The following is a 72,089-nucleotide window of genomic DNA, read 5'->3' on the forward strand; positions in this document are numbered from 1 at the left end:
GACCACATATTACCACCACATAGTGACTGTCTGAATAATACCACATACAAGAGACAAATTCCGCCACGCCATGACCATGGCACATAATGGCACCAGATAGTGACTGATAATGAAAATGTAAAAAAGCTCTGTATATAGAGTCAGTGTACAGATAATGTAGAGATTATCAGTGACATTATGCACAGGAGTCCTGTGTATAGGGTCAGTGTAGAGGTAATACAGTGATCACCAGTGACATTACACACAGGAGCTCTGTATAAAGTGTCAGTGTGTGTGTATAGGTAATACAGTGATCACCAGTGACATTACACACAGGAGCTCTGTATATAGTGTCAGTGTGTGTGTATAGGTAATACAGTGATCACCAGTGACATTACACACAGGAGCTCTGTATATAGTGTCAGTGTGTGTGTATAGGTAATACAGAGATCACCAGTGACATTACACACAGGGCCTCTGTATATAGTGTCAGTGTGTGTGTATAGGTAATACAGAGATCACCAGTGACATTACACACAGGGCCTCTGTATATAGTGTCAGTGTGTGTGTATAGGTAATACAGAGATCACCAGTGACATTACACACAGGGCCTCTGTATATAGTGTCAGTGTGTGTGTATAGGTAACACACATACTCACCAGTGATGTCTCTAGGTGAAGTTCTTTATCTGCCGCAGAGCGATATATCACATCTTCTATGCAGGACTTATCTCTGCAGAAAATAACATAGTTCGCTATAACTGATCACTTCCAGAGCACAATCTACACTTTTCTCAAGATTTCTACACTGCATGAAATGACAAAAAAAGAAATCTAATGAAGCACTACACAGTAACATTGCTCCAGTGTCATTCTGTGCCGGCTCATCTCTGTCAGCAGACATATTGTCAGATGGCAAAGATGTAGCAGAGCTGAAGACAGAAGACCTATGGATTACGTTGGAGTGAGGATTTTTCTTTATTAAAGATGGAGTCCCTAAATGTGTTTTATTTTTAATAAAAAAAAAAATTTCTGTCTTTTTTTTCTGTTTACTAGAAATTCATGGTGGCTATGTCTAATTTGGCGTGACACCATGAATTTCGGGCTTAGTATCAGCTGATAATACAAAGCTGGCCTGGTACTAACCCTATTATTACCCAGGGTGCCACTCACCACCAGGGCCGGTGGAAGAGCCGGGTAAAGCACCTGGAAATGGTGCTATGAGGAATGCGCCACTTTCAGGGGTGGCTGCGGGCTGCGATTTTCAGCGTGGGGGGCCAAGAACGCTTGGACCTTACCATGCTGCGAATCCCAACCCCCAGCTGCCTTGTTTTATCAGGCTGGCGATCAACATAAGGCGGGAGCTGGGCAATGGGCATAATTATCAAATAATATATACCTGACAGGGGCCCATAGATTCTGCTGCCTCCAATAATATATACCTGACAGGAGCCCATACATTCTCCTACCTCCAATAATATATACCTGACAGGAGCCCATACATTCTCCTGCCTCCAATAATATATACCTGACAGGAGCCCATACATTCTGCTGCCTCCAATAATATATACCTGACAGGAGCCCATACATTCTGCTGCCTCCAATAATATATACCTGACAGGAGCCCATACATTCTGCTGCCTCCAATAATATATACCTGACAGGAGCCCATACATTCTGCTGCCTCCAATAATATATACCTGACAGGGGCCCATACATTCTCCTGCCTCCAATAATATATACCTGACAGGAGCCCATACATTCTCCTGCCTCCAATAATATATACCTGACAGGAGCCCATACATTCTGCTGCCTCCAATAATATATACCTGACAGGAGCCCATACATTCTGCTGCCTCCAATAATATATACCTGACAGGAGCCCATACATTCTGCTGCCTCCAATAATATATACCTGACAGGAGCCCATACATTCTGTTGCCTCCAATAATATATACCTGACAGGAGCCCATACATTCTCCTGCCTCCAATAATATATACCTGACAGGAGCCCATACATTCTCCTGCCTCCAATAATATATACCTGACAGGAGCCCATACATTCTCCTGCCTCCAATAATATATACCTGACAGGAGCCCATACATTCTGCTGCCTCCAATAATATATACCTGACAGGAGCCCATACATTCTCCTGCCTCCAATAATATATACCTGACAGGAGCCCATACATTCTGCTGCCTCCAATAATATATACCTGACAGGAGCCCATACATTCTCCTGCCTCCAATAATATATACCTGACAGGAGCCCATAGATTCTCCTGCCTCCAATAATATATACCTGACAGGAGCCCATACATTCTCCTGCCTCCAATAATATATACCTGACAGGAGCCCATACATTCTCCTGCCTCCAATAATATATACCTGACAGGAGCCCATACATTCTCCTGCCTCCAATAATATATACCTGACAGGAGCGCATACATTCTCCTGCCTCCAATAATATATACCTGACAGCAGTCCATACATTCTCCTGCCTCCAATAATATATACCTGACAGCAGTCCATACATTCTGCTGCCTCCAATAATATATACCTGACAGGAGCCCATACATTCTCCGGCCTCCAATAATATATACCTGACAGGGGCCCATACATTCTCCTGCCTCTAATAATATATACCTGACAGGAGCGCATACATTCTCCTGCCTCCAATAATATATACCTGACAGGGGCCCATACATTCTCCTGCCTCTAATAATATATACCTGACAGGAGCCCATACATTCTCCTGCCTCCAATAATATATACCTGACAGGAGCGCATACATTCTCCTGCCTCCAATAATATATACCTGACAGCAGTCCATACATTCTCCTGCCTCCAATAATATATACCTGACAGCAGTCCATACATTCTCTGGCCTCCAATAATATATACCTGACAGGAGCCCATACATTCTCCGGCCTCTAATAATATATACCTGACAGGAGCCCATACATTCTCCTGCCTCCAATAATATATACCTGACAGGAGCCCATACATTCTGCTGCCTCCAATAATATATACCTGTCAGGAGCCCATAGATTCTCCGGCCTCCAATAATATAAACCTGACAGGAGCCCATACATTCTCCGGCCTCCAATAATATATACCTGACAGGAGCCCATACATTCTGTTGCCTCCAATAATATATACCTGACAGGAGCCCATACATTCTGCTGCCTCCAATAATATATACCTGACAGGAGCCCATACATTCTCCGGCCTCCAATAATATATACCTGACAGGAGCCCATACATTCTGCTGCCTCCAATAATATATACCTGACAGGAGCCCATACATTCTCCGGCCTCCAATAATATATACCTGACAGGAGTCCATACATTCTCCTGCCTCCAATAATATAAACCTGACAGGAGCCCATACATTCTCCGGCCTCCAATAATATATACCTGACAGGAGCCCATACATTCTGTTGCCTCCAATAATATATACCTGACAGGAGCCCATACATTCTGTTGCCTCCAATAATATATACCTGACAGGAGCCCATACATTCTCCTACCTCCAATAATATATACCTGACAGGAGCCCATACATTCTCCTGCCTCCAATAATATATACCTGACAGGAGCCCATACATTCTCCTGCCTCCAATAATATATACCTGACAGGAGCCCATACATTCTCCTGCCTCCAATAATATATACCTGACAGGAGACCATAGATTCTGCTGCCTCCAATAATATATACCTGACAGGAGCGCATACGTTCTCCTGCCTCCAATAATATATACCTGACAGGAGCGCATACATTCTCCTGCCTCCAATAATATATACCTGACAGGAGCCCATAGATTCTGCTGCCTTCAATAATATATACCTGACAGGAGCCCATACATTCTCCTGCCTCCAATAATATATACCTGACAGGAGCCCATACATTCTGCTGCCTCCAATAATATATACCTGACAGGAGCCCATACATTCTCCTGCCTCCAATAATATATACCTGACAGGAGACCATAGATTCTGCTGCCTCCAATAATATATACCTGACAGGAGACCATAGATTCTGCTGCCTCCAATAATATATACCTGACAGGAGCGCATACGTTCTCCTGCCTCCAATAATATATACCTGACAGGAGCGCATACATTCTGCTGCCTCCAATAATATATACCTGACAGGAGCCCATACATTCTGCTGCCTCCAATAATATGTACCTGACAGGAGCCCATACATTCTGCTGCCTCCAATAATATGTACCTGACAGGAGCCCATACATTCTGCTGCCTCCAATAATATATACCTGACAGGAGCCCATAGATTCTGCTGCCTTCAATAATATATACCTGAAAGGGCCCATACAGTGCTGTCAATATGATTAGCGAACCAGGGGGGCCCTCTGTTCTCTGTACAGGGCCCAGGGGGGATAGGGGGCGGGGCTTGGGGGCGTGGCCAATGGGACCCAGGGCCCACCGGGGGATTTCCTGATCCTCCGGTGGGCCAGAACGCCCCTGGTGGGGTCCCTGTGCCCCCCTAATAGGTGACATACTAACTAGCTTAAAATTTACACCCCAGCACCATCTTTCTATCTCTTAAGCTGACAGTGGATGTGTTGGTAGTGTGGCGCCCCTGAGGGTTCAGTCGCCACAGGGGTACTGCACCTCAGAAAGAGGTGTGGTATCTCCTCTCTCAGGTAAGGATGGAGCATCACACAAGACCCTACTTCACACTCAACGCTACACCACTCCTGTCCTGTAGGGGGCCTAAATGCACCAGGGTGCTTCCCCGGCCCGGGATAGAGGAAATGGGGGGGAACCAAAGATAGTGGGAACCATGCAGTCGGTGAGGGTGGAGGAAGCACTTTACTTTAGCATCATATATATACAGTGGCCATCTTTATAACCTAGTCTTTTGTCGTGGTTCCTTGGGAAGGTCAGTCAGCACAAAGCTGCGGCCGGCTCAGGGGTCACGGTTCCCGGTCTCAGGCCTCGAGACGGGGGGTTGGGGCAGAGTTGAGTTATAGCTAGCTCTGTCCCCAGTCAGAGTCCAATCAAGAAGGCCCAGGAGGGGAGCAGAGGAGATAGGCTCCACAGGCGAAAGGATCCCAGGAGGGTACGGACGGAGCGGAGTCGCCACCTGTATTCTTCACTCTGGCCTAGCCTGAGGGACTCCTGCCGCAAGAGGGGACCGGCCTCCGATATCTGACAGTGTACTTCACGTCACCGTTAGAAAAGCCCGGAGGCTTAGTGGATCCCAGGGGGACACGGACGCAGCGGAGTCGCCACCTGTATCTCTCAACCTGTGTATATCCAGTGGGACCCAGCCTTACTCCACGTTCACATCACATACCGTCAGGAGAGGACTCAGTGGGAGAATCTAGGAAAGAGAGGAACACCCCAGCGGGGTCTTGACAGGTGCTCCTGATCTACCTAGGAAGAGCTGAACCCCCTTCCTGGTGGCCGCAGCGCGCCGCGAGAAGCAGAGAGAAGCTTTGCAGCTGCTGTTACAACTCTCATGTTAGTTTTTTTTTTGTTTGCTGGTCACATGACCATTTTGGCCTATTTAATCCGGCTCCGCCCTCCTGGCTTTGCTGGACTTCATTTGTATTTACTACTGTTGAGCTAGCTTGTTGCTCTGTTGCCGTTCTCTGTTAGTTTTGCTAGGTCTTCTGACCTCTATGCTTTTTGTTGTGTGTTTATCTTTGACTGCTACTATTTCTGCTAGGAGGTGTCCAACGTATCCCAGTCCCTAGATCTTGTAGGGATCCCTCCCCCACATCTATAGGTCTGCGTTCAGACTAGCCGAGGACTTTAGCGGGTCTGATCGCAGGATCAGGTTCCCCGTTACATCGTAGGGATCTAGTTTAGTTCTATTGTAGGGACAAATCTCCTTCCTTTCCTTAGTTTCTGTAGCAGATCATAACAGCTGCTACTTCATCAAAGTGAGTAAATCTTGGATGACTTCACATACTGCCTCCGTTTGCTCATTCCTGCGCGGCACTGCACCCACCACAACTCCCCAGATCCTCCATACTGCCCTGAGGCTTACTCCGCCTGTGGGGAGTAGTACCAAACAAGCTGCCAGAACATCAGCCTCAGAGGACTGCTGCAGCGCTGGTGGCCATCACCAGAAACCACAGGTGGCGTAGTCGAACATCCACTCATCCAATAGCCCATTCTTTTTATGTGACAGCCCTGGGCACGGACTGGGTCGCGGCCACGACGACACCCACATACCCCCACCATATACTGACCCAGCACCGAGTAACCCCACCGCTCAAGGAGGGTGTCGCAAAGTGGCGTAGTCGGCAGGATCGCGTGCCCGCAGCAACGGAAGAAGATAATCCCATTGCCGCCGGGTACTGTGCGCCTTTCACAAAAGACTGTCGTTACACACTCAATGTGGCGCCCGCCCAAGAAGAACGGACACCATTAGGTGCCAAAACAACAGCAACTTAAGACCTCCTATCGTGGGCCAGGTTTCCCAATGGTGCGAAGAGCTAAGACCGCTCCTTGCATTAGAGACTGTCCGCATAGTTGTGTCCGTCAAAACGGATGGGACTTCCCAAGGAGTGCCCGTCAGCCAGCCGCCCAGGAGCCTCCCAAAAAGGAGGAGGCGAAAAAGGCCGCACCTTGCAGCAGAGATGGACGCAGCCAAGGAGATGTCCTCCGAGTCCTCCGACGCTGGCCCACCAGCTGCCACCTCCCTCGGTATGGAGGGAATGTACCTGACCCAGGAGGAGGCCGAGTTCCTCCGCGGTGAAATCCAGGACCTGACCCGGAGGGTCGAAGAGGCCAAGCGACTGGCCGCTGCGGAGTGGAGAGAGGAGGTGCTGCAAAAGATCCAGGCCTGCCGCCAGAGCTTATCATGCCTGTCTACAAAGGCCTCGGCCCAGGGGGAGGAAGCCCCGGAGGCCTTGTGCAGCCCAAGAACGGGAAAGGCGGAAACCCCTAACCCGGGCGCGGGGCGCACCAAAGCCCTCCTCGATCTCCTGCCGGCACCCCTTTCCCCGGGTGCCATCGTTTGGGAGCAACTCTTGGCTCTGAAGGCTGAGACCCAAGCCACCGCCATCACTGGAGGCCTGATATGCCACACGACTCCCGGTCCAGAGATCCCTGCACTTTCTGGGGTGTCCACCTGCCCCAACCCGGACTGGTCCGCACCAGCAGAGGGCCCGCAGCAACCCCTCCTGTCGCCGCTGCCCGCGCCTCCGGTCGCCTGCCCGGCGGCAGAAGAGTTTGCCTGGGACAACCAGGAGGGTGACCTGATGGGCTTCCCTCGGGAGACCCAGTCTGAAACGCGGAGGCGGGAGGAGTTCTGCCGCAGGGAGCTTCTCCAGCTCGAGAAGGAGCATCGACAGAGGGAGATCCGCTGCGAGCACCTGGAGGTGCGCGCCAAGGCCGCAAAGTCGCAGGCCCGCCAGGCAGAGGCCGCCCGTTCAAGTCCCCGGGAAGAAGGCCTTATTGTGCGCTTCCACCAGAAGGCCGGATGGGGCTTCATTCGCAGCCCACAGTTCCACCGGGACGTCTTTGTCAACCGGCGGGACGTCGAGCCGCGGCTGAAGCAGGGCCACTAATAATTTTTTTATGTACAATCAGGAATTTTATCTCCAATGTAGAGGAGTATCCATGGGATCTAGCTATTCTCCATCGCTAGCAAATATGGTAATGTCCCATTCGGAATAAGTTCAACTGCACACTTTCGCTAATCCATGGGCCCGTGATGTTTTCTGGTATGGCAGATACATAGATGATTTGATCTTTATCTGGCGTGGGGATGTGTCTGCCATACCGGAATTCATCAAGTATTTAAATAACAATGAATTTAATCTTTCTTTCACTTACACCTCTGATTCTAAGTGTATATCATTTCTTGATCTAAAATTGGAGATTCTTGACGGTTCCATCACTACTTCCACATTTTCCAAACCCATATCTGGGAATACCATTCTACATGCCAAAAGCGGACATCCGCGCCATACTATAAAAGCTATACCTGTGGGGGAACTGACAAGAATCAAACGTAATTGTAACAATGCCAACAAATTGGATGAAGAATTCATCAGGTGTAAAAATAAATTGAAATCTAGGGGTTATCCGGGTTGGTCTCTAAAGAGAGCAGAAAAAATTGTGGACAGTAAAAATAGACTGGATCTGATTGATCTGTCTAGGACAAGGATTAATCGCAATGATATTACAGCACATAAAAATCGAAATGTTATTTCCTTTAGATATAGTTCACAATTTCAACTGATCAAAAATATAATACTGAAACCTCTTCCTATTTTATATGAGGATACTGTATTATCTAAAATTCTTGATTCTGGAGTTTTGGTGGTGGCAAAAAAAGCGCAAACAATAGGGGGGCTATTGGCATCTAGTCGCCCAAATAATCTACAAAAACGGCATACCTGGCTTAATTGTAAAGGGTTTTACAAGTGTGGTTACACCAGATGCGGCATTTGTCGCTATGTAAAAATCACTAAAAACTTCCTAATGCTGATTCTAGTGAAACACAATATAAAAAGCTATATGAATTGCAACAGTAATTCTGTGGTTTACATCATAAGATGTGCCAGTTGTGAGCTGTTATATGTGGGATGCACCATAAGAAAACTAAAACAGCGAGTGGCAGAACATCTCTCTGATATTTTTAATGTCACTAATCAGAACATTTCTTGCGCCTCCAGACATTTTATTGAGCAGCATAATAGAGAGACATCCTCATTTCAGGTCTTTGGCATTGAAAAACTTACCTTTGATCCTCGAGGCAGGGATAATAGGAGACGCCTACTTGATCGAGAAGCATTTTGGATGTATCATCTGAACACTTGCCAACCAAATGGACTAAATTTACGGAGGGAACTGCTGTTCCATTACAGCGAGTAACTTTTCTATGCATATGTGATTTCTTCTTTGTCATGTGATTGTTTTTACTATGCATATACTTTGGAAATTGGTTTTATATTTCTGTATGCTAATTTATGCATCATGTGACTTCCATTTTGTATGTGATTGGTGAACAATGGTTTATATACCATGGGTATGCCATTTGCAAGCCAGTCTTGACAAAGAACGCATCTTTAGCGTTCGAAACGCGTTGCCCTGGCTACACTATGTGACTATGGAATCTGTTTTTAAAGAGCTTTTCTCACAATAAAGTAACCTAATTTTTGAACTATTCATGAAGCTGGTAATCCTTTCTCTTTATGCTTTGTTTGCACCCGGTTTATTTAGGATGACATTGTGCCTGCGGATGATGAGCAGTCTACAGACTGGATTGTGGATGGTTTGCACCTGTTTAGGTGATCACTATTGATTTTATACAAAGCCATTTCTACCTCTGACCTCAGAAGTAAAACCTGTCTGGAGTGGCTCTCCTGGAGGTCCAACTCAGGATCTCCATGCCCTGCAGCCACCCCAGGGCCTACGTTGAGGGTTTTGGGCAGGTCCCTCATGCTGCTGAACTGACACTTTTGTACAAGTATTCTATATCTATAATGTCTTCCTAATGTTTTATATGTTTATACTATATCTATATAACCTGCAACGTTAAAAGTATTTGAGCCTCCCATAAAGGGAAGATAGTTATTTGTTTAAAAAGCATTTAAAAAGTTTGAATGTCTGTACCAATCTTTTGCTCTATTGCAGCCCGCGGACGTGCTGTGTTTCACCAGGGGAGAATGTGGCGCCCCTGAGGGTTCAGTCGCCACAGGGGTACTGCACCTCAGAAAGAGATGTGGTATCTCCTCTCTCAGGTAAGCATGGAGCATCACACAAGACCCTACTTTACACTCAACACTACACCACTTCTGTCCTGTAGGGGGCCTAAATGCACCAGGGTGCTTCCCCAGCCCGGGATAGAGGAGATGGGGGGAACCAAAGATAGGGTGAACCATGTAGTGGGTGAGGGTGGAAGAAGCACTTTACTTTAGCACCTTAAGCATCATATATATATACAGTGACCATCTTTATAACCTGGTCTTTAGTCGTGGTTCCTTGGGAAGGTCAGTCAGCACAAAGCTGCGGTCGGCTCAGAGGTCACGGTTCCGGGTCTCAGGCCTCGAGACGGGGGGTTGGGGCAGAGTTGAGTTATAGCTAGCTCTGTCCCCGGTCAGAGTCAAATCAAGAAGGCCCAGGAGGGGAGCAGAGGAGATAGGCTCCACAGACGAAAGGATCCCAGGAGGGTACGGACGGAGCGGAGTCGCCACCTGTATTCTTCACTCTGGCCTAGCAAGAGGGACTCCTGCCGCAAGAGGGGACCGGCCCCCGATATCTGACAGTGTACTTCACGTCATCGTTAGAAAAGCCCGGAGGCTTAGTGGATCCCAGGGGGATACGGACGGAGCGGAGTCGCCACCTGTATCTCTCAACCTGTGTATATCTAGTGGGACCCGGCCTTACTCCACGTTCACATCACATACCGTCAGGAGAGGACTGAGTGGGAGAATCTAGGAAAGAGAGGAACACCCCAGCGGGGTCTTGACAGGTGCTCCTGGTCTACCTAGGAAGTGCTGAACCCCTTCCTGGTGGCCGCAGCGCGCCACGAGAAGCAGAGAGAAGCTTTGCAGCTGCTACTTCATCAAAGTGAGTAAATCTTGGATGACTTCACATACTGCCTCCGTTTGCTCATTCCTGCGCGGCACTGCACCCACCACAACTCCCCAGATCCTCCAAACTGCCCTGAGGCTTACTCCGCCTGTGGGGAGTAGTACCAACCAAGCTGCCAGAACATCAGCCTCAGAGGACTGCTGCAGCGCTGGTGGCCATCACCAGAAACCACAGGTGGCGTAGTCGAACATCCACTCATCCAATAGCCCATTCTTTTTATGTGACAGCCCTGGGCACAGACTGGGTCGCGGCCACGACGACACTCCCATACCCCCACCATATATTGTCCGGCACCGAGTAACCCCACCGCTCAGGGAGGGCGTCGCAGTAGCAGATAGTTCAAAGCTGTCCACCTTTCTCGAATTTAGTAAGTGACCCCCTGGTCCCCACAGAAGAACTGAACTCTGGTGGTGCCTTCTGATGGCTGCTAAGTCCCCGGCCAGACATGGTGCACTGGTGATTCCCCGTGGAATGATTACAATGATGCTGTTCCCTCCCGGTTAATCTACGATAGAGGCATCTTATAAGGACTCCATTGTGGGTGACCAGGACTGTGACCTTGACTTACCTTAAATAGCTCACAGCTCCCCTGCAGTCCTGAGCTCAGCGTGCAGACCTTCAGCGAGCTCCGGTAAGTGATGGGATTAAGCGCAATGTTCTTGACCATCAATTCTTTCCGCAGCTTCAGTGCGTGCTGCAGACCCGAGTCTTTCCATGGTGACTCCGCGCAGGCGTTGAACAGGGCAGTATATGTGGCATCTGTGGGAACCAGACCTCGCTTTTTCATCTAAATGATGTAACAAGAAATGAGTCTGTACTGTAAAAACTGTATGCAATAATAGCAATAATAATGTAAGTACATAATATACAGGGCATTATCAGATAATGTACAGGTACTTTACTGCATTACGTTATTGGTCCTCCCAATTAACAGAACAAATGGTCCATGGTGCTCACTGGGGCGCTGACGCCCCTTCACAGCAAGATCCATATAAGTGTGTGTGCCTGGTACTGCCGGCCTCGGTCAGATCCCCACAGCTTGTACACTGATGGACAGCGTACACAATGAATGTTATATTGAGGGCATAACAGTCATGTCAGATGGCTACTGCTATGTGTATATTCTATTCTGGCCCTGTGTGTCCTGCAATTGTCACCAGTTCTCTCCTCTGCAGGCTCTAGTGCTAAGCTTCAGTTATCTCTCAGCTAGTGGGTAGAGAATGCTGCACTGACTGCTCACGTACACATCGCACACAGGCGGGATGGATTCCCGCTTTCCATTCAGCACATGTTCAGAAGCAGTGGCAGTGATATGGTTGTGTAGAAGTGCTCAGCACTGAAGTGAGATAAACTCCTTACTAGAATAAGCTGCAGCACGATCTGCCCGTGTCTCCCTCTGATTGTCCTATCACTGTGCTCCTGCTCCAGCCTAACCTGATTTCATTAATCAATAGTGCAAGTAAAGATAAGACACTTTGTAATATACATTATCAGATAAACCTTCTTCTTTTGTCGCTTTAAAGACATTTTTTGGTCTCCTGCACTAATCATTCACTCTCAATATCTGCTAAATCTGTGGGAGAAGGGAAGGGAACCTGTCACGTGAAAAAACGCTATCAACCTGTAGATATGGGGTTACTCTGCAGGTTAATAGCATTCTGAACCTGCCCGGTGCCGGCATTTAGACTCCCTCTGCCAGGAGGAAATGAACTTTATTGCACCTGGTAGCGTTTGGGTATCAGTCATGGGGGCGGCACTGGTTCAGTCACCGCTCTGTGTATAGAGAGTGACGGCTGTCACCGTGCCCCCAGCCCTGATTGACAGCCGGCCCTAATGCTGAGCTGCCATCAGTCACTACAGGGGTCGCAGTTACAGGCGCCACTTTCTATACACAGAGCAGTGCCACCCCGGTGACTGGAAGTGGAACGCTACCGGGAGGAACGTGACAGGTTCATTTCAACAAAAATGTCTGCGATGCCCCTATAAACCTATGGAAGGGGGAGATGGAGGGAGAAAAAGCAGAGCACAGAAAAGGTAAATGCTGAGGCTTATAATGCAGAGAAAAAATGCAGGATACCCATCATATAATGTACACTCCCCATACATTCATGTACACTCAGGAGTGTATAATGAGTGGCAATTATTCCTTATATAGTTCTCCTTATTCTAAAAAGTCATCTGAAAGTGTTGTTAAATCGTAAGGGAATCTGCCACCCGGTTTTAGATGCCCCATCTGAGAGCAGCATGATATAAGGGGTGAGACCCTGATTACAGTGATATCTCACGCTTTTTGCTGCTTACTGCTATTTTGATAAAATCAGTGTTTTATCTGCTGCAGCTCTAGTAGTTCTCTGAATGCTGAGCTTTGTATAACCCCACCCACACCACTGATCGGCAGCTTTCCTCCAGTCAGTGGTGGGGATGGGGTTATACAGAGCACATGAATACCGAGGACTACCTAGCAGAATTTCATACAATTTGCCCAACAGAAGAAAATTCATATGTAAAAGAATACAACGACTATAATACTGCCCCCTATGTACAAGAATATAACTGCGATAATAATGCTCCCTATGTACAAGAATATAACCACTATAATACTGCTCCTATGTACAAGAATATAACTACTATAATACTGCCTCCTATGTACAAGAATACAACGACTATAATACTGCCCCTATGTACAAGAATATAACCACTATAATACTGCCCTCTATGTACAAGAATACAACGACTATAATACTGCCCCCTATGTACAAGAATATAACTGCGATAATAATGCTCCCTATGTACAAGAATACAACTACTATAATACTGCCCTCTATGTACAAGAATACAACTACTATAATACAGCTCCTATGTACAAGAATATAACTACTATAATACTGCCCCTGTATAAGAATATAACTGCTATAATACTGCCCCTGTATAAGAATATAACTGCTATAATACTGCCCCTGTATAAGAATATAACTGCTATAATACTGCCCCTGTATAAGAATATAACTGCTATAATACTGCCCCTGTATAAGAATATAACTGCTATAATACTGCCCCTGTATAAGAATATAACTTCTATAATACTGCCCCTGTATAAGAATATAACTGCTATAATACTGCCCCTGTATAAGAATATAACTGCTATAATACTGCCCCTGAATAAGAATATAACTGCTATGATACTGCCCCTGTGTAAGAATATAACTGCTATGATACTGGTATGAGTGGCGGTATTGCCATCATTATTTGCGCTGTTTTTGTCCTCCATTAATCCCTCCTCGTCTTAAACCTGTTTTGGGCTTAGATGAGGGCTCAGCTCTGGGCGCTTGTATGCGGTGACTTCTCTGGATGCCACATTTCCGGGCACTTGCTCTACAATGGCCTCCCTTCTGTTCCTGTATGGCCTCCGCTGGGTGCGGCCTCACTCGCTGGGAGGAGGTCAGTTACCGGACTCTGGGCTTGGACCTGGTGCCCTGTAGGTAGGAGCTGTGACTTGGAGGACCCCTGCTATGACTGACTCCTGACAGTGTTCAGGGCCCATCCTGCCGCTATAGTGACTCGCAGACCCGGCCGTACAGGGTTACTGGGCGTTCACCTCTGAGTGATGGAATCAGCGCGCAGACGATTATTGTCTCAGCCCGGAGCGGTGAGAGCCGGGGCCCTATAATCCGGCACATTCCAGCCGTTCATCCTAATCCGCCTACAGCGGCCGCTAATGTGCGCCCTCCAGGCAAGAGAGGAGGCGAGTCCCCACACCGGCCTCACATGGAGGCTCGCACCATGGGGATCGAAGCTTCAGCATCCCGCCCGCCGGAATAAACTGCACTCGCTTTCTTATATACCTTGTGTTTTATTCTTCACCATTTACTTCGTCAGGGAATAAAAACATTTAAATAATTGTTACGGAAAACAGCGCCACCCTGACCCATGGGTTGTATTTGGTATTACAGCTCAGGGTCCTGCAATACCGCCTGTGAGCAGATGTGGCGCTGTTTCTGTACCAGAGCAGCCATGTTTTTCCACTCTGAGCAGGGCTGTGTCCAGGAAATCTCTAACCATAGGGATCTGGTTTGAGCGGGTATTTCCCCTTTAAATGTTATGGTCACCTTTGGGGACTTTCTTTTGTATTTAAATGCATTTATTTTTGAGCCAAATATTTTTTGCAAATTGGTTCCATTAAAATTTTTCACCGTTTGGCTTTTACAGGCCTTTTAAGTGGCTGTGGAATGAGTCAACTGAGGACCTGTCAGTGAGCTCCTCTCACTGACACAAAGTTCTGCTCAGCTTTCATGTAGGCTCAGTAAAATGACAGCTTAAAAAAAAAAGCTGCAAGCTCACTGATGAATTCTCAGTTAACTCATTCTGCAGATGTCAGACGCAAAAAATTTAATAAATCCCATTTTTAATAAAATCAAAATATATGCATTTAAGAAAATGTAAAAAATGCCAGGTAAGTGTGAACGATGTCTTGTACGTGGCCAGGTGGATTGTCTGTACTTACCGTACAGGCAGGGGCGTACATAGGAATCATGGGGCCCCATAGCAGAAGCTCTAATTGCCCCCCCCCCCAAAAAAAAAAAAATTTAAATAATTGTCGGGGTCACCAAAGATCAGATCTCACAACTTTCTATCCTTTACATAGTAATTTTCCTCCTGCTGATGTCCTAGATCTCTCTTTCATTGCCCCATAAAGTGTGATGCCAAAAAAGGGCCCCCCAAACACAGTATGATACCCCCATGGTGAATTCCTCCATATGCACAGTATAATGACCCTACTGTACCCCACCTCAACTCCCAGGGTAAAGTATGCTGACCCCAACACAGTATGATCCCCCAACTGTGAGCCGCTAGAGAGGATGGTACATAATAAGGGACGGCTCTATACATAATAAAAGAGGAAACTATATAACTAAGGAAGGCGCTATACATAATAAGGCTACATTCCTGCATCTGTGTGCAGTGTCGGTGTGCTGCCCTGTTTTACTGACGCATTGAGCATGTCCTATTCTAATCCTCAAAATCGGATCAGAACAGGACATTCTCTGCCCTCTTAGATCTCATTCTCAGATCCGTGATTTTCATGGATGTGTGAATGGATCTATAAACTGTACGAGTCCGTGGACCATCCGATAAAAAGATCTGGCAGCACACGGACATTTCACACAAATGTGAGAATGTGGCCTAAGGGATTTTACAGATAACATCATCACTCCAAGTCACACAGTGCAGATACAGAATAATACTTACATCCAGGCACTTACCGCTGACGTCTCATCTGATCAGAGGTGGTTTCTGCTGCTTCTTCTCCATCTGGTCAGACCTTCATGTCGACATCTCCCAGCCACGATGATCAGTACAGCCCTAAAAATAACAAGGTCAGATATTGTCTGCATACATGTGTCTCCCCCGCTCTGCGTCCTCGAATACAGATATGTAACCCCCCCCCATTAATATACTATTAGCCACTTAGTAATCAAAATATAAAGTGATAAGCAGCACTGTGCCCCCCATTAACTATAATCTGCACCGGCCAATAAAATAAATCATTCAGTCTCTGTGACTCTCCCCAATTAACTGTAAGGCTATGTGCACACGGAAAATATACAAGGCTTTACAGTACAAGCAAAGTGAAACCCCCATCATTGCTCTCTCCCAGCACCCTCGCAATTGCTCTCTCCCAGCACCCCCGTCATTGCTCTCTCCCACCACCTCCATCATTGCTCTCTCTCAGCACCCCCATCATTACTGTCTCCCAGCACCCCCGTCATTGCTCTGTCCCAGCACCCTCATCGTTGCGCTCTTCCAGCACCCCCATGAATTCGCTCTCCCAGCACTCCCATCATTGCTCTCTCAGCACCTGCATCATTGCTCTGTCCCACCACCCCCATCATTGCTCTGTCCCAGCACTCCGATCATTGCTCTGTCCCAGCACCCCATCATTGCTCTGTCCCAGCACCTCCATCAATGCTCTCTCCCAGCCCTCCCATCATTGCTCTCTCCCAGCACCCCCATCATTGCGCTCTCCCAGCACCCTCGCAATTGCTCTCTCCCAGAACCCCCGTCATTGCTCTCTCCCACCACCTCCATCATTGCTCTCTCTCAGCACCCCCATCATTACTGTCTCCCAGCACCCCCGTCATTGCTCTGTCCCAGCACCCTCATCGTTGCGCTCTTCCAGCACCCCCATGAATTCGCTCTCCCAGCACTCCCATCATTGCTCTCTCAGCACCTGCATCATTGCTCTGTCCCACCACCCCCATCATTGCTCTCTCCCAGCCCCCATCATTGCTCTGTCCCAGCACTCCGATCATTGCTCTGTCCCAGCACCCCATCATTGCTCTGTCCCAGCACCTCCATCAATGCTCTCTCCCAGCCCTCCCATCATTGCTCTCTCCCAGCACCCCCATCATTGCGCTCTCCCAGCACCCCCATCATTGCTCTCTCCCAGCCCCACATAATTGCTCTCTCCCAGCCCCCCACCATTGCTTGCTCCCAGCACCCCCATCATTGCTCTCTCCCAGCAACACGTCATTGCTCTCCCCTTCCCTACCATCCCCATCATTGCTCTCCCCAGCCCTATCAGCCCCATTATTGCTCTCCCCAGCCCCATCAACTCCATTATTCCTCTCCCCAGCCCCATCAACTCCATTATTGCTCACCCCAGCCCCACCATCGCCATCATTGCTCTGTCCCAGCACCTCCATCAATGCTCTCTCCCAGCCCTCCCATCATTGCTCTCTCCCAGCACCCCCATCATTGCGCTCTCCCAGCCCCACATAATTGCTCTCTCCCAGCCCCCCCACCATTGCTTGCTCCCAACACCCCCATCATTGCGCTCTCCCAGCCCCACATAATTGCTCTCTCCCAGCCCCCCCACCATTGCTCGCTCCCAGCACCCCCATCAATCCTCTCTCCCAGCCCCCATCATTGCTCTGTCCCAGCACTCCCATCATTGCTCTGTCCCAGCACCTCCATCAATGCTCTCTCCCAGCCCTCCCATCATTGCTCTCTCCCAGCACCCCCATCATTGCTCTCTCCCAGCCCCACATAATTGCTCTCTCCCAGCCCCCCACCATTGCTTGCTCCCAGCACCCCCATCATTGCTCTGTCCCAGCACCTCCATCAATGCTCTCTCCCAGCCCTCCCATCAGTGCTCTCTCCCAGCACCCCCATCACTGCGCTCTCCCAGCACCCCCATCATTGCTCTCTCCCAGCCCCCCACCATTGCTTTGTCCCAGCACCCTCATCATTGCTCTCTCCCAGCAAAACGTCATTGCTCTCCCCTTCCCTACCATCCCCATCATTGCTCTCCCCAGCCCTATCAGCCTCATTATTGCTCTTCCCAGCCGCATCATTCCTCTCCCCAGCCCCATTATTGCTCTTCCCAGCCCCATCAGCCCCATTATTGCTCACCCCAGCCCCACCATCCCATCATTGCTCTCCCCAGCCCCACCATCCCATCATTGCTCTCCCCAGCCCCACCATCCCCATCATTGCTCTCCGTAGCCGCATCATTCCTCTCCCCAGCCCCATTATTGCTCTTCCCAGCCCCATCAGCCCCATTATTGCTCACCCCAGCCCCACCATCCCATCATTGCTCTCCCCAGCCCCACCATCCCATCATTGCTCTCCCCAGCCCCACCATCCCCATCATTGCTCTCCGTAGCCCCATCATTCCTCTCCCCAGCCCCATTATTGCTCTCCCCAGCCCCATCAACCCCATTATTCCTCTCCCCAACCCCATCAACCCCACTATTCCTCTCCCCAGCCCCATCAACCCCACTATTCCTCTCCCCAACCCCATCAACCCCACTATTCCTCTCCCCAGCCCCAATATTTCTCTCCCCAGTCCCATCAGCCCCTTTATTGCTCTTCCCAGCCCCATCATTCCTCCCCCCACCTCCCCTCCCCAGCATTTCAGTAAAAAAACAAAACAAAACAAAAAAACAACAACTTACCTCAGCTCGCTCGCCTGCAGCATCCTCCTGGTTGCCGGCAGCTTTCTTCCTGACCCAGGCGCGTGCTGCATGATGACGTCATCAAGCTGCGCGCGCCTGGGTCAGGGAGGAAGCAGAGGACGAACCCTCCAGCTCCGCGGCTATTCTCCTCCTGACAGCAGCGGAGCTACAGGGATCGCTCCCTGACCGCGGCGTGCAGGGAGCAGCTGCATGGTGGAGACCCGGCGCTGCTGCACCGGCGGCGGTATGTCCACCCCTGGACTGCTATGGGGTCCCCCGGCTCACGGGCCCCATAGCAGTCGCGTGGTCTGCCGCCATTGGCGGTACGCCACTGCGTACAGGAGCTGGGAGCACTGGCTGTAGCCTCCTCCATCTCCTCGCACTTGTCTGCCGCCCTCTGGCGGTCGCTGTAGGTCATGGCGCACACGGCGGCTCCGGACTCCACCAGGAACTTACACACCTGGACGTTGTTGCAGGAGGCGGCGCAGTGCAGCGGGGTCCTGACAGCGACACCAAGCGGAGAAAACGACAGAAACCGCCACAGAAAACCCCCTGAAAAACTAGACCGTCTGTCCTCAATCACCCAGACCCTCGGGGGCTCAACTTTTCTATTTCTTGGGCCAAGAATTTTTTTTCTTTTTCTCCCATTGATGCAATCTGGCCGGGGGCTGAGTCACGTGCTGGCCGGGGGGGCGGGGTAGTGCTTAATAAGTGCTCTCAGGCCTCTAACAAGGGATGGGGGGTTTTCTGCCGACCCCTTTAATGCGAGCCGATATTCGGGGCAGCAGCCGGCGCTGTCTGCTGCGTTTACCTTCACTCCGAACTGGACGATCTCGGTGTGGCCGGCGCACACGGCGGTGTGGGGGGCTGTGAGACCCTCGTCGTTGGGCTGGCTGGGGTCTTCCACCTGCAGATGAGGGGGATGGAGGAGATACATTAGTGCTGGCAGAAATCCAGAGCGCGGGAGTCATCAGCACAATAAGCGAAGGAGCGGGACGGGCCGGGGAGACGAGCGCGGTAATGAGGGGGGACGAGCGCGGTAATGAGGGGGACAAGGGCCGCATTCAGCAGAGGAAAGGAATGAGGGGGGCTTCTAATTCTACCAATCAGAGGCGGATAATATCTGGCTGCAGGACAGGAAGGACATCACCGCCCAGCAGCTCTCATCACATTGCCCTCTGTTCACACCTGAGCTGTGTCCACAGTTTATAACTGAAGCAATAACTGTCATAAAGCCGCTGTAAATGGGACAGAAAATCTGCACCAAAATCTGTGCAAAACTTAACTGCAGATTTGGCCACAGATTTCACTCTTTGCAAACCATTAAGTGAAATTAGCAGTGACAATCCACACTGAGAACTTGTGTGGGCGCTATATGATGTGTGTTGTAGGTACTGTATAGCGGTAATGTGTGGGCGCTATATGATGTGTGTTGTAGGTACTGTATAGCGGTAATGTGTGGGCGCTATATGATGTGTGTTGTAGGCGCTGTATAGCGGTAATGTGTGGGCGCTATATGATGTGTGTTGTAGGTACTGTATAGCGGTAATGTGTGGGCACTATATGATGTGTGTTGTAGGTGCTGTATAGCGGTAATGTGTGGTCGCTATATGATGTGTGTTGTAGGTACTGTATAGCGGTAATGTGTGGGCACTATATGATGTGTGTTGTAGGTGCTGTATAGCGGTAATGTGTGGGCACTATATGATGTGTGTTGTAGGTGCTGTATAGCAGTAATGTGTGGGCGCTATATGATGCGTGTTGTAGGCGCTGTATAGCGGTAATGTGTAAACGCTATATGATGAGTGTTGTAGGTGCTGTATAGCGGTAATGTGTGGGCGCTATATGATGTGTGTTGTAGGTGCTGTATAGCGGTAATGTGTGGGCGCTATATGATGTGTGTTGTAGGTACTGTATAGCGGTAATGTGTGGGCGCTATATGATGTGTGTTGTAGGTACTGTATAGCGGTAATGTGTGGGCGCTATATGATGTGTGTTGTAGGTACTGTATAGCGGTAATGTGTGGGCACTATATGGTGTGTGTTGTAGGTACTGTATAGCGGTAATGTGTGGGCGCTATATGATGTGTGTTGTAGGTGCTGTATAGCGGTAATGTGTGGGCGCTATATGATGTGTGTTGTAGGTACTGTATAGCGGTAATGTGTGGGCGCTATATGATGGGTGTTGTAGGTACTGTATAGCGGTAATGTGTGGGCGCTATATGATGAGTGTTGTAGGTGCTGTATAGCGGTAATGTGTGGGCGCTATATGATGTGTGTTGTAGGTACTGTATAGCGGTAATGTGTGGGCGCTATATGATGTGTGTTGTAGGTACTGTATAGCGGTAATGTGTGGGCGCTATATGATGTATGTTGTAGGTGCTGTATAGCGGTAATGTGTGGGCGCTATATGATGTGTGTTGAAGGCACTGTATAGCGGTAATGTGTGCGCACTATATGATGTGTGTTGTAGGTACTGTATAGCGGTAATGTGTGGGCGCTATATGATGCGTGTTGTAGGTACTGTATAGCGGTAATGTGTGGGCGCTATATGATGTGTGTTGTAGGTGCTGTATAGCGGTAATGTGTGGGCGCTATATGATGTATGTTGTAGGTACTGTATAGCGGTAATGTGAGGGCACTATATGATGCGTGTTGTAGGCACTGTATAGCGGTAATGTGTGGACGCTATATGATGTGTGTTGTAGGCACTGTATAGCGGTAATGCGTGGGCACTGTGTGATGCGTGCTGTATAGCGGTAATGCGTGGGCTCTGTGTGATGCGTGCTGTAGGCACTGTATAGCAGTAATGTGTGGGCGCTATATGATGTGTGTTGTAGGTGCTGTATAGCGATAATGTGTGGGCGCTATATGATGTGTGTTGTAGGTGCTGTATAGCGGTAATGTGTGGGCGCTATATGATGCGTGTTGTAGGTACTGTATAGCGGTAATGTGTGGGCGCTATATGATGTGTGTTGTAGGTACTGTATAGCGGTAATGTGTGGGCGCTATATGATGTGTGTTGTAGGTACTGTATAGCGGTAATGTGTGCGCGCTATATGATGTGTGTTGTAGGTACTGTATAGCGGTAATGTGTGGGCGCTATATGATGTGTGTTGTAGGTGCTGTATAGCGGTAATGTGTGGGCGCTATATGATGTATGTTGTAGGTACTGTATAGCGGTAATGTGAGGGCACTATATGATGCGTGTTGTAGGCACTGTATAGCGGTAATGTGTGGACGCTATATGATGTGTGTTGTAGGCACTGTATAGCGGTAATGCGTGGGCACTGTGTGATGCGTGCTGTATAGCGGTAATGCGTGGGCTCTGTGTGATGCGTGCTGTAGGCACTGTATAGCAGTAATGTGTGGGCACTATAGCGGTGATGCATGCTGTAGGCACTGTATAGCTGTAATGCGTGGGCACTGATGCGTGCTGTGGGCACTGTGTGATGCGTGCTGTGGGCACTGTGTGATGCGTGCTGTAGGCACTGTATAGCGGTAATGCGTGGGCACTGTGTGATGTGTGTTGTAGGTACTGTATAGCGGTAATGTGTGGGCGCTATATGATGCGTGCTGTAGGCACTGTATAGCGGTAATGCGTGGGCACTGTGATGCGTGCTGTAGGCACTGTATAGCGGTAATGCGTGGGCACTGTGATGCGTGCTGTAGGCACTGTATAGCGGTAATGCGTGGGCACTGTGATGCGTGCTGTAGGCACTGTATAGCGGTAATGCGTGGGCACTGTGTGATGCGTGCTGTAGTCACTGTATAGCGGTAATGCGTGGGCACTGTATGATGCGTGTTGTACGTACTGTATAGCGGTAATGTGTGCGCACTATATGATGCGTGTTGTACGTACTGTATAGCGGTAATGTGTGGGCGCTATATGGTGTGTGTTGTAGGTACTGTATAGCGGTAATGTGTGGGCGCTATATGATGTGTGTTGTAGGTACTGTATAGCAGTAATGTGTGGGCGCTATATGAGGTATGTTGTAGGTACTGTATAGCGGTAATGTGTGGGCGCTATATGATGCGTGTTGTGGGCACTGTATAGCGGTAATGTGTGGACGCTATATGATGTGTGTTGTAGGCACTGTATAGCGGTAATGCGTGGGCGCTATATGATGTGTGTTGTAGGCATTGTATAGCGGTAATGCGTGGGCACTGTGATGCGTGCTGTAGGCACTGTATAGCGGTAATGCGTGGGCACTGTATGATGCGTGTTGTACGTACTGTATAGCGGTAATGTGTGGGCGCTATATGATGCGTGTTGTAGGTACTGTATAGCGTTAATGTGTGGGCGCTATATGATGCGTGTGTAGGTACTGTATAGCGGTAATGTGTGGGTGCTATATGATTCGTGTTGTAGGTACTGTATAGCGGTAATGTGGGCGCTATATGATGCGTGTTGTAGGTACTGTATAGCGGTAATATGTGGGCGCTATATGATGCGTGTTGTAGGTATTGTATAGCGATAATGTGTGGGCGCTATATGATGCGTGTTGTAGGTACTGTATAGCGGTAATGTGTGCGCACTATATGATGCGTGTTGTAGGTACTGTATAGCGGTAATGTGTCGGCGCTATATGATGCGTGTTGTAGGTACTGTATAGCGGTAATGTGTGGGCGCTATATGATGCGTGTTGTAGGTACTGTATAGCGGTAATGTGTGGGCGCTATATGATGCGTGTTGTAGGTACTGTATAGCGGTAATGTGTGCGCACTATATGATGCGTGTTGTAGGTACTGTATAGCGGTAATGTGTGGGCGCTATATGATGCGTGTTGTAGGTACTGTATAGCGGTAATGTGTGGGTGCTATATGATTCGTGTTGTAGGTACTGTATAGCGGTAATATGTGGGCGCTATATGATGCGTGTTGTAGGTACTGTATAGCGATAATGTGTGGGCGCTATATGATGCGTGTTGTAGGTACTGTATAGCGGTAATGTGTCGGCACTATATTATATATGTTGTACTGTATAGCGGTAATGTGTGGGCACTATATGACGGCATTTTGTATACTTATACAAATAAATATTGGCATCCTGCTTTGCTTTTTGCTCACGGCCCCGTCGCCTTCTCTCCTCTGCCGGCGCCCCGTCGCCTTCTCTCCTCTGCCGGCGCCCCGTCGCCTTCTCTCCTCTGCCGGCGCCCCGTCGCCTTCTCTCCTCTGCCGGCGCCCCGTCGCCTTCTCTCCTCCGGCCGCGCCCCCTCGCCTTCGCTCCCCTGCCCGCGCCCCCTCGCCTTCTCTCCTCTGCCCGCGCCGTGCCCCTTCCTCACTAATGTTATTTGCTTTCCTTAGATTTGCTTTCTGACAACATTGTGCTTTCGCTGACCCACGCTGCAGCCGCAGAGGTCGTCCTGCAGATCATCTCGGAGTGTTACCCCCAGGTAATAATAAATACTATTAATTACAGCCCCATCTGTGACCTGAGCAGATCCACACTAGGCTATGCCACCGGAGATCCTTGGGGACCCCCACAATCTTTTTGTCACTCTTGGGCTAATGATACATGGGGTAAGAACCAGCGCCCCCCTGTCCATAGGCTGCTTGTGAAATTCTCTATATATATTTTTGTAGCTTCAGTCTTTGGACCTGAGTTGTCGTCGTCTCTCCAAGCTGACTGGTTTTGCTCATCTCTTCTACCTGACCCGGCACCTGCAGAGTCTGAACCTCTCCTATAACGAGGTACGTCGCCTCCTTGCGCAGGGATCGGGTCTGCTGCCGTCGTGACGTCTTTTCCCATTACCCCGTATATGCCATCGATCGTGGGGTACCGGTGGGTAACAGTGGCAGTCAGTGGCCTCCTGAAGACCCCCGTCCTGCCATCTCTGTACATCTGTGTTCCCAGTATAGTACAAGAAATCAAACAGTCGCAGAGTCCAGGGCAAAAATAAGTAAAAATTTATTTAAATATGAATAAATAAACTAAAACCCATAATTTTCATTTGTCTCGCTTTTCCCAATTAAAAACTAAAGAAATAAAAAAAAAATAAATAAACAGAAAAATTGGTAAATCGAAGCCGTAAAACTCCATCCTATGAAAATATAAAGAACCCAAATTGTAAACCGTTTAAAAAAATTAAAATCAAAATAATTGATTTTTCGATCGCTGCACTTCTCAAAAATGGAATAAAAAGCAATCGATCAAAATGGTATGAATAAAAATACAAAAAGACCCTCACCCAGCCCCAGCAACAGAAAAAGTTACAAGTCCCAAAAATGGAGGAATAGAAAGCCCATACTCATCCTGGGAAAAAAAAAACCCAGGCCATATAGACGGAACAATAAAATGGTTTGTGGCTCTTGGAAGAAGGCGAGAAACAAACAAATCTCTGTGTTTTCTGGTGGTAGCTGGTGACGGGAACATGTTCTTTTTTAGCTTTGCAGAGTTGAAGAGCTGGATCTGATCCACAACCTGGAGCTGAGAGAGCTGTGGCTGGAGGGAAACCCTCTGCACGGGGCGGTGGAAAGCTTCTCCGCCTGCTACAGGTGCCCGCACCTCTCTGCTATTACATTATTATACAAATGCAAATCACCGATTCAATGCTTTTATTTTTCTTTTTTTGTGTTGCACAGATTGGTAACTTATTTTCCCACCATTGAAAAACTAGTAAGTATACACCTAGGAAGACTGTAAAGCATCAACTGTATCCTAAAAAAAGGGGTATTTCCATCTCCAAGATCCTATCCCACTATGTAGTAGGTGTAATAATAATATTAGCAAATACCTCCAATTAAAATTGTAGTATTGTTCTTCTGATTAGCTATGTCGCTTACCCCATGTGCACTGCATTGTAGTAGTTTAGGTATCCATGATTACGACCACTAACAACTGTCGCTATGAGTGGTCGTGACCATAGATACCCAAGCTACTACAATGCCCTGCACATAGGGTAAGTGACATAGTGAATCAGAAGAACTATACTGTTTTCTAATTGGAGGTATTTTCGAATATTACTATTATTAGATCTACTACATATTGCGGTAGGATCTTGGAAATAGGCTGTATCTTTGCCTTTAAAAGGATAGTTCAATCTGCTGCATGGTGTGCTACCCCGTGTACCCCAGCTTTATAACTTTCCCCCTGTGAGCCTTCCATCATACCAGTCACCTTTCCTGTCCTGTATTATATCCGCTGTCTCCATTCTTGCAGGACGGACAGTTTTTTAAAGAGAATCTATTTTTTGAGCCAGAAGAACCCCAACCTCTCCCACAGGCAAAGGTAAGTTGTATTCTTCTTTCACTTAAAGGGCTTGTCCAGAGCCGTTCACTTCCACATCGGATATTAGCGGTGCTGATGACGTTGCGATCCGCAGACCTACCGAGACGCTAGCATGATGGGCAGGTATCGTGCACCCGTCCGGTTCATTAGAATAGGACATGTGCCCAATATCTGAACACACGGGTCATAACGTCAGCAGCACCGCTCACTTCCAGGGCGTTGGTAAGCAATGCTGAAGTTCTTTTAATAAGCCCTTTAAAAGGTGTTGTCCCAATGGGATATTCTATGGATATACCTTAAAGGGGTTTCCCAGTTTTGGAAACTCCCTTTTCTTTTGGCTGCAGTTTGTTAAAAAAAAAAAAAAAAAAGCGCTTTACTCGCCAGCCCCAGGTCCAGCACTGAGTCTCCGCCGCTGCTCCAGGTGTCTGTTATTGCCTGCAGCTCTGACGTCACGTCAATAGTGCTTGTCCCTGAGCGTATTGTGCCGCTACTGGCTGTGATGGCAGCACTACTGATAATGACACACTAAAAGGCGCAGCGGAGACTCAGTACCGGACCCAGTGAGGATGAATAAAGCACAGTTTCTTCAACAAAAAAAAATTGCAGAGGGGGAACAGGAGTTTTCCAAAGCTAGAAATCTCTTTAAATATCTGAGATGGACCAACCCTTTTATTGTCCCTTATATGATAGGTTAGATCTAAAGTAGTAAGGTGGTGGGGTGCCATCTTTAGTTGCCTCAATATGTAGGTTTGTGTACATAAATAAAGATATTTTTCTCTACGGCACAGTGCAAAAGTTTTAGTTGGAATAAATGCTGTAGAATAAAGAATGCTTTCAGAAAGAGAAGTGCTAACGCCTTCACCCTCCAAACCTGTTTTCACCTTCATGACCCGGCCAAATTTTACACTTCTGCCCAGTGTCCCTCTGAGGTAATAACTCTGGAACGCTTCCACATATCCCCCTGATTCTGAGACTGTTTTTTCCTGACATATTGTACTTCATGATAGTGATAAAAGTTGTTCAATATGACTTGCATTTATTTGTGAAAAAAACGGAAATTTGGCGAAAATTTTGCAATTTTCCAAGTTTTAATTCTTATGACCTTAAATCAGAGAGATGTCACACAAAATAGTTAATAACATTTCCCACATGTCTACTTTACATCTGCATCATTTTGGAAACATAATTTTATTTTTGTTAGGAAGTTATAAGGATTAAAAGTTGACCAGCAATTTCTCATTTTTCCAACAAAATTTACAAAACCATTTTTTTTAGGGAACACATCACATTTGAAGTGACTTTGGGGGGCCTATATGACAGAAAATGCCCAAAAGTGACATCGTTCTAAAAACTGCACCCCTCAAGGTGCTTAAAACCACATTCAAGAAGTTTATTAACCCTTCAGGTGCTTCACAGGAATTAATGGAACGTGGAAGGAAAAAATGAACATTTTACTTTTTTTTTCACAAAAATTTTACTTTACCCCCAATTTTTTTTATTTTCACCAGGGTTACAGGAGAAAATGGACCCTAAATTGTGTTGCGCAATTTCTCCTCAGTACACCGCTACCCCATTTGTGGAAGAAAACCACTGTTTGGGCGCACGGCAGGGCTCGGAAGGGAAGGAGCACAGTTTGACTTTTCAAACACAAAAATGGCTGGAATCGAGAGCTGCCGCCATGTCGCTTTTGGAGATCCCCGATGTGCGTAAACAGTGGAAACCTTCCACAAGTGACGCCGTTTTGGAAACTAGATCCCCCAAGGAATGTTAGCTGTGCGGGGTGCACCTTGTACTCCCAGGTGCTTCACAGAAGCTTATAATGTAGAGCCGTGAAAATAAAAAGTTAAATTTTTCACACAAAAATGTTCATTTAGCCCCAAATTTTGCATTTTCACAATGGTAACAGGAGAAAATGCACTGTAAAATGTATTGTGCAATTTCTCCTGAGTACGCCAATACCCCATATGTGGATGAAAACTACTGTTTGGGCGCACGGCAAGGCTCGGTAGAAAAGGAGTGCCATTTGACTTTTTAAATGCAAAATTAGCTGGATCATTAGCCGACGCCATGTTGGGTTTGGAGAGCCCCTGATGTGCCTAAACAGTGGAAACCCCCTCAGAAGTGACACCATTTTAGAAATTATACCCCTTTGGGAATTTATCTACAAGTGTAGTGAGTTTTCCAGATACAAGCAGCAGTGGATGTTGCTGAGTGAAAATTGCAAATCTGCATTGTAGTGACCAGTACGTTGTAGTCCTCAGTACGCTGTAGCCCCCAATACATTGTAGTGACCAGTACATTGTGTCCAGCCCATGCTTCTGGAGACTCACACATGTAATTTAGGCCGGCTGTCATCACTACAGAAAGGCCAAACATGTGGACGCTAAATGTGGTTTAGGCTCAGATGACTGCCTTCTGGACATCTGTCAAGTCAGCAGTCTTCCCTATGATTCTGGAACCTACTGAAACAGACTAAGGTGCCTTTTTAAATGCTTCGGAAGCCTTTGCAGGTGTTTTTTGTTAATTATTCTAATTTACTGAGATAATGATTTTTGTGTTTTCATTGGATGTAACCCATAATCATCAACATTAACAGGAATAAACGCTTGAAATAGATCACTCTGTAATGACTCTATATAATATGAGTTTCACTTTTTGTATTGAAGAATTGAAATAAATTAACTTTTTGATGATATTCTAATTGTGTGAGAAGCACCTGTAAATGCGAGTATTATAACACTATTGCAATACTGCACCCCTGTATATTCCCCCTGGAGTTCACCAAATTCTGTACTATACATAGTAGACGAAACATAATAAATTCAGATACACGGCTGCTAGATATTAATTGAATTCTTTATTGGCTTCATACAAGATATCAAATGTAGAATTTCCCACCAGTCGTGTGGGGCAATAGTCATGTGGCCCTGATGATGATGGGCTCACGGAGAGTCGTCCGTCAGAACTCAGGAGAGGAAAAACCCCCGGTGGAGGAAACCTCTAGGGAACCATGTCTGAGGGCCTGCCCTTCCCTTGGGCGGTGCTGGATGATGGCAGCTTGTGTTGTAGATCGGGGTTGATGCAGCAGAAAATTCACTTATTCAGTGATTACATCTGACTGCAGAAAGTAATGAGAACAGAGACCGAGCCCGGAATCTGCCTCGTCCTGAAGTGCGGCTCCTCTGCTCCTGACATGGCGGCCGCTACATCATTGACTTCTTATAGCCGTCACCTCCAGCTGTACCCCGTCTTCCTAGTGGGACCCCAGCTCGCTTATAGTGATCTGTAGAAAGAGGGAACAGAACTGATCATGGAGCAGCCGAATATTTAATATTCGAGACGTTCACACGATTTACTCCCGGTCACTGCTGCTCAGTACACTCCTCTTACCTGGATTATATTTGGTCCATGGTGATGACAGAAACACCGACACTTGTTATAGCTGCGGGGGTCATTCTTGTTCTGGTTCACACCTCTGTGTACAAAATAACAGAAAACCCCTTATAATCCTGCTATAATTAATCTCTTAATACATCTTTATAGGGGCTGGAGCTAAGCTTTACTGATAAACGGCTCCAATAATGGCAGCCCCCCCCCCCCATCATATTTATACATTCACTATATTGAGGGTATTATGGAAAGTCCATGGTTACTTACTGGTGCAGGCTGGTCTGTGGTCCAGGGTCGTGTCCGGTTGAAGGTCAGGGCGATCTTGTGGACAGTCATTGACTCTACATGCCGTTTATAGGCATGGAGTCACTTCCTGACCTTTTTGGGAAATGCGCTGATCCTGCCGGTCTGCAGGCAGGATATCAGATGAGTCCTCATCAACCGATGCCGGAACTCTGCTCTGGGTTCACCGCCATCTGCTATAAGCTCGTAGGCAAACGCTATGGCGAATAAGCCACAGTCATAGCTGTTTCTCTGCTGATCCACATCGATAAATGTCAGATGTTTCAGGGGCTCTTCGACCACTTCACTGTACAGGTTGATAATCTGCTCACAGATGGACGGAGTCAGATTTCCAGAGTTGATGCTGTCGGCCACAAAGATTTGGCCATTTTTGTAGCAGGTGGTCAGCCAGTGCACCCTCTCCTCATCATAGTGGATTTGTACAGCATTCTTCAGTACACTGTACCCTGGCACTAGAAGAGCGCAGGGGGGCTGCAGGCCATCAAAACCCTCAAACTGACTCTGCAGCAGGTCCTGGGCCATCATGACGATCTCATCATCCAGGAAGCCTTCCTCCCCTTTGCTCAGCAGGATGGTTAACTGCTCTGGAGACAGGATGTCCTCCTGTTTCCCGATATCGGGCAGCTCCACTTGTGGGGTCTCCATCTCCGGGGTTACCTCTCTCAGTAGATCAGAAAGGTTTTCTGTAGCAGCTCTCTTGGCCGGTGGCAGCATCTCGGGCTGACTGTCCTCGGAGGTTGGTGCTTTTCTTTTTAGATTGTTCCGGGGTCTTGTTTGTAGCAGCCCCTCGTGTGCACCTTGTGCACATTCTGGATCGGCAAGATCCTCTCCACTTTCTGCAATGCTGGCAGTGGATTCAGTATCACCTACTATGTAGGTTGGGCTCTTCTCACCGCTGTCTTGGCTGATGACTTGGTCTTTACGTCTGGTTATAGCAACTGACCTGAAGCGCCTGACTGCTGTAATGGTGGCAGATTTCGTGGCCAGGAAGGAATCCTTCAGCAGTGTTCTCCAATTGCGATGGGATTTCCTGAATCGGGTCAGAAGGCTAAAGCCAATTGACTTGCAGGAAGAGAGAGCCTTGACCAGCAGCCGCTGGCCATAACGGGGACGTCCATGAATCCTCATGATGGCGTCGCTTTCTTTCTCCTTCTTTCTCCTTTTATTCCTTTAGCTTTGTGTATCCAATAAAGAGTCACACAAAAGACAGCCCCGACTCTGCGCTCAGGCATTCTATACACTTTACTCCCATTGTGATGTCATAGAGCCGATGATGACACCAGAGTTCCATGTAGATCGTGACATCACCGCCATGTAGATGATGACATCACAGCTCCAGGCCCAGCTGCTAAGGGCTCCCCAGTAAGATTGATGGTGACTCTACAGCTACATGCAGTTATTTTCTAACCCTTGTTCACACATTTTCAGCCGCATTCTCCATATATTGGAATGAGGAGGCGCGTCTGTGTGTAGCCAAATCTCCACCGACGTATATAGAGATTGCAATAGGGGGGTATTGGTGGTTTATGGCACTTGCTGTAAAGAGTAAGTGCACAATATGACCCATGTTACATGTAGTTTTACCAGAAAGGTTTGCAATTGAACTTGTTAAAGGCGTCATGTTTTTACAGTATGTTCACACGTTGCGTTTTTGCTGCTGTTTTTTTCTGCAGCCAAAACTTGATGTCTTGACAGTAAAAAATCTGCAGACAAAAAACAGTTTTTTATTGCGTCTTTTTGCTGCGTTCTTCAGGATCCCAAAGTTCAGCTTTGCTTCCACCATACAAGCATGAGCAATGCAAGGTGTTAGGCCACCAGCAACAGACGGATGTGACACCAGAAAACATTTTGGGGGAAAAGGGGCAATTTGATACAATTATTTAGTGGAAAAAGATTTTTATGTCTGAAAAACTAGTGACTATTCATGAAAAAATACACAACTGGAAGTGTAAAAACAGCTAGGGGAATTGGTCAGTCATAGTTTACCCAAGACTTGGCGGTGCATTGAGATATCAGGTATTGTTTACTTTTACACATATCACTAATTTAATTAAAATGTACTAATCCTATCTGCCATCTCGGGTGATGAAACCAAGACCTTTAGGTTTAAATGCGGGAAAATCACAGAAATAAATGGGTTTCACGTCCAGCCATGCCTGTTTTGTTTTTTTTCCACTAAAAGCGCTGCAAGAACTGTTGGCAACGTTTTCTGCTGCATTTCTGCTGCTTTTTTGCACTTACTTGTTACTTTCTATGAGTGAAAAAATGCTGCAAAAATGCTGAAAGAATTAACATGCATCAGTTTTCCAATTCAGTCAGGAAGAGTAAAAAAAAAATAAGCGTGAACCTGAGATTTCTGAAATCTCCTATTTTTTGCCGACATTGTAAAAAGCAGCTTTTAATTTGCATAAAAACACAATGTGTGAACATAGCCTTAGGCTGCACTCACATGCTGCTTTCTCTAATCCCCTCCATGACAGCACCAACAGGAGGTTGCCTCCCCATCCTAATTAGGGACAGGAAACAAGAGGTTAAATAGCCCTTCCCTCTAACCTCAGTGTTTTTCTTGTCCCTAAGGGATGAAGAGGTTTCCTTCTGGTGGGGCTGTGGCCGGCAATCTGCTTCCCCAAAAATCAGTACCTTTCAGCCGGGTAGCCGTGGATCGATCGCCCTGTGCCTTCCTTCCATGTCCGCTGCTCTTTCCTCCCGGCGGGACAGCACCTTCCTCCAGAGCTCATTCAATGCTGGATGGTGAGAAGATATTGGCTAGGGGCCTCCTGTAGCTCCCCAGCCAGTTGCGATGTCTCCCCCTCTCCCTGAGCGCAACGCTCTCCTCCGGTGTATAGCTGCCGCATGGAGAGCTCATAGGAAGTGACGCGCGCCGGTCCATTCAATGGCCGCGTCGTCACTTCTGGTTGCGTTCCAGGGTGGAACGCACTGCCATTTTGGAAATTTGAAATTTCAATTAAAAAAGTGCAATAATCAGGATTGGTGGACCTGATATCAGGAGAGGGGGGGGCCTCATCCTATTGGATGAGGACAGCGCTGGATCTCAGTTCCTGTATAAAAGGACCCTGATGGAAGACACCATAAGGAAGGACTGAGGTTCTAAAGATGGATGTGTCTGCCCCTAAAGCTGCATCTGCAGAGCCCAGCACAAACTCTGGCCCAGTGAGTATGTCTGGTATGGGTAAGTCCGTCTCGGTGCAGGATCCATTCTTATGTTTTCCTTATCGCCAGGAGGAGCTGAACGATCACGAGTGCACCCTGCTGCTACTTTCTGAATCTATGGCTCGGCGATCTTCGTCCGTGCCGTGGACTTGGTATGTAGTGTCGGAGTGCATGTGTGACCAGTCTGCTCCTCCTGGCGGTGGTCTTGCAGCCATTGAAGGGCAAAGGGCATGTGCGACTGGCCCCTCTGTTAACTCCTCCTGGCGGAGGCAGGGTGCATATGTGACCGGCCCCTCTGTTTACTCCTCCTGGCAGAGGCAGGGTGCATGTATGACCGGACGCTCTGTTTACTCCTCCTGGCAGAGACAGGGTGCATGTATGACTGGCCGCTCTGTTAACTCCTCCTGGCGGTGGTCTTCTGGCTACAGGAATACTGAGGCCGCCAGTGGTGGTATCCGCTGCATAGGTTATGATTGATCTCGTCTCTTCCAACCATCATGTAATTCACCAGATTTTTAATATACCGTATATACTCGAGTATAAGCCGAGTTTTTCAGCACATTTTTTGTTCTGATAAAGCCCCTCTCGGCTTATACTCTGGTATATACTCGAGTATATAGAAATTCTGGTGGTGGATAGTGCTGGGGGAGGTTGCGACGGTGGAGGAGCGGGGCACACACAGTAGCCGCTGCTGCAGCTACCACGTGTGCCCGCTGCTAAAAAGAAATTAATATTCCCTCTTCTCCACTCCCATGGGCGTGGAGAAGAATGAATATTCATTCTCTTTAGTAGCGGGCACAGAGAAGCGTTGAGCCGCAGTTCCTGCTGACAGTGCCCGCTACTAAAGAGAGTGCATATTCACTCTTCTCCACGCCCATAGTCCCGGCGTGGAGAGGAGTGAATGTGCCAGCAGCTCAGCGTCTGAGAGTGCATGGCAGTGACGTCATGCGCTGCTCAGATGCTGACATGAGCTGCTGCAGCAGAAAAGGACGCAGAGCAGAGGTGAGGAAGGAAGGTGAGTATAAGGGTATGTGCACATGGGCGTTATTGGCAGCGCTTTGAACGCAGCATACTTTATTGGGGATGAGGGGACATGCATACCAGAATTGGGGGATGAGAGGTGCCATACATACCAGAATTGGGGGATGAGAGGTGCCATACATACCAGAATTGGGGGATGAGGGGTGCCATACATACCAGGATTGGGGATGAGGGGTGCCATACATACCAGGATTGGGGATGAGGGCTGCCATGCATACCAGGATTGGGGATGAGGGCTGCCATGCATACCAGGACTGGGGGATGAGGGGTGCCATACATACCAGAATTGGGGGATGAGGGGTGCCATACATACCAGAATTGGGGGATGAGGGGTGCCATACATACCAGGATTGGGGGATGAGGGGGCCATGCGTACCAGGATTGGGGTTGAGGGGTCCATGCATACCAGGATTGGGGATGAGGGGGCCATGCGTACCGTTCATGAGGGGGCCATGCACAACAGAATTGGGGATGAGGGGTCCATGCATACCAGGATTGGGGATGAGGGGGCCATGTATACCAGGATTGGGGATGAGGGGGCCATGCGTACCAGGATGGGGAAATTTACCAGTAGCTGCTGCATTTCCCAACCTAGGATTATACTCAAGTCAATAAGTTTTCCCAGTTTTTTGTGGTAAAATTAGGTGCCTCGGCTTATACTCGAACATATACGGTAATTTATATATCTATTTTTTCAGCGTTTTCAGATCTCTGCTTGCCATCAATGAATGAGAATATTCTTAATTACATCGCGAGGCATAAAATCTGTACAGCATAAGGTTCCAGCCCAGACAATCCTTTGTTGGCTCCACAGATCGGGTGATTAATACTCTCTGATTCGTTACAGTGTATCAGCGCAGGTAAAATCTGTCAGTTTTGGCTCACGGGGGATTGCGTAGACCCCAGTTAGTAAATGATTAGCAGTGAGAGGAATCCGGTCTGTGTAACAAACATGGTCCCATTCACTGAAAGCAAGCCGAGATATTGAAATCACTAATAATTCAGTTACTTTTTTGTTTTCCTCTTTTTCCAGCGCTCAGATTTTGAATGATCAAAGGGTTATACTGAATGCATACGGGGGTCCGCAAGAAACGCCATCACTTGAGCCCCCCAAACCTGTCCCAGCGATCTGCGAGAAAGCCCCTTCCGCCGCCGCCAGGGACACCGTCCACTCATTCTCCGTGTATACGAGGATGAAGCCGGACTGGGCTCTGAAGTGAGTGAGACCACGGTGCGCGGCACTGGGCGCGGGGGGTTCTGTAACCTCATCATACACTTTGTATCCAAGATCTCTGCTTTCACTGAATAGGAACATTTCACTTTCCATTAAGGTACTGAAAACCTGTGCAGCCCCGACACTTCTCACAGCTGAGGTTTTGCCTCTATATCATGTAACTTTAGGTGACACCAGCCACGGGAGATGGGCTTCCTGCCGCCGTGGTCGGTGTCTTTTGATAAAATCTCTTTTCTCCATACAGATGTCTTGACGACAACAACTGGGATGTGCATCAAGCAAAGAAAGTGTTTCATCACCTGAAGGTAAATGGTTTTATTAAGCAACCTACTTGCTGACTGTCTCCAGTGACCTGAAGCCGGCACCTGCACTGTATCTCTGAAGGTCTTTGCATGTGTCCTGTGGAGGTGTTTAGAGGTTCAGTGCTGCCCTCTATTGGCCAGAGCTGATTACAGCTGCAAAGATCAGTTCTTGTTCTATGGAATCACTGTGCATACAATATCTGGAGAAAAGTATGTGCCCCCTCCACATTCACCTCCAGGGAGCTCTCACCTCCCATCCTACACCCATAGACATTAATATGGAGTCGCTCCTCCACAGATACAACGGCTTCTGCTCTTCTGGGAAGGATTTCTATAAGATTTTGGAGGCATTGGTGGGAATTGTTGCCCCTTCATCCAGAAGACATCACACCGCAACGGGACCAGATGTTACACCGGGGGACGATGGGGTCGGAAGTTATGCATGGGGGGCGATGGCACTGAATGTTATGCACAGCGGGGGGAAGGGCCAGACGTTATGCATCGGGGGTCGATGGGACCGGACGTTATGCACAGGAGGAGCAATGGGGCTGGATGTTATACACCAGGAAGGGGGGAGATGGGACCGGACATGATACATCCGGGGAGGGGACGAGATGGGGCAGGACATTATACACCGGGGGGGGCAAGATGGTGCCGGACGTTATGCACCGGGGGGGATGGTGGGGCCAGGTATTATTCTAGCTCACAGCTGGGGGTTCGGGGCGGGAGACCCCTCTATAATATCTATAAGCACTAATACGGTATATAGAGAGCAGTCGTCTTGATAAGAGAATCCATTTAATGTTTATCTCCATATAAATGGAGAACCCCTTTAAGAGCGCTCACCCCCTGACTGTATAAAGGGGTAAATGATGCTTCTGTCTGGTCTCCAGGTTTACACGTATGATTTGGTTTTCCTTTATTATCGGTTTCCCTTTACAGAGTCGGGGTGCCATTCCTCCGGAGGCCTTTGAAGTGAAGGCGCTGGCGGCCGCCATGTCTGGATAAGGTGTGCGAGGACGAGTCTCCGCTGATCCGACTTCTGGTTACACGGAGGAGATTCCTGATTTCTTTTGTCCTTCTGTTCATGTCCTCGTGTTTCTTGTCTGTTGTTCGGGGTCTTGTGGTACAAATGGTAAAATGTGGCCTCGTTCCTGTCGTGTAGACGGCACCAAAGGTTTCTGCAGAGAATCTGCAGCGTTCTGTTACTGCTGCTCTGTGAGAAGGAAACTGTGCGATGTGGACGGAGGAAATATTGTTTCTTGTATTATAGGGTTTTATGGCTTCACTTTTGTATAAAACATCCATTAAAGGAAGCGTTCTGTTACTAGATGTTATATTGTGTGACTCCACCGCACCCACGACTCACGATCTACACCCGTCCTCACTATTGTGTGTTACCACCGCGCCCACGACTCACGATCTACACCCGTCCTCACTATTGTGTGACTCCACCGCACCTACGACTCACGATTACACCCGTCCTCACTATTGTGTGACTCCACCGCGCCCACGACTCACGATTACACCCGTCCTCACTATTGTGTGACTCCACCGCGCCCACGACTCACGATCTACACCCGTCCTCACTATTGTGACTCCACCGCGCCCACGACTCACGATCTACACCCGTCCTCACTATTGTGTGACTCCACTGCGCCCACGACTCACGCTCTACACCCGTCCTCACTATTGTGTGTTACCACCGCGCCCACGACGCACGATCTACACCCGTCCTCACTATTGTGTGACTCCACCGCGCCCACGACTCACGATCTACACCCGTCCTCACTATTGTGTGACTCCACCGCGCCCACGACTCACGATCTACACCCGTCCTCACTATTGTGTGACTCCACCGCACCCACGACTCACGATCTACACCCGTCCTCACTATTGTGTGACTCCACCGCGCCCACGACTCCCGATCTACACCCGTCCTCACTATTGTGTGATACCACCGCGCCCACGACTCACGATCTACACCCGTCCTCACTATTGTGTGTTACCACCGCGCCCACGACTCACGATCTACACCCGTCCTCACTATTGTGTGACTCCACCGCGCCCACGACTCACGATTACACCCGTCCTCACGATTGTGTGACTCCACCGCGCCCACGACTCACGATCTACACCCGTCCTCACTATTGTGTGACTCCACCGCGCCCACGACTCACGATCTACACCCGTCCTCACTATTGTGTGACTCCACCGCGCCCACGACTCACGATCTACACCCGTCCTCACTATTGTGTGACTCCACCGCGCCCACGACTCACGATCTACACCCGTCCTCACTATTGTGTGATACCATGTCCACGCCTCACGCTCTACACCAGTCCTAACTATTGTGATACCACCATGTCCACGACTCACGCTCTACACCCGTCCTCACTATTATGCTACCACCATGTCCACGCCTCACGCTCTACACCCATCCTCACTATTGTGCCACCACCATGTCCACACCTCACACTCTACACCCGTCCTCACTATTGTGATACCACCATGTCCACGCCTCACGCTCTACACCCGTCCTCACTATTGTGATACCACCATGTCCACGCCTCACGCTCTACAGCGTCCTCACTATTGTGATACCACCATGTCCACGCCTCACGCTCTACAGCCGTCCTCACTATTGTGATACCACCATGTCCACGCCTCACGCTCTACACCCGTCCTCACTATTGTGATACCACCATGTCCACGCCTCACGCTCTACACCCGTCCTCACTATTGTGATACCACCATGTCCACGCCTCACGCTCTACACCCGTCCTCACTATTGTGATACCACCATGTCCACGCCTCACGCTCTACACCCGTCCTCACTATTGTGATACCACCATGTCCACGCCTCACGCTCTACACCCGTCCTCACTATTGTGATAACACCATGTCCACGCCTCACGCTCTACACCCGTCCTCACTATTGTGATACCACCATGTCCACGCCTCACGCTCTACACCCGTCCTCACTATTGTGATAACACCATGTCCACGCCTCACGCTCTACACTCGTCCTCACTATTGTGATAACACCATGTCCATGCCTCACGCTCTACACCCGTCCTCACTATTGTGATACCACCATGTCCACGCCTCACGCTCTACACCCGTCCTCACTATTGTGATACCACCATGTCCACGCCTCACGCTCTACACCCGTCCTCACTATTGTGATAACACCATGTCCACGCCTCACGCTCTACACCCGTCCTCACTATTGTGATACCACCATGTCCACGCCTCACGCTCTACACCCGTCCTCACTATTGTGAAACCACCATGTCCACGCCTCACGCTCTACACCCGTCCTCACTATTGTGATACCACCATGTCCACGCCTCACGCTCTACACCCGTCCTCACTATTCTGTGATAACACAGGCGCTTAGTGCACCTTTGGGGAGGCCAAACATTTAAAACGAGTCTGACAGCACAGAACGACTGTTTAAACCAAGCACAGGCCCTCGGTGCACCGTGATTTGGCCAAACATTGCTCTATGAAGCCAGAGCTATCATCAAAGGTGGGGGGGGCGAGGTGTGCAAATGGAGAGAAAACAAGCACGTGGGAAGGCGACCTTCAATGTTTGGCTGCACCATGATGCACTAAGCGCCTGCGCTTGGTTTGAACAGTCATTCTGTGCTGACAGACTCCCTTTTAGGTTGACTGCACAAGTCCATCAAGTTCAACCAGTACAATAACACGTTGATCTAGAGCAGTGTTCCCCAAACCCCATCCTCACGGCCCCCACAGGTCACGTTTTCAGGATTTCCATAGTGTTGCACAGGTGAGAGAATTCCTGATGTCTTGATGATACTTCCATCACCTGTGTAACACTAAGGAGATCCTGAAAACATGACCTGTGGGGGCCATGAGGACTGGAGTTTGGGAAACACTGATCTAGAGGAAAGAAAAACAAAAACCCCGGGAGACAGATGCTAATTGCCCCATATCAGGGGAAAATTCCTTCCTGACTCCACAAACGGCAATCAGGCGAGTTCCCTGGATCACCATCATCACACAATCTACAAACTATCTATATATATATATAATCGTCTTATCCCGTCTGTCTGTCTGTCCAGGAAATCCCGCGTCGCTCATTGGTCCGCCAGCGGCCAATCAGCTCCACGGGATTTCTGAAAAAAGATGGCGGCCGTTAGCGGCTCATTTGCGGGACGGAGCTCAGCGGCGATGCAGCCAGGAGATGACCGGTGCGAGGCGCTCATCTCCCGGCCGGCAACAGCAGAAGGAACCCGACCGCCGGACCCATCTGCGGGACGGAGATGCAGCCGGGAGATGAGCGGCGCGAGGCGCTCATCTCCCGGCCGGTAGCAGCGGATGGACCGCCGGCGCCACTGACCTCCATGCGGAAGGGAGGACCGGGGAGTGGCGCTGCGGGTCGGGATACTTCTGCTGCGAGCGCCCGCTATGTCCCAGGTTCTCGGAGCGGAAGTAGCCGCACAGGCAGCGCCGCTCCCCGGTCCTCACCAAGACAATTCGATGATTGGTCGCGGTCTTCGGACCCGACCAATCACTGATCTTAGCGCAAAACTTAAACACCGCTGTGCTGATTAGTCGCCGACGCTGCCCGCGACCAATCACCGATTTGGGCGCCAAATTTAAATATCGGCCGCGACCAATCGCCACAGCGGTGGTTAAATGTGGAGCCAAGATCGGTGATTGGTCGCGGCCGATATTTAAATTTGGCGCCCAAATCGGTGATTGGTCGTGGTCAGCATCCGCAACCAATCAGCACAATAGTGTTTAACTTTGGCGCCAAGATCAGTCATGGTCGCGGGCCAAGACAGCGACCAATCACCGATTTGTGCGGCAATTTTAAATAGCGTCCGCGACCAATTGGATGTCAGCGGCACTGCCTGTGCGGATAGTTCCGCTGCAAGAACCCGGGACATGAGCGGGCGCTCGCAGCAGAAGTATCCCGACCCGCAGCGCCGCTCCCCGGTCCTCCCTTCACACCCTAGCCGCTGATGTCCCCACAGTATCCGCATGGTGTTACTAAGAAACAGGCAATGTGAACTGAGGTCTAAGATGGTAGACATGCAAGAAATAGGAGCATGTTCACACTAGCAAAAAAGAAACAAAACCTACAAAAGACAAAAATATATCTCATACCCTACCATCATTATATATAAATGTAAAGCAAAGTTGCATAATAAATATAGGGTACTTAGTGAACTATTTTTGATCAAAAAAAGTATACAAGCCGTCCCACCAGCGGCAAGGTGACCCTAAATTGGGACGGTACCTATACTGCCTATATTAAAAACCTTACTGTATATCAAAGTTGAAGTAATGCATATAAAAGGGTAGACAAATAGGACCGGGTCCCAACTCCAGACCACCCAGGCCCGTGGTAAGCTACATATATACCAGTCAGCTCAACAAAGGGGATGCCACACCCTTAAATTGCACAGAATGCAAACAAGACAAAAAAACAGGCAATGTGAACTGAGGTCTAAGATGGTAGACATGCAAGAAATAGGAGCATGTTCACACTAGCAAAAAAGAAACAAAACCTACAAAAGACAAAAGACAAAAATATATCTCATACCCTACCATCATTATATATAAATGTAAAGCAAAGTTGCATAATAAATATAGGGTACTTAGTGAACTATTTTATATTTATTATGCAACTTTGCTTTACATTTATATATAATGATGGTAGGGTATGAGATATATTTTTGTCTTTTGTCTTTTGTATGGTGTTACTAAGGTCCGGACATTTGTGTTAAAAATCGCTGATTGGTCGCTGGCGCTGCCCGCGACCAATCACCGATTTGGGCGCCAAATTCAAATATCGACCGCGACCAATCAGCACAGCGGTGTTTAAATGTGGAGCCAAGATCGGTGATTGGTCGCGGCCGATATTTAAATTTGGCGCCCAAATCGGTGATTGGTCGTGGGCAGCGTCCGCGACCAATCAGCACAGTAGTGTTTAACTTTGGCCGCAACATCAGTGATTGGTCACGGGCCAAGTCCGTGACCAATCAACGATTTGTGCGGCACATTTAAATAGCGGCCGCGACCAATTGGAGGTCAGCGCCGCTCCCCGGTCCTCCCTTCATGCCCTAGCCGCATGGATGTCAGCGGCGCTGCCTGTGCGGATACTTCCGCTCCGAGAACCCGGGACATGAGCGGGCGCTCGGAGCAGAAGTATCCCGACCCGCAGCGCCGCTCCCCGGTCCTCCCTTCACACCCTAGCCGCTGATGTGCCCACAGTATCCGCATGGTGTTACAAAGGTCCGGACATTTGTGTTAAAAAACGCTGATTGGTCGCAGGCGCTGCCCGCGACCAATCACCGATTTCGGCGCCAAATTTAAATATCGGCCGCGACCAATCACCGATCTTGGCTCCACATTTAAACACCGCTGTACGGATTGGTCGCGGACGCTATTTAAATGTGCCGCCCAAATCGGTGATTGGTCGCGCACAGCGTCGGCGACCAATCAGCACAGCGGTGTTTAACTTTAGCGCCAAGATCACTGATTGGTCGCGTGCGGAGAGTGCGACCAATCAGCGAATCGTATTGGTGAGCGGGGAGAGGAATCGTATTAGTGAGGACCGGGGAGCGCCGCTGCCTGTGCGGATACTCTCACTGTGAGAACCCGGGAAATGAGCGACTGCTCGCAGCAGAAGTATCCGGACTCGCAGCGCCGCTCCCCGGTCCTCCCTTCACACCCTAGCCGCTGATGTCCCCACAGTATCCGCATGGTGTTACAAAGGTCCGGACATTTGTGTTAAAAATCGCTGATTGGTCGCTGGCGCTGCCTGCGACCAATCACCGATTTGGGTGCCAAATTCAAATATTGACCGCGACCAATCAGCACAGCGGTGTTTAAATGTGGAGCCAAGATCGGTGATTGGTCGCGGCCGATATTTAAATTTAGCGCCCAAATCGGTGATTGGTCGCGGGCAGCGCCTGCGACCAATCAGCGATTTTTCACACAAATGTCCGGACCTTTGTAACACTATGCGGATACTGTGGAGACATCAGCGGCTAGGGTGTGAAGGGAGGACCGGGGAGCGGCGCTGCGGGTCGGGATACTTCTGCTGCGAGCAGTCGCTCATCTCCCGGCTTCTCGGAGTGGAAGTACCCGCACAGGCAGCGGCGCTCCCTGCTCCTCACTAATACGATTCCGCTCCCCGCTCCTCACCAATACGATTCGCTGATTGGTCGCACTCTCCGCACGAGACCAATCAGTGATCTTGGCGCTAAAGTTAAACACTGCTCTGCTGATTGGTCGCGGCCGCTGCCCGCGACCAATCACCGATTTGGGCGCCACATTTAAATAGCGGCCGCGACCAATCACAGATCTTAGCGCCACATTTAAACACTGCTGTGCTGATTGGTCACGGACGCTGACCGTGACCAATCACCGATTTGGGCGCCACATTTAAATAGCGGCAGCGACCAATCACTGATCTTGCCGCCACATTTGAACACTGCTGTGCTAATTGGTCGCGGACGCCAGCCGCAACCAATCAGCGAGCTTGGCGCCAAATTTAAACAACGCTCTGCTCATTGGTCGCGGACGCCAGACGCGTCCAATCAGCGAGATTGGCTCCAAATTTAAACAACGCTCTGCTGATTGATCGCGGTCGCTGGCCGAGATCAATCAGCAGTATTGGCGCAAAATTTAAACCTCACTCTGCTGATTGGCCGCGACCAATCAGCAGAGCGTTGTTTAAATATTGCGCCAAAATCGCTGATTGGTCGCGGCCGGCGGCCTCCACCAATCAGCAGTATTGCCGCCAAATTTAAACACCGCTCTGCTGATTGGTCGTGACTAATCAGCGATTTTGGTGCCAAATTTAAACACGCTCTCCAGTTCTCACTAACACGGTTTGCTGATTGGTTGCGGCCGCTGCCCGCGACCAATCACCAATATTGCTGCCAAATTTAAACACCGCTTTGCTGATCGGCAACCGCGACCAAATGCGACCAATCAGCGATTTTGGCGCAAAATTTAAACACCGCTCTGCTAATTGCGCCCCATCGGCCGCATACCTATTCTAGAATACCTGATGCATTAGAATCGGGCCACCATCTAGTCTACTATATATAATCGTCTTATCCCATCTGTCTGTCTGTCCAGGAAATCCCGCGTCGCTGATTGGTCCGGCCGCGGCCAATCAGCGACGCGGGATTTCAGAAAAAGATGGCGGCCGTTAGCGGCTCATCTGCCGGACGGAGGTCAGCGGCGATGCAGCAGGGAGATGACCGGCGCTAGCTGCTCATCTCCCCGCTGCTGGCAGCACAAGTACCCCGATTGGCGGCGCCGCTGACCTCCCGACAGCAAGTGTGAACGAAGGACCGGGGAGCGGCGCTGCGGGTCGGGATACTTCTGCTGCGAGCAGCCGCTCATCTCCCGGCTTCTCGCAGCGGAAGTAGTCGCACAGGCAGCGCCGGTCCTAACCAATACATTATTGGCGCAAAACTTAAACAACGCTCTGCGGTCGGTCGTGACCAATCAGCGATTTTAGGGCCAAATTTAAACAAGCTCTCCGGTCCTCACTAACACAGTTCGCTGATTGGTCGCAGGTGGCGGCCGCGACCAATCACCGATATTGCTGCCAAATTTAAACACCGTTTTGCTGATTGGTCGCGGTTGCCGGCCGCGATCAATCAGCGATTTTGGCGCCAAATTTAAACAACGCTCTGCTGATTGCGTCCGGTCGGCCGCATACCTATTCTAGAATACCCGATGCGTTAGAATCGGGCCACCATCTAGTAATAATATATTTTTTAAGAAGGGTGTCCAGGCCCTCCTTGTATACTGGTAGTGAATCCACCATGACAGCATCATGTGACAGAGAGATCCATAGTCTTAATGCTCTTACAGTAAAGAATCCCTGTCTGTTATTATGGTTAGATGGAGAGGACGCCTCCTTGTCATTGTTGCAGATCAAGGTGTAAAAAGATCATCAGAAAATCTGGGTCCTGTCCCCTCATCCATTTCTCCATTGTAATGAGATTTCCCGTCAGCCGTCTTTTCTCCAAACTGAATAACCCCCAGTCTGATCCCTCGTCCTCTGCAGTCCCTCATTCCCTTCATCACCTTGGTTGTTCTGCACCCGCTCTAGTTCATCTTTATCTTCCTTATAGACTGGAGCCCAAAATTGTCCCCAGTCCTGTGTGGCCGCAATAGGGACTTGTATAAAGGCAGAAGGACGTTCTCCTCAGGAGCAGCTCGGCCTCTTTTAATGCATCCCATCATTTTATTTGCCGGCCACTGGTCACTAAAGTGGACTTCAACTTCCACCCATACACGCAAGTCTATAGCGACTATTTTACCCATTGTTTTACCTTTTAGTACATAATTGATTAAACTGATAAACTGATTAAATTTGCTGATGACACAAAGCTAGGAGGGATAGCTAATACTAGAGAAGAGAGAGAGAGGATTCAAAAAGACCTAAATAAACTGGAGCAGTGGGCAGCAACCAACAGAATGGTTTTTAACAGGGAAAAATGCAAAGTACTACATCTGGGCAATAAAAATGAAAAAAGCATATACAGAATGGGAGGAATAGAGCTAAGCAACAGTAGATGTGAAAAAGACTTAGGTATACTAATAGATCATAGACTGAACATGAGTCAACAGTGTGATGCAGCAGCAAAAAAGGCAAATACAATTCTGGGATGTATTAACAGAAGCATACAGTCTAGATCACGTGAAGTCATTATCGGTCTTTACTCCTCTTTGGTCAGACCTCATCTGGAATACTGTGTACAGTTTTGGGCACCACATTTTAAAAAAGACATAGACAAACTGGAGCAAGTTCAGAGAAGAGCGACCAGAATGGTGACTGGTCTGCAAACCATGTCCTATGAGGAACGGTTGCAGGATTTGGGAATGTTTAGCTTGCAAAAAAGAAGACTGAGAGGAGACTTAATAGCTGTCTACAAATATGTCAAGGGCTGTCACATTGTAGAAGGATCATCTTTATTCTCATTTGCACAAGGAAAGACTAGAAGCAACGGGATGAAACTAAATGGGAGGAGACACAGATTAGATATTAGAAAAAACTTTTTGACAGTTAGGGTGATTAATGAGTGGAACAGGCTGCCACGAGAGGTGGTGAGTTCCCCTTCAATGGACGTCTTCAAACAGAGGCTGGACAGACATCTGTCTGAGATGATCTAGTGAATCCTGCTTTGAGCAGGGGGTTGGACCAGATGACCCAGGAGGTCCCTTCCAACTCTACATTCTATGATTCTATGATTGTACGTTTTATTTCCTCAACCCAAGTCATTGATCTCACATTCTAGGTACCTGCAGCCAACACTAGGGGGAGTTCTTTGCATTCTGTTTATATAAGGAACACAAATCTGTATGCATGAGGCACCCTCTAGTGGTGGCTATGAGCAAAGCAGAAAGAAATTTATAATTTACATGGGGAATTTTGATGCTATTAAAAAATAATATAGCACAGAACAACCTAAAAGTTACAAATATTCTGCATGATAGCCATAGGAAGTAATAGGGCATATAGAGAGGCTTTTAAGCAGAACAGACAAGCTGGTGTCGTACTAATAAAGGGAGCGTGACCAACCCCCATTAAATGCTATCACTGCCCCCCATCCCCTTATAGGGGGGGGGTTATATAAATGTAGACAACCCCTTTAAGCATCAGGTCTCTATAACAGATTGTAAAAGCTCCTCGTGGGGCGATTGTATTACACCGTAATGAATCATCTCAGGCACAGTTTTTACATCATAAGAAAATCAAAAAGCCGATAATTCCATCTTTAATGAGGAGAAAGGTAAATGATTATTTTATAAGAAGTAAAACTTCCAGTGTAAGACCCGTCCTTCCAACAAGCCGACATCACAAAGTAGAGGAGATCTCCGGAGAGCAGGATCAGCGCGACCATCGGAGGAATCCAGAGGTTTTATTCCCTGAAAATTGCACTTCTGTTATTAGTGAAGAGCTGGAAGGCAGCAAGGAGACGAGAGGGGGCTCACGGGGAAAGAAAGGGTTAACGTCCGGCCCCGGCAGGCAGCGCTGACAAGGGGCGATGGATGCTATATGCTGGGAAACCTTCCATCATGGGGACACTCTGCACCTGGGGGTCTTCAGGGGAAGTCGTCAAGATCCTGAGGCCCCAAAGGACGAGAGGCTGAAATACAGATCCGGTGCAGGTATAACACACGGACGCCCTGCAAAGGCTACGGGGATTTAGGGTCACTGCAGGGTAATGGGGGGGTTTTCAGGAATGATTGACTAATAAGGGGTTAAGCACATATGTGCTGCTCAACGAGAGCTCATTGATGGTAATAGCTGAGTTTTCAGGGCAAATTCAATATTGGAGCACATTAGTGACCTGTCCACCTTTCCAAGTTGTACAAAATTCTAATTTATTTTATCTTTTTACATAAGACTTTAAAATGCTGATTACTCACAGCCACCACTAGGGGGAGCTCAGTGCATACAACACACCACAGGCGCCCTCTAGTGGTGACCGCAGGCAGCATGAAGCTCATTACATACAGCAGGTGCCCTCCAGTGGTGGCTGCAGCTAGGGCAGAGTTCAGTGCATACAACATACCGCAGGCACCCTCTAGTGGTGGCTGCTGGCAACGCAGAGCTCTGTCCATACAACAGCGCAGGCAATGCAGAGCTCAGTGCATACACCACAGGCGCCCTCTAGTGGAGGCTGCTGGCAGCGCAGATCTCAGTGCATACACCACAGGCGCCCTCTAGTGGAGGCTACTGGCAGCGCAGATCTCAGTGCATACACCACAGGCACCCTCTAGTGGTGACCGCAGGCAGCATGAAGCTCATTACATACCACAGGCGCCCTCTAGTGGAGGCTGCAGCTAGCGCAGAGATCAGTGCATACAACATACCGCAGGCGACCTCTAATGGAGGCTGCTGGCAGCTCAAAGTTCAGTGCATACACCACAGGCGCCCTCTAGTGGTGGCTGCTGGCAGTGCAGATCTCAGTTCATACACCACAGGTGCCCTCTAGTGGAGGCTGCTGGCAGCGCAGATCTCAGTGCATACACCACAGGCGCCCTCCAGTGCATACACCACAGGCGCCCTCCAGTGGAGGCTGCTGGCACCGCAGATCTCAGTGCATACACCACAGGTGCCCTCAAGTGGAGGCTGCTGGCAGCGCAGAGCTCAGTGCATACACCACAGGCGCCCTCTAGTGGAGACTGCTGGCAGCGCAGATCTCAGTGCATACACCACAGGTGCCCTCTAGTGGAGGCTGCTGGCAGCGCAGATCTCAGTGCATACACCACAGGTGCCCTCTAGTGGAGGCTGCTGGCAGCGCAGAGCTCAGTGCATACACCACAGGTGCCCTCTAGTGGAGGCTGCTGGCAGCGCAGAGCTCAGTGCATACACCACAGGTGCCCTCTAGTGGAGGCTGCTGGCAGCGCAGAGCTCAGTGCATACACCACAGGTGCCCTCTAGTGGAGGCTGCTGGCAGCGCAGAGCTCAGTGCATACACCACAGGTGCCCTCTAGTGGAGGCTGCTGGCAGCGCAGAGCACAGTGCATACACCACAGGCGCCCTCTAGCGGAGGCTGTTGGCAGCACCTTAATTCTTGTATTAGAAGACAGACTTTAGACATAGTAAATAAATTGGTGCAGATTCCTGAACATTCACATCACACTGAACCACATGATCAGAAACTGGCACCTGAGATTTTTCTTGCTTCCAGGCTGAAAGTTGAGTACCAGGGGTCCCTAATGTTACAGCCCACCCGTCCATAGCTCTGATCACTGCTCTGCTGAAGGGGATGGGTGGTCTCATTTCTGCAGGGAGAAGTGCAGCTGCTGGCAGCAAAGTCCAACACCCGACCTGTATAGCGCCTTATAATAGGAGCCGTATACGATACCGCCCACCCCCAATGCAGAGCGGAGACCATCTGCACGGCCCTGTCCTGTGACCAGCCTGATCCCCACCGTCCACCATCTCTACAGTCTGGATCTAAATGTCTGGCCATTAATCCCTACAGCTCATAGTATCATTTGCAGGGGCAAATTCTATCCCTCCGTTCAGTTTCTGGGAAAGCTGAGTGATGAGCAATATGGCCGCCCTGACTGCTCCCACATAGGTGCACTGAGCGATACACAGAGCCGATCAGCCATCTCCCATGGTAAATGTATGGCGGCCGTATTCTGCCCTCATCCAGCTCATTGGACGCGATATAGAAAAGCGACGCCTTCATAGAAAACAACCGAAATTACAGAATGTATTAGTGCAAGTCAGACTAAAGTCAAGGAGCTGTCCGGGCATGCTGGGAGTTGTAGTTTCACAACAACCAGAGACCGTTGCCCTGTGACTTACCCTTATACGGCAACAAGGCGTAGTGCAGCATCACTGCAAACCAGGGGAGGAGTCCTGAGGAGATAATTTGCATATTCCCACTGCATTTTGGGGTAAGTGAAGAGTCTCCGCGAGCTCAAAGAACACTGGATTTTGGCTGTTGGAGCTGAAAAGAGGACATCGATAAACCATTTTGAAGCTTTTTTTTTAAGCTTTTTTCACTGTTTTCAGAACATTAACAGTAAGAACATGGAAGAGTCCAGGAGCCATTTGGTGAGCTGCATATCCTGCTACATGTTCACAGACTTGCCAGTGGAAAAGCCAAACTTCACATGCCAGAAATGCAGCTTGTGTCCCTGTTGGAGGAAAAGTTGCGAAATCTAGAAGAGAGGTTAACTACCTTGAAAATCATTAAGGAAGGTGAAGAGTTCTTAGACAGAGCAGAATTATCTCTTCATGATTCAGAAAGAGAAGAAATTCGAACTGCACCTGACGAAACAGAGGAATGGAAGCATGTGACCCACAGAAGCAGGAGGATCGAGAGGCAGTCAGCACCCATACTGCTCAGGAGCCAGTACCAGGCTCTCACGCAGGAGAACCACGAAGAAATACAGCAAGATAAGACTTTGCCAGCAATGAAGAACCTTGTAAGCCCTCAGAATCCTCCTGGATGGAGAAAGAAGAATGTTGTGAAGAAAAAACGGAGAGTGGTGGTCATGGGGGATTCCCTGCTAAGAGGAACAGAGGCCGCTATCTGCAGACCAGACATAACCTCAAGAGAAATGTGCTGTCTTCCAGGAGCAAAAATTAAAGATGTGTCTGACAGGATATCAAGACTCTTCAGACCTACAGATCACTACCCATTCCTGCTAATACATGTGGGGACAAATGACACCGCAAGAAAGGACCTGGAAACCATCTGCAGTGACTTTGAAGACTTAGGCAAGAAAGTGAAAGAATTGGGAGCGCAGGTGGTCTTCTCATCCATCCTCCCAGTGGATGGCCATGGAACAATGAGGTGGAATAAGATTCTACAGGTGAACAACTGGCTACGTCGATGGTGCCGTCAACAAGGATTTGGATTTCTGGATCACGGAATGAATTACCTATACGATGGACTACTTGCTAGAGATGGGGTGCACCTTACGAAGACTGGAAAACATGTATTTGGAAGTCGCCTTGCTACACTCATCAGAAGAGCTTTATACCAGAACAATGTGGGAAGGGAAGCAAAAGGCCAGAAAAAGCCATACAGCTCACAAATACTATTGAGATCTCTGCTACTGGAAGTGGAAAGGAAGAACAAAGACAAAACAATTTAAATAATAAAAATATGGGAGGAAGAGAAACCAATCACAAACTAAAATGTTTTTATACAAATGCACAAAGCATGGGCAACAAACAAGGAGAATTGGAAGTACTAACGCAGGAAAAGGAATATGATGTCATTGGAATCACTGAAACTTGGTGGGACGATACACATGATTGGAATAAAAGGCTAAAAGGATACAACTTATTTGCAAGAAACAGACTTGATAAACGAGGAGGAGGTGTCGCATTGTATGTTAGAAAAGCGTATATCTGCACAGAGATTGAAGCTTCAGAGACTGGGAGTTCTGTGGAAACTGTTTGGGTAAGAATGCAAGGAGAGAAGAACGGAAAGGACACCATTGTAGGCATTTACTACAGGCCACCTGGGCAAGCTGAAGATATGGATGAACTCTTTATGTATCAAATGACCAAGTTCTCCAAAAAATATGACGTAGTGGTCATGGGAGATTTCAACTATCCAGACATTTGTTGGGAATCTCTCTCAAGTAAAACTAACAGGTCAAGCAAATTCTTATCCTCTCTTGCTGACAACTTTATCTTCCAAAAGGTAGGGGAGAAAACAAGGGGATCTGCTACTTTGGATCTAATCCTTATAAACAGGGAGGAAATGGTTGAGGAGGTAAAGGTGGCTGGGACCCTAGGAGGCAGCGATCATGCTATTATAGAATTTTGGATAACTAGAGGAGGAAGACATGTGAAGACTCAAACTTCAAGGTTAGATTTTAGAAAGGCAGATTTTAAGAGACTCAGAAAGAGAATAGGAGGGATCCAATGGCTGGATGTCCTTAAGGACAAAAATGTCCAGGAAGGATGGGAAATTTTTAAAAATGAGATTCTCAAAGCACAATCGTTAACAATTCCGAAAAGTAGGAAGAATGGGAAGCATTTAAGGAAACCAGGATGGATGAACACAGAACTTAAACACATGCTAAAAAGAAAGAAAGAAATGTTTATTAAATGGAAAGAGGGAGGCATATCTAAAGAAGATTATAATGCAGTCTGCAGATCCTGCAGGGCACGTATCAGGTTAGCTAAAGCTGACAATGAATTAAGGCTTGCAAGAGATGTCAAAAGCAATAAAAAAGGATTTTGGGGGTATGTCAAAAGTAAAAGAAAAGTCAAAGATGCTATAGGATTTTTACAGGATGAAAATGGAGAAATGGTAAGACAGGATGTTGAGAAGGCCGAACTTTTTAATTCCTATTTTGCATCTGTTTTCTCTCAGAAAGAAAATGTAACATCAACTGATCTTCACTGTCTTTTTAAAGGAATAGAAGAATCCAAGTTATCTGTAAACAGAAAAGATTGTGAAGGAATATTTAGCTAACATAAATGAGTTCAAGTCTCCAGGTCCAGATGAATTACACCCCAGAGTACTGAAGGAGATCGTAGAAGAAATTTTAGAACCACTCTCCATAATCTTTGAAAATTCTTGGAGAACAGGAGAAGTCCCAGAAGACTGGAGAAGAGCAAATGTTGTTCCTATCTTCAAAAAGGGGAAGAAGGTGGACCCAGGGAACTATAGGCCGGTGAGTCTGACTTCTATACCAGGAAAGATCTTTGAACAAATTATTAAACAACATGTATGTAAGTACCTGGATAAGAATGAAGTGATTAACCAGAGTCAGCATGGGTTTGTAACTAACAAGTCATGTCAGACTAACTTAATTTCCTTCTATGACAGAATCACTGACTGGGTGGATCAGGGAAATGCTGTAGATATAGTATATCTTGACTTCAGCAAAGCATTTGACAAAGTATCTCACACCATCCTTATTGAAAAAATGACCAAGTATGCAATGGACCAGGCAACTGTTAGGTGGATTCATAACTGGCTTAGTGATCGGACTCAAAGGGTGGTTGTAAATGGCTTCACATCCAGCTGGATGAATGTCTCAAGTGGGGTACCACAGGGCTCTGTCCTGGGACCTGTATTGTTCAACATCTTCATCAATGATTTAGATGAAGGAATTGAGGGTAAACTGATTAAATTTGCTGATGACACAAAGCTAGGAGGGATAGCTAATACTAGAGAAGAGAGAGAGAGGATTCAAAAAGACCTAAATAAACTGGAGCAGTGGGCAGCAACCAACAGAATGTTTTTTAACAGGGAAAAATGCAAAGTACTACATCTGGGCAATAAAAATGAAAAAAGCATATACAGAATGGGAGGAATAGAGCTAAGCAACAGTACGTGTGAAAAAGACTTAGGTATACTAATAGATCATAGACTGAACATGAGTCAACAGTGTGATGCAGCAGCAAAAAAGGCAAATACAATTCTGGGATGTATTAACAGAAGCATACAGTCTAGATCACGTGAAGTCATTATCGGTCTTTACTCCTCTTTGGTCAGACCTCATCTGGAATACTGTGTACAGTTTTGGGCACCACATTTTAAAAAAGACATCGACAAACTGGAGCAAGTTCAGAGAAGAGCGACCAGAATGGTGACTGGTCTGCAAACCATGTCCTATGAGGAACGGTTGCAGGATTTGGGAATGTTTAGCTTGCAAAAAAGAAGACTGAGAGGAGACTTAATAGCTGTCTACAAATATGTCAAGGGCTGTCACATTGTAGAAGGATCATCTTTATTCTCATTTGCACAAGGAAAGACTAGAAGCAACGGGATGAAACTAAATGGGAGGAGACACAGATTAGATATTAGAAAAAACTTTTTGACAGTTAGGGTGATTAATGAGTGGAACAGGCGGCCACGAGAGGTGGTGAGTTCCCCTTCAATGGACGTCTTCAAACAGAGGCTGGACAGACATCTGTCTGAGATGATCTAGTGAATCCTGCTTTGAGCAGGGGGTTGGACCAGATGACCCAGGAGGTCCCTTCCAACTCTACCATTCTATGATTCTATGAACTGCTATAATACTGCCCCTGTATAAGAATATAACTGCTATAATACTGCCCCTGAATAAGAATATAACTGCTATGATACTGCCCCTGTGTAAGAATATAACTGCTATGATACTGGTATGAGAGGCGGTATTGCCATCATTATTTGCGCTGTTTTTCTCCTGCATTAACCCCTCCTCGTCTTAAACCTGTTTTGGGCTTAGATGAGGGCTCAGCTCTGGGCGCTTGTATGCGGTGACTTCTCTGGATGCCACATTTCCGGGCACTTGCTCTACAATGGCCTCCCTTCTGTTCCTGTATGGCCTCCGCTGGGTGCGGCCTCACTCGCTGGGAGGAGGTCAGTTACCGGACTCTGGGCTTGGACCTGGTGCCCTGTAGGTAGGAGCTGTGACTTGGAGGACCCCTGCTATGACTGACTCCTGACAGTGTTCAGGGCCCATCCTGCCGCTATAGTGACTCGCAGACCCGGCCGTACAGGGTTACTGGGCGTTCGCCTCTGAGTAATGGAATCAGCGCGCAGACGATTATTGTCTCAGCCCGGAGCGGTGAGAGCCGGGGCCCTATAATCCGGCACATTCCAGCCGTTCATCCTAATCCGCCTACAGCGGCCGCTAATGTGCGCCCTCCAGGCAGGAGAGGAGGCGAGTCCCCACACCGGCCTCACATGGAGGCTCGCACCATGGGGATCGAAGCTTCAGCATCCCGCCCGCCCGAATAAACTGCACTCGCTTTCTTATATACCTTGTGTTTTTATTCTTCACCATTTACTTCGTCAGGGAATAAAAACATTTAAATAATTGTTACGGAAAACAGCGCCACCCTGACCCATGGGTTGTATTTGGTATTACAGCTCAGGGTCCTGCAATACCGCCTGTGAGCAGATGTGGCGCTGTTTCTGTACCAGAGCAGCCATGTTTTTCCACTCTGAGCAGGGCTGTGTCCAGGAAATCTCTAATCATAGGGATCTGGTTTGAGCGGGTATTTCCCCTTTAAATGTTATGGTCACCTTTGGAGACTTTCTTTTGTATTTAAATGCATTTATTTTTGAGCCAAATATTTTTTGCAAATTGGTTCCATTAAATTTTTTCACCGTTTGGCTTTTACAGGCCTTTTAAGTGGCTGTGGAATGAGTCAACTGAGGACCTGTCAGTGAGCTCCTCTCACTGACACAAAGTTCTGCTCAGCTTTCATGTAGGCTCAGTAAAATGACAGCTTAAAAAAAAAAGCTGCAAGCTCACTGATGAATTCTCAGTTAACTCATTCCGCAGATGTCAGACGCAAAAAATTTAATAAATCCCATTTTTAATAAAATTAAAATATATGCATTTAAGAAAATGTAAAAAATGCCAGGTAAGTGTGAACGATGTCTTGTACGTGGCCAGGTGGATTGTCTGTACTTACCGTACAGGCAGGGGCGTACATAGGAATCATGGGGCCCCATAGCAGAAGCTCTAATTGCCCCCCCCCCCCCCCAAAAAAAAAATTTAAATAATTGTCGGGGTCACCAAAGATCAGATCTCACAACTTTCTATCCTTTACATAGTAATTTTCCTCCTGCTGATGTCCTAGATCTCTCTTTCATTGCCCCATAAAGTGTGATGCCAAAAAAGGGCCCCCCAAACACAGTATGAAACCCCCATGGTGAATTCCTCCATATGCACAGTATAATGACCCTACTGTACCCCACCTCAACTCCCAGGGTAAAGTATGCTGACCCCAACACAGTATGATCCCCCAACTGTGAGCCGCTAGAGAGGATGGTACATAATAAGGAACGGCTCTATACATAATAAAAGAGGAAACTATATAACTAAGGAAGGCGCTATACATAATAAAAGAGGAAACTATATAACTAAGGAAGGCGCTATACATAATAAAAGAGGAAACTATATAACTAAGGAAGGCGCTATACATAATAAAAGAGGAAACTATATAACTAAGGAAGGCGCTATACATAATAAAAGAGGAAACTATATAACTAAGGAAGGCGCTATACATAATAAAAGAGGAAACTATATAACTAAGGAAGGCGCTATACATAATAAAAGAGGAAACTATATAACTAAGGAAGGCGCTATACATAATAAGGCTACATTCCTGCATCTGTGTGCAGTGTCGGTGTGCTGCCCTGTTTTACTGACGCATTGAGCATGTCCTATTCTAATCCTCAAAATCGGATCAGAACAGGACATTCTCTGCCCTCTTAGATCTCATTCTCAGATCCGTGATTTTCATGGATGTGTGAATGGATCTATAAACTGTACGAGTCCGTGGACCATCCGATAAAAAGATCTGGCAGCACACGGACATTTCACACAAATGTGAGAATGTGGCCTAAGGGATTTTACAGATAACATCATCACTCCAAGTCACACAGCGCAGATACAGAATAATACTTACATCCAGGCACTTACCGCTGACGTCTCATCTGATCAGAGGTGGTTTCTGCTGCTTCTTCTCCATCTGGTCAGACCTTCATGTCGACATCTCCCAGCCACGATGATCAGTACAGCCCTAAAAATAACAAGGTCAGATATTGTCTGCATACATGTGTCTCCCCCGCTCTGCGTCCTCGAATACAGATATGTAACCCCCCCCCATTAATATACTATTAGCCACTTAGTAATCAAAATATAAAGTGATAAGCAGCACTGTGCCCCCCATTAACTATAATCTGCACCGGCCAATAAAATAAATCATTCAGTCTCTGTGACTCTCCCCAATTAACTGTAAGGCTATGTGCACACGGAAAATATACAAGGCTTTACAGTACAAGCAAAGTGAAACCCCCATCATTGCTCTCTACCAGCACCCCCATCATTGCTCTCTCCCACCACCCTCGCAATTGCTCTCTCCTACCACCTCCATCATTGCTCTCTCTCAGCACCCTCATCATTACTGTCTCCCAGCACCCCCGTCATTGCTCTGTCCCAGCATCCTCATCGTTGCGCTCTTCCAGCACCCCCATGAATTCGCTCTCCCATCATTGCTCTCTCTCAGCACCTGCATCATTGCTCTGTCCCACCACCCCCATCATTGCTCTCTCCCAGCCCCCATCATTGCTCTGTCCCAGCACTCCCATCATTGCTCTGTCTCAGCACCCCATCATTGCTCTGTCCCAGCACCTCCATCAATGCTCTCTCCCAGCCCTCCCATCATTGCTCTCTCCCAGCACCCCCATCATTGCGCTCTCCCAGCACCCCCATCATTGCTCTCTCCCAGCCCCACATAATTGCTCTCTCCCAGCCCCCCACCATTGCTTGCTCCCAGCACCCCCATCATTGCTCTCTCCCAGCAACACGTCATTGCTCTCCCCTTCCCTACCATCCCCATCATTGCTCTCCCCAGCCCTATCAGCCCCATTATTGCTCTCCCCAGCCCCATCAACTCCATTATTCCTCTCCCCAGCCCCATCAACTCCATTATTGCTCACCCCAGCCCCACCATCCCATCATTGCTCTCCCCAGCCCCACCATCGCCATCATTCCTCCCCAAAGCCCCATCATTCCTCTCCCCAGCCCCATCATTGCTCTCCGTAGCCCCACCATCCCATTATTCCACTCCCCAGCCCCATCAATCCCATCATTCCTCTTCCCATCCCCATTATTGCTCTCCCCAGCCCCATCAACCCCATTATTGCTCTCCCCAACCCCATGAACCCCACTATTCCTCTCCCCAGTCCCATCAGCCCCTTTATTGCTCTTCCCAGCCCCATCATTCCTCCCCCCACCTCCCCTCCCCAGCATTTCAGTAAAAAAACAAAACAAAACAAAAAAACAACAACTTACCTCAGCTCGCTCGCCTGCAGCATCCTCCTGGTTGCCGGCAGCTTTCTTCCTGACCCAGGCGCGCGCTGCATGATGACGTCATCAAGCTGCGCGCGCCTGGGTCAGGGAGGAAGCAGAGGACGAACCCTCCAGCTCCGCGGCTATTCTCCTCCTGACAGCAGCGGAGCTGCAGGGATCGCTCCCTGACCGCGGCGTGCAGGGAGCAGCTGCATGGTGGAGACCCGGCGCTGCTGCACCGGCGGCGGTATGTCCACCCCTGGACTGCTATGGGGTCCCCCGGCTCACGGGCCCCATAGCAGTCGCGTGGTCTGCCGCCATTGGCGGTACGCCACTGCGTACAGGAGCTGGGAGCACTGGCTGTAGCCTCCTCCATCTCCTCGCACTTGTCTGCCGCCCTCTGTCGGTCGCTGTAGGTCATGGCGCACACTGCGGCTCCGGACTCCACCAGGAACTTACACACCTGGACGTTGTTGCAGGAGACGGCGCAGTGCAGCGGGGTCCTGACAGCGACACCAAGCGGAGAAAACGACAGAAACCGCCACAGAAAACCCCCTGAAAAACTAGACCGTCTGTCCTCAATCACCCAGACCCTCGGGGGCTCAACTTTTCTATTTCTTGGGCTAAGAATTTTTTTTCTTTTTCTCCCATTGATGCAATCTGCCCGGGGGCTGAGTCACGGGGGGGCGGGGTAGTGCTTAATAAGTGCTCTCAGGCCTCTAACAAGGGATGGGGGGTTTTCTGCCGACCCCTTTAATGCGAGCCGATATTCGGGGCAGCAGCCGGCGCTGTCTGCTGCGTTTACCTTCACTCCGAACTGGACGAGGAACTGGACGATCTCGGTGTGGCCGGCGCACACGGCGGTGTGGGGGGCTGTGAGACCCTCGTCGTTGGGCTGGCTGGGGTCTTCCACCTGCAGATGAGGGGGATGGAGGAGATACAACATTAGTGCTGGCAGAAATCCAGAGCGCGGGAGTCATCAGCACAATAAGCGAAGGAGCGGGACGGGCCGGGGGGACGAGCGCGGTAATGAGGGGGGACGAGCGCGGTAATGAGGGGGACAAGGGCCGCATTCAGCAGAGGAAAGGAATGAGGGGGGCTTCTAAGTCTACCAATCAGAGGCGGATAATATCTGGCTGCAGGACAGGAAGGACATCACCGCCCAGCAGCTCTCATCACATTGCCCTCTGTTCACACCTGAGCTGTGTCCACAGTTTATAACTGAAGCAATAACTGTCATAAAGCCGCTGTAAATGGGACAGAAAATCTGCACCAAAATCTGTGCAAAACTTAACTGCAGATTTGGCCACAGATTTCACTCTTTGCAAACCATTAAGTGAAATTAGCAGTGACAATCCACACTGAGAACTTGTGTGGGCGCTATATGATGTGTGTTGTAGGTGCTGTATAGCGGTAATGTGTGGGCACTATATGATGTGTGTTGTAGGTACTGTATAGCGGTAATGTGTGGGCACTATATGATGTGTGTTGTAGGTACTGTATAGCGGTAATGTGTGGGCGCTATATGATGTGTGTTGTAGGCACTGTATAGCGGTAATGTGTGGGCGCTATATGGTGTGTGTTGTAGGTACTGTATAGCGGTAATGTGAGGGCACTATATGATGTGTGTTGTAGCTACTGTATAGCGGTAATGTGTGGGCGCTATATGATGTGTGTTGTAGGCGCTGTATAGCGGTAATGTGTGGGCGCTATATGATGTGTGTTGTAGGTACTGTATAGCGGTAATGTGTGGGCACTATATGATGTGTGCTGTAGGTACTGTATAGCGGTAATGCGTGGGCTCTGTGTGATGCGTGCTGTAGGTACTGTATAGCGGTAATGCGTGGGCACTGTGATGCGTGCTGTAGGCACTGTATAGCGGTAATGCGTGGGCACTGTGTGATGCGTGCTGTAGGCACTGTATAGCGGTAATGCGTGGGCTCTGTGTGATGCGTGCTGTAGGTACTGTATAGCGGTAATGCGTGGGCTCTGTGATGCGTGCTGTAGGCACTGTATAGCAGTAATGTGGGCACTATAGCGGTAATGCGTGGGCACTGTGTGATGCATGCTGTAGGCACTGTATAGCGGTAATACGTGGGCACTGTGATGCGTGCTGTAGGCACTGTATAGTGGTAATGCGTGGGCGCTGTGGGCACTGTGCGTTCTGTAGGCACTGTATAGCGGTAATGCGTGGGCAGTGTGATGCGTGCTGTAGGCACTGTATAGTGGTAATGCGTGGGCACTGTGATGCGTGCTGTAGGCACTATAGCGGTAATGCGTGGGCACTGTGTGATGCGTGCTGTAGGCACTGTATAGCGGTAATGTGTGGGCGCTTTATGATGTGTGTTGTAGGTACTGTATAGCGGTAATGTGTGGGCGCTATATGATGTGTGTTGTAGGTACTGTATAGCGGTAATGTGTGGGCGCTATATGATGTGTGTTGTAGGTACTGTATAGCGGTAATGTGGGCGCTATATGATGCGTGTTGTAGGTACTGTATAGCGGTAATGTGTGGGCGCTATATGATGTGTGTTGTAGGTACTGTATAGCGGTAATGTGTGGGCGCTATATGATGCGTGTTGTAGGTACTGTATAGCGGTAATGTGTGGGCACTATATGATGTGTGTTGTAGCTACTGTATAGCGATAATGTGTGGGCGCTATATGATGCGTGTTGGAGGTACTGTATAGCGGTAATGTGTCGGCACTATATTATATATGTTGTACTGTATAGCGGTAATGTGTGGGCACTATATGACGGCATTTTGTATAGTTATACAAATAAATATTGGCATCCTGCTTTGCTTTTTGCTCACGGCCCCGTCGCCTTCTCTCCTCTGCCGGCGCCCCGTCGCCTTCTCTCCTCTGCCGGCGCCCCGTCGCCTTCTCTCCTCTGCCGGCGCCCCGTCGCCTTCTCTCCTCTGCCGGCGCCCCCTCGCCTTCTCTCCTCTGCCGGCGCCCCGTCGCCTTCTCTCCTCTGCCGGCGCCCCCTCGCCTTCTCTCCTCTGCCGGCGCCCCCTCGCCTTCTCTCCTCCGGCCGCGCCCCCTCGCCTTCGCTCCCCTGCCCGCGCCCCCTCGCCTTCTCTCCTCGGCCTGCGCCGTGCCCCTTCCTCACTAATGTTATTTGCTTTCCTTAGATTTGCTTTCTGACAACATTGTGCTTTCGCTGACCCACGCTGCAGCCGCAGAGGTCGTCCTGCAGATCATCTCGGAGTGTTACCCCCAGGTAATAATAAATACTATTAATTACAGCCCCATCTGTGACCTGAGCAGATCCACACTAGGCTATGCCACTGGAGATCCTTGGGGACCCCCACAATCTTTTTGTCACTCTTGGGCTAATGATACATGGGGTAAGAACCAGCGCCCCCCTGTCCATAGGCTGCTTGTGAAATTCTCTATATATATTTTTGTAGCTTCAGTCTTTGGACCTGAGTTGTCGTCGTCTCTCCAAGCTGACTGGTTTTGCTCATCTCTTCTACCTGACCCGGCACCTGCAGAGTCTGAACCTCTCCTATAACGAGGTACGTCGCCTCCTTGCGCAGGGATCGGGTCTGCTGCCGTCGTGACGTCTTTTCCCATTACCCCGTATATGCCATCGATCGTGGGGTACCGGTGGGTAACAGTGGCAGTCAGTGGCCTCCTGAAGAGCCCCGTCCTGCCATCTCTGTACATCTGTGTTCCCAGTATAGTACAAGAAATCAAACAGTCGCAGAGTCCAGGGCAAAAATAAGTAAAAATTTATTTAAAAGTGAATAAATAAACTAAAACCCATAATTTTCATTTGTCTCGCTTTTCCCAATTAAAAACTAAAGAAATAAAAAAAAAATAAATAAACAGAAAAATTGGTAAATCGAAGTCGTAAAACTCCATCCTATGAAAATATAAAGAACCCAAATTGTAAACCGTTTAAAAAAATCAAAATAATTGATTTTTCGATCGCTGCACTTCTCAAAAATGGAATAAAAAGCAATCAATCAAAATGGTATGAATAAAAATACAAAAAGACCCTCACCCAGCCCCAGCAACAGAAAAAGTTACAAGTCCCAAAAATGGAGGAATAGAAAGCCCATACTCATCCTGGGAAAAAAAAACCCAGGCCATATAGACGGAACAATAAAATGGTTTGTGGCTCTTGGAAGAAGGCGAGAAACAAACAAATCTCTGTGTTTTCTGGTGGTAGCTGGTGACGGGAACATGTTCTTTTTTAGCTTTGCAGAGTTGAAGAGCTGGATCTGATCCACAACCTGGAGCTGAGAGAGCTGTGGCTGGAGGGAAACCCTCTGCACGGGGCGGTGGAAAGCTTCTCCGCCTGCTACAGGTGCCCGCACCTCTCTGCTATCACATTATTATACAAATGCAAATCACCGATTCAATGCTTTTATTTTTCTTTTTTTGTGTTGCACAGATTGGTAACTTATTTTCCCACCATTGAAAAACTAGTAAGTATACACCTAGGAAGACTGTAAAGCATCAACTGTATCCTAAAAAAAGGGGTATTCCCATCTCCAAGATCCTATCCCACTATGTAGTAGGTGTAATAATAATATTAGCAAATACCTCCAATTAAAATTGTAGTATTGTTCTTCTGATTAGCTATGTCGCTTACCCCATGTACACTGCATTGTAGTAGTTTAGGTATCCATGATTACGACCACTAACAACTGTCGCTATGAGTGGTCGTGACCATAGATACCTAAGCTACTACAATGCCCTGCACATAGGGTAAGTGACAGTGAATCAGAAGAACTATACTGTTTTCTAATTGGAGGTATTTTCGAATATTACTATTATTAGATCTACTACATATTGCGGTAGGATCTTGGAAATAGGCTGTATCTTTGCCTTTAAAAGGATAGTTCAATCTGCTGCATGGTGCGCTACCCCGTGTACCCCAGCTTTATAACTTTCCCCCTGTGAGCCTTCCATCATACCAGTCACCTTTCCTGTCCTGTATTATATCCGCTGTCTCCATTCTTGCAGGACGGACAGTTTTTTAAAGAGAATCTATTTTTTGAGCCAGAAGAACCCCAACCTCTCCCACAGGCAAAGGTAAGTTGTATTCTTCTTTCACTTAACCCCTTTACCCCCGCGGGTGGTTTGCACGTTAATGACCCGGTCAATTTTTACAATTCTGACCACTGTCACTTTATGAAGTAATTACTCTGGAACGCTTCAACTGATCCCTCTGATTCTGAGATTGTTTTTTCGTGACATATTGTACTTCATGATTGTGTTAAAATTTCTTCGATATCACTTGCGTTTATTTGTGAAAAAAACGGAAATTTGGCAAATTTTGAAAATTTAGCAATTTTCAAAATTTGAATTTTTATGCCCTTAAATCAGAGAGATATGTCACACAAAAGAGTTAATGAATAACATTTCCCACATGTCTGCTATACATCAGCACAATTTTGGAACCAAAATTTTTTTTTGTTAGGGAGCTATAAGGGTTAAAAGTTGACCAGCAATTTCTCATTTTTCCAACAAAATTTACAAAACCATTTTTTTAGGGACCACATCACATTTGAAGTCACTTTGAGAGGTCTTTATGACAGAAAATACCCAAAAGTGACACCATTCTAAAAACTGCACCCCTCAAGGTGCTCAAAACCACATTCAAGAACTTTATTAACCCTTCAGGTGCTTCACAGGAATTTTTGGAATGTGGAAGAAAAAAAATGAACATTTAACTTTTTTCACAAAAATGTTACTTTAGACCCAATTTTTTTTATTTTCGCAGGGGTAACAGGAAAAAATGGACCCCAAAATTTGTTGTGCAATTTCCTCTGGGCACGCAGATACCCCATATGTGGGGAAAAACCACTGTTTGGGCGCACGGCAGGGCTCGGAAGGGAAGGAGCGCCATTTAACTTTTTGATTGTAAAATTTGCTTGAATAATTAGCGAATGCCATGTTGCGTTTGGAGAGCCCCTGATGTGCCTAAACAGTGGAAACCCCCCACAAGTGACCCCATTTTGGAAACTAGACCCCCCAAGGCACCTATCTAGATGCATAGTGAGCATTTGGAACCCCTAGGTGCTTCACAAATTGATTCGTAAAAATGAAAAAGTTTTTTTTTTCTCCACTTTTTAATTTTTACGAATCAATTTGTGAAGCACCTGGGGGTTCCAAGTGCTCACTATGCATCTAGATAGGTGCCTTGGGTGGTCTAGTTTCCAAAATGGAGTCACTTGTGGGGGAGCTCCAATGTTTAGGCACACGGGCTCTCCAAACGCAACATGGTGTCCGCTAACAATTTGAGCTGATTTTCCATTCAATTTGTTAGCGGACACCATGTCGCGTTTGGAGAGCCCCTGATGTGCCTAAACTGTGAAGCTCCCCCACAAGTGATGCCATTTTGGAAACTATACCCCTCAAGGATTTTATTAAGGGGTATAGTGAACATTTGGAACCCAGAGGTACGACACAGAATTTGATAACATTAGGTCATCATATTGAATAAGTTGTCATTACTCTTGAGCGCAAGTGCTCGCTACTTGAGTTTGCATCGGGTACTCAGGTATGCACCATGTATCACAAGTGAAATGCTCGAGTCCCCGCCCGCATGTTTCACGGTTATTAGACACCCCAAAAAACCATGCGGGGATCGCTCGTGCATGGCAGGCCATCCCCGCAAGGTTTTTTGGCCGTGAAGCATATTGGACGGAGACTCAAGCACCCGCAATACTCAGTGCATACCCTAGCAACCGATGCAAACTCAAGTAGCGAGCACTTGCGTTCAACACTAGTCGCCATATCGTCATCTTCTTTTTTTTTTTTTTTACTTTTGAAAAAAAAAAAAACATCCCCAGCCCTAGCGTTTATTTTTTACGCCGTTCCTCGTGCGGTATAAGTGATGAGATTACTTTATTCTTCGGGTCGGTGCGATTACAGCAATACCAGAATCATATCGGGTTTTTATGATTGACAGCTGTCACACACTAAAAAACACATATTTTGTAAAATCTAGTTTTTGCATCGCCATATTTTGGCCAACAGAGCCATGTGACGGCTTGTTTTTTGCGTGATGAGTTGACGTTGTTATTGGTGCCATTTTCAGGCACGTGACATTTTTTGATCGCTTTCTATTCCAGCTTTTGGGAGGCAGAATAAACAAAAACCAACAATTCAGGATTTGTTTTTTTTGTTTTTTTTTATTCTGCTCCGGGTGTGGTAAAATTGATAAGGTAGCTTTATTCTTCGGGTCAGTAGGTTTACAGCGGTACCACATTTATATTGTTTTTTATGTTTTGGCGTTTTTACACAATAAAAGCTATTTTATAGAAAAAATTATTTTTTTGCATCGCTTTATTCTGAGAGCTGTAGCTTTTTGATTTTTCGGATGATGGAGCTGTATGGCGGCTTGTTTTTTGCGGGACAAGATGACGTTTTTAGCGGTACCATTTTTATTTATATTCGTCTTTTTGATCGCGTGTTATTCCATTTTTTGTTTGGCGGTATGATGATAAAGCATTGTTTTTTGCTTTGTTTTTTATTTTTATTTTTTTACCGTGTTCACTGAAGGGGTTAACTAGTGGAACAGTTTTATAGGCCTGGTCGTTACAGACGCGGCGATACCAAATATGTGTACTTTTATTGTTTTTTTTTTGTTTTTTTTTCATAATAATATTTATTGATGGGTACATTATATTTTTATTTTTAGTGGATTATTTTTTTTTTTTTTTTTTCACTTTCTGGGAGTTTTTACACTTTGTTACTTTGTCCCACTGTGGGACTTTCACTTTTTTTATTCTGATCGCCTGCACAGCATAGGGATGGAGCACCATCCCTGTGCCGTGCAGGCAGTCAGCGCTGGACAGGGAGAAGATAGTTTGGAGATGCACTGCGCATGTCCAAACAATCTTCCTGCTGTCTGGTGACCCGGATGTTGTCATGACGACATCGGATCGTCATGGCAACACCCGGGAAGCCGCGGCAGACAGCGCTGGAGGCCGGAAGAGGAGGTGAGTATACCGATCACCTCCCCTTGCCTCCGCAATGCTGTGATCGACTTCGATCGCAGCATTGCAGGGGTTAATGTGCTGGGGGCGGTGCGGGACCGCTCCCTGCACATAGTACCGGGTGTCAGCTGTGACAATCAGCTGACATTCGGCGGCGATCACGCCCGCACAACCTCTGTGCGCGCGCTATCGCTATGACGTACTAATATGGGTCAGGCTCTTAAATCCCAGGGCACAGACGCGTATTAGTACGTCATGGGCTTTAAAGGGGTTAAAGATGCATTTTTTTGTTCTTCATCATCTATGTGTTCTCCATTATAAGTGTATTGATTTTTGGCAATTATATGCAGTGTGTGCGTTAATGTTATGTTTCCCTTGTCGTAGTTTAGTCCTAGTCTGCATGGGGGTGGTCCCGCCTCTGTTCAAACGGGTGACGTTGCATACATATGTGTTATGTATACCTGGACCATGCACGCAGGGGCATCGTCGTCCCCACACGCTGTTTTCCCTTCGGCATCCATGGGCTATCAGCCGCGATGCCGTCGGAGTCCGGTGTCTGGGTAACGGCGATGCTCTCTGCGTCACTTCTGGTCCGTTGCGAGGCATCTCTGGGTAGCGTTGTGGTTCACATGGTGACAAGTCACATGATTAGTATCATCCACCCCCAGCGTCTTGCGGTGTTTACGCAAGACACTATTTAAATGACCATCTGTGATACTTGAGCAGTCCCCTTGAGAAAGGCACATAGCGCCGAAACGCGCGTTGGGGATACACACACGGAGTGTGCTCTTTTCCCCCTACAGAGGTAAAAAAAACTTTTTTGACTTGTATCCATCTATATATTGTGGTGATAGGGAATGTGACCATCGGTTCATGGTGATGATGCTGCTCTTCCTGACTGAACATAAATGTTCGTATGTATATTTGATTCATATAGCGCAGCATTTTGTCCATTTCAATTTGCTTTAAATAACGGACACCTTCCATGTAATAGCCACACTTCGTGTGATGTAGTGCTTGATTTTAATGCTTTTATGCAATTGTGTATTGATCTATGCAACTATATGTGGATTTATGTGTATTTATCGTCTCCCCAGATTCTCTGATGTTTAATATTCAATAAAGTATTTTTCTATTTTTCTAACAATTGGGCTATTATCGTTGTTTGTGCTTTGCACTCCTTCTTTTTGCTATATGTTAACGATGGCCCCTATATAATCTGACTAGTAGATTGCAATAATGATAAATGTGGATATACCATATATTACTTAGTTACATAATAGTGGCAATTCTAAGTCTGATTCTAATTTCTTTCTCTCTACCACTGAATGATAGCAGCGTAACATAAACTCAAATACAGTGTCTTTTTTTTTGGAGGTCTAACTGTATTCCCATGCACCTCTGTCTTCACACCCAGACATGGGTATAAGCTTCCTGATTTTGTCTATTTGTTCTTGTCCTCCACCTTCTCCTCATCCTTCACATCCTCCTCCATATCACTACCATATCTACCATATCACCATATCTACGTCTCTTGCAAGGGGCAGTGGAGTTCCTCCAAATTTTTGGCAGCCGTTGCATTCACTGCATAGGCAAACAGTATGGGAGACCCACTTACTAATAATGGGAACATTGTTTTCAGGAGGCCCTCCAACCTCTACATCTCTTGCAAGGTCATTGGAGTGCCTCGTAATTTTTGGCAGCCGTTGCATTCACTGCATAGGCGAATAGTATTGGAGACCAACTCCTTTTTAATGGGAACATGTCGTACTCATTACTGTAGCCCAGCTCCATGTGTCTTTAAATTGTTAATTGGGTTTTTTCTAAATTTTGGCAGCCGTTGGACTCACTGCATACCCTATAACTGGGTACATGTCGTTTGTAACCTCTCTGGCGGCGTGCTTGCATAGTGCACCACCTCCCACTATGCAAGACCACAATCTTACCTGTCAGTCCAGCCTGTAAACCGTGCTCCAGATTCTTGCTGTGTGCATGTCTCTTGACTGACTGCTTAGGGTGGCGGCCCGGTTACTTCCTGATTCTTATAGCTGCTGTGGTGCACCTCTATTGCGTCTCTAGCCTTTTGCTGTGAGTCTCTGGATATTTAAACCCCCTCCACCCAGTAGGAGGTGCCTGAGCAACACTAACATTCAGTGTGTGCTTTTCTCTGAAGTTGCCAGGTCCAGTTCTATTTCTGTCTGTCTCGCCACTCTGGGGGCTGCATTCCCAGACCTGTTATCTGTGACTTCTAGTCTGTTTCTGCCTCTGGGGGCTGTATACCCAGGCTCGTTCCTGTAATTCGCTGCAGTAACAGTTCCTGTCTGAACTGTCTCCTAGCCTCTTATCTGTTTTGTCTCTATGTCCATTTCCTCCCTTTTTCTGCAGTGTCTGAACCAGCACTTGGCTATACCTAGGCTCGTTTCTGTATTTCGTTGCAGTAACAGTTCCTGTCTGAACTGTCTCCTAACCTGTTACCTGTTTTGTCTCTGTCCGTTTCCTCCCTTTTTCTGCAGTGTCTGAACCAGCACCTAGCTCCAACTCGTTGTCTCTGTACTTCTGTTTGTGAGTTTTGTGTCCACTCGCTACTTCATAGGAAGTACCTTGTGTGTATCTGGTTCTGCTTGTTCCCTTTCCCTTCTTTGGTATCTTTCTGTATTTTCCAGTCTGTTCCATGGGAACAGGGCTCTGTCCTTTCTGTCTTGTTCACTGCACGTGCGGTTTCGCTCTGCTCTTAATTGCCCACCGCTCCGGCGGTTCCCCTCTGCTCTGCCTTGCTCACCGCTCCGGCGGTTCCCCTCTGCTCTGCCTTGTTCACCGCTCCAGCGGTTCCTTTCTGCTCTGTCTTGCATACCGCACCAGCGGTTTTAGCTCTGCTCTGCTTGTTCACCGCGGTTGCTGGTTTCTGCTCTGCTTTGCTTGTCTACCGCTTCTGCGTTTTTTTGCTCTGCTCGGCTTGTCTACCGCATCTGCGGGTTTTGCTCTGCCCAGCTTGTCTACCGCATCTGCTGCTTTGTCTCTGTCTCCCAGTCTGTATTGGACTCTATCCTGCTTGCGCTCCAACCTGCTAGTACCTGCCTGTTTGCACTCCAGCTGTGCTTGCCAGTATTTCCCTGTCTGTACACCAGCCGTGCTTGCCAGTACCCCCCCTGTCTGCATACCAGCCGTGCTTGCCTATACCCACCTGTCTGTATGCCAGCCTGGCCTGCCTGTTCCTGCATTCCCCGGTGTGGGTCAACAGCTGTGACCGGGGTCTAACCTGGTGTAGCACCTGGTCCCTCTGCTCGGTTCCTCCTTGGTTCACGGAGTCGTTAGCCGCCGTGCGACCTTGGTCGGATCGGGTAGATACTTAGTTGCGCCCCTCCAGGCACTCCTCGGTTCATGGTACAGTGGGACCACTAATCACACTCACGCCAGACAGTCAGGCCGCGAGTGTAACATTGTTACTGTGCCCAGCTCTATGTGTCTTTAAATTGTTAGTGGGGTTTTTCCTAAATTTTGGCAGCTGTTGGACTCACTGTATACCCTATAACTGTATAGCAGATCCTTATCCTTTCTAATGGGAACATGTCATTACTGTGGCCCAGCTCTATGTGTCTTTAAATTGTTAGTGGGGTTTTTCCTAAATTTTGGCAGCTGTTGGACTCACTGCATACTCTATAACTGTATAGCAGATCCTTATCCTTTCTAATGGGAACATGTCATTACTGTGGCCCAGCTCTATGTGTCTTTAAATTGTTAGTGGGGTTTTTCCCAAATTTTGGCAGCCCTTGCAGTCACAGCATGGGCATTACCACTATAGGAGACCCACTCCTTTATAATGGGAATATTTTTTTTACGGAGACCCTCCTCTATGTCTCTTCAAAGGGGTATTGGGTTACGTCCAAATTTTTGGCAGCCCTTGCAGTCACTGCATACGCAATAACAGTATAGGAGACCCACTCTTTAATAATGGGAACAACAAAGCATAGCCGACTGCTGGCCCTTTAAGAATAGTAAGGCCGTAAAATAGTGTTTGTGACTTTCACAATCCCTCCTTCATAAATGAAACAGGATGTGTCTGATGATGTGTCACACACCACATGGCCAGATAAGGTTGTAAAATGTTAAAATGCCATTTCCTGGTGAATGCATTTGTCACGGTTGAAAGAAATGCAAAAATGCATCAAAAACGCTGTGTGTGAACATAGCCCAAGGTGTGAAGGAGGATTTTTGTTTTTGGTTATTGATTTTGCCTTATATACAAGTCATTACCCTGGAAAGGATGTTCCTTAACATATTTCCCAGGAAAATCTATTTTGGTTTAGTTTTTGTATGTTATATTGTGAGTCCGTAAAAGTGGCGTAATACCTCTGACTACATTGTTGACATCATTGACCTGGGAGTCAGAAATGCTTCCAGGAGTCTTCCCCATGCTGTTCCCATGTCATTTGAGTACTGTTCCCATCGATTTGGGCAATTTTTAGGCCCTCTGCAGACCGCCAGGGGGGGGGGGGGGGGGCGCCGAAAGAATGCTGGAGTTTCCCATAGACTTACATTCGGCTCGTTACTTGGACCGAGCACCCGAGTATTCCAATTTGCTTGACTCGAGCAGCGAGCACCCGAGCATTTTAGCGCTCGCTCGTCACTAGTTTTCAGCTATACCATTTTTATTTCCATTCGACTTTTTGATCGTGTTTTATTCCACTCTTTGTTTGGTGGTAAGATGAAAAAGAATAGTTTTTTTTTTTACAATGTTCACTGAAGGCGTTAAGTAGTGTGACCGTTTTATAGGCCGTGGACATGATTATAACAAATATGTGGACCTTTTTGGTTTATTTTAGTTTTTATATGAATTTACCCATTTATTGATATAACATTATTTTCATTTTTTTTTGTTTATTTTTTGATTAGGTTTTTTTTTATTATATTTTTTCACATTCTTTTTTTTACTTTTTCATTTAGTCCCTCTATGGGACTAGCTTTTATTAGTATAATCGCTGTTATAAAGCATTGCAATGAATTCTACCTGTCAGTGTTACAGTGATAGAAGCCTCTGAGACCATGCTCCTAGCTTGGTCTAAGCAGGCCACCGTCGCTGGGATACCTGGAGGCTCGGGTTGTCATGATAACAGGATCACTGACTAAGGGCGTAACCAGAAACGCGTCGAGATTGCATCTCCGCTATCATGGACTTTTATATATTTTAATATTTTGCACCAATAAAGTGAGAATTATTTTTTATTGGAGACTTTTCCCACTTTCTCCTTATGTACACTGGCCGAGAGTCACGGCATTGTGGGTCTGAGCCCAGAAGATATGAGCAGCAGGATGGATTAAATGCATGGTGAGGCATATATTGTGTTTTCTGTAAAGAATTGTCCAATCAGTCAGTAAGGATTTAGGGCCCTTTTACATGGCGATATTTTGCATCAGTATTTGTTAACAGACGCCAGGAGTGGATCCAAAACACAGAAGAGGTGAGAGTGGTTCAGTTATTAGTTTTCTCTGTGTTTGTTCCCCTCTGGTTTTTAGCTTACAAATACTAATGTAAATTACTGCCCAAAATACTCACTGTGTGAATGAGGCGAGGAAGCTGCATGTAATACTGTAATATAAGTCCTTATTCTGAGGATGAGCGCTCACTTGCAGGTGCTGTGCTGTAATGCTTGTCTTCTCTGCTCCATCATACTCCCCAGAGCAGGGGCGACCCCTGGGGCTAAACTGGGGCCGGCAGATGTCAGACGTGTCACTCAGTGATATGTGATGGAGCCCGACTCCCAAACAAAATCAGACAGAAGCACACAAAATAAATACATGAAGCATTGCAATTAGGTGTCAAACGTTCTCAACTTTATTTAAATTTACATGACACAAACCATCACCTATCAGGATAAAGAAGATTCTGTGTAGCCTCTGTTCCTATAGACCATCTTGCTTGCAGCCTTCTCCATTGAAGACTACGGAAATTACAGGAATAGATGAGTAATCTGCTTATACTGCTGTAATACAATTCTTTTATCCGATGATGAGAGCATGCGTCCAGGAGTTGTGCTGTAATGTTTGTCTCCTCTTCACCATCATCATCAGAGCAGGGGCGACCCCTGGGGCAAAATGTGCTTACTGGGTTCTGTGCAGCTGGCACATGTCCAGCCGTATGTGATAGACCCCGTCCCCCAAACAAAATTAACCAGACAGAAGCACACAAAATAAATACACGAAGCATTGCAATTAGGTGTCAAATGGTGAAAAATTTTATTTAAATTTACATGACACCAAAAATAGCACAACCCCCGACTCACGAAGAGTCACCCTCCAGCACTCAGGAGAGGAAAACCCCCTGTGGAGGAAACCTCTATGGAACCATGGATGGAGGGCTGCCCTTCCATTGGGCTTAGAGAGTTTGTGCCAATATATAACAGATGTAACTGCAGAATTGTACAATTTGTACATTTTACCAGATTTACAGAGAATGACATAACAAATACAGACTATAAATGTGATAAAGCGGATGTGGGAGAGATCTGGCTGCGATATCTGTCACCACATTGATTGATGGAGCAAATTTGGTTGATCTGATTGGCCAGGTGGATGTATAATTTCTCCCTTACAGATCCAGGTCCGCCTCTCAAAAAATTGGACATTTTGTTACAGTTCGTTATGCCTAATCCCTAATAGGATAAATGATCCCTCCCAATTTATCACCCATTAAAGTCATAGATCAGTCCATGAACTCCCAAAGGAGAGCTGCTCTATATAGAGGGTAACAGAAGGGGATCCTGGTCTAGGGACCCCCCTTTGTTACCTTCCCATGCCCTAGGGGTGTCTAAAGCAGACAACCCCTTTCCCTGCTAGAACCTCCAAATTACACCAAGTTTGGCACATTACGTGGGTGGTCAAGCTCAAGGTCCTCAGGCGCATCAGTAATGGCGCTGATCGTGGCAGCGCGGGATTCTTTTATGGAATCTTCTTTATGACACTGGTTTATGACCTCATAACAGTTGTCATGGTGACTACAGGGTCTATTACTGATGCAGGGCACAAGTATTAACCCTTTCATCATTGGTAATTTGCTATTGTTATAGAGGCAGATAACTGCACTTGTTACCAAGCAGGGGCCTTATCATTATGGCTTCCCTTAGGCACCATAAGAAATACAGATATTAAATGTGCAAGTTTGTCATGAGTGTTTTGCACTTTCTAGATCCAGAGATTGGGTTTATTACTAGCACTTTACAAAGAAAAAAAAAAAGAGGAAATTACTTGTAAAATAATATTATTGGGAATTGCATTTCAAGCATTTTCCTAATGTGCATTCTACATAGTTACATAGGTTGAGAAAAGTAGGGGTGGACATTAACAGCTTGGGGCCCAAGTGCAAGAAATGTGTCCGAGCCCCCATCTTTTTATGGCGACAAAGCTACAGATATGTATATATATATACAGTGTGTGTGTGTGTGTGTGTGTGTGTGTGTGTGTGTGTGTGTGTGTGTGTGTGTGTGTGTGTGTGTGTGTGTATATATACACACACACACACACACACACACACACACACACACACACCCCCACACACACACACACACACACTAGGGGAAATAAATATTTGATCCCCTGCTATTTTTCTAAGTTTGCCCACTGACAAAGACATGA

This window comes from Phyllobates terribilis, unplaced genomic scaffold, assembly GCF_046119375.1.
Source record: "Phyllobates terribilis strain yellow unplaced genomic scaffold, ASM4611937v1 Scaffold_3__8_contigs__length_932513732, whole genome shotgun sequence".
Taxonomy (NCBI): domain Eukaryota; kingdom Metazoa; phylum Chordata; class Amphibia; order Anura; family Dendrobatidae; genus Phyllobates; species Phyllobates terribilis.